Consider the following 72,089-nt stretch of genomic DNA (forward strand, 5'->3'; position numbering starts at 1 on the left):
TTGTTTGTGGATCTTCTAAGAGAGAGTGGCTTAGACTTTTAAAAAACCTTTTTACAATTCTGATTTTCAAACTATTTCGTTTATGTTTTTACGTTATTTGGAATCAGTTAAATAAAAGCATTTTCATGACTTTACCATGAGAGTCATAATAGCTTTTATTTTCATCTATGATCCTTGTTTAGAGCTACAATGGCAGGCAGAAAGGTGGCATTCTTTCTTTACCCTATTAAACTGATCTTTCACTCAAATTTTTAAGACACAGTTATCTCTATTCCCTCATGACACTACCTAAAAACATGCACTTTTCTTTATATTCAGAAAATAACATGGGAGAGACAAGCCATTCCAAATCCATGGTTTATCTCATGTACCTACCTTGAACACTATGAGACTAGTGAACCAGGATATTCTAATTACTAGAATTGATTTTAAGGAAATTGAGTTGATTTTAAAGCAATTTATTGTAACTTTGAGTTCCCAAAATCCTGTTTCTGAAACTCAAGTAAAAGCAGACTTTTATCTTTAATAGCCAACCCAAGATTATGTACTGAGTCTTTAATATTCAAAATAATCATTCAATTAGTGCATTTTACTTCTTTTATCTACTTGTGATGACTATATCTTTAATTAACTAGAAAGAGGAACAGAACTAAACCCAGGTCAATTATCATGATTTATGTACCTTGATTAGTGCATGAACAGAAACATGACTAAAAGCACTCACAGTGATCTAATTTCAAATAATAAGAGACAAATGAGATAATCTAAACAACAGTCTCAACAGGAAACTAGACCTATTAAGAATAAGACTCAAAATTATAAACCCAAGGGGTAGTTTAAGTGATCACCATTTTTAGAAGACTGTATTTAATTCTATTTTCTGTTTATCTCTAATTAAAATAAACTTTTTTCCCCTAAAAAGCAAAGAATGAGGAAAAGAGCATCATGTACATGTCATTTAGGGATGTGAGAAAAGAGAAAATGTATTATTTGCTGAATGATTATATACTGAATCATTCTAAATAATATTCTGAACATTGTGGTGAAGCACTACCTACTCATTCTGTCCAGTTCTTTTCTGTTTCAGTTGCTGAATTCCTTCTGTGTTTAATATTTATCTCCTCCTGGAATTGTTATTGCTCCAACCTGCAGCCTTAATTGCCTCCATGTTGTTTGAGGTTTCTATCTTATTATCAATTTCCTTCTAGTTGATGACTGTTTTATCTACTGGTCAATCCCAATGAAACACCAGCCTATAAGATCCCCCTCTCTTTGTCAGCTGACAAATTAATCTGCAAATCTGATTTCAAAAGCAACAGTTTACAAAACTGATGGACCTTTGCTATAGACACAAAGATAAATACTTCAAAATCATACATTAATTGGTCGTACTGGTTCTTTAAGTTTGGTAAAAATATGTATTTCAGCTTTGCTTGTGACAAGTTTAACTGGGATCGCTACAAACGTATGTGTGTATCCAATATGGTAGCCACATGTGGCTACTGAGGACTTGATATGTGGCTAGTCCAAATTCCTATGTGCTACAGTTATAATACACATGCTAGATTTCAAAGACTTAGTATAAGAAAATGACTAACATATCTCCTTAAAGTTAATAATTTCTTATATTTGTTATAATCTGCTATAATTTATAGAGGAGTAAAAATAATCCAGAGTCTCTAAAACTTAATATCACATTGTATAATATACAAACTATAATTATTAGATACATAAAGAAAATGGAAAGTAAGACCCATACTTAAGAGGAAAGGCATTTAAAGAAGATTGATCCTGTAATATACCATATGTTGGATTTAGCATACAATGTTCTAAGCTATTGTAATTATACAATTATATACAATATATCAAATATTTAAAGGGAAATATTAATTTAATTATAAATAGGAAATCCTAGAGTAGAAATATAACTTAAAATATTATAAATTTCAAGACTGAAAAATATAAAATCTGAAAATTTAAAAATCCATTGGATGTTTTTAATAGTGATTAGAGATTGACAGATAGTGAACTTGAAGACAGATAAATAGAAATGATCTAAAGAGGAAAGATTAAAAATTGTTCTTTTAATTTAATGAGCATAAAGTCAGGAAACTATGCAACAATGTAAAAAGTTCTAGCATATGTGTAACTGGGTTCTGATGAGAAGAGAGAAAAGGTAGAGTGAGAACAAAAAATATATGAAGAAATAATAGCTGAATATCTTCCCAATTTGGTAAAAGACATAAATTCCAGAAATTCAGCCAATCCAAAGCAAAACAAATGAAAAGAAAATCAGAACGAAATATATTATAATAAAGATAGTGGAAATCAAACACAAAGAGTAAATTTCCAAAGAGCTACAGAATATGATACACTGCATACACAGGAACAAAAATACAAATAATCATGGGCTTCTACTCAGAAACTTATAGGGGCCAGGTGACATGACATATTTAGTGTATTAAAACAGAAAACAAACAAAAACTATCTTCTAAAGTTTAACAGCCAGCAAAGATATCCTTCAAGAATAAGCCAAAACACTTCATTTTCCAGTTGTTTTATATTAGTATATGGAAATACTTTTATTGATTTTTTTACACTATGGATTTGCTAAATTCATTTATAGCTTCTACTAGTTTATTGTAGATGGCTTAGGATTTTTGTATTTAAAATATTATGGGGTTTTCAAATAAAGACAGCTTAAATATGTTTATTTGCAAACATTTTTCCCTCTCACTTCTTTTACTTGCCTTTTACCATTACCAGGATCTCCAAGACTAATAATAGAAGATTATGCCTTGCATCTGGACTTAGGCAGAAAGAATTTCATACCTCATCATTAAGTATACATAATGTTAGATGCAGTTTTTTTTGGTAGCTGTCCTTTATCTGATGAGCCAGGTTTTATACTCCTTGTTTGCTAAGAGGTCTTATCACGAATTCATGTTGAGATCTGTTCAATGACATTTTTGCATCTATTAACATGATTATATCATTTTCTCTTTTGTAAATGTGGTGAATACCTTGATTGATTTTTAAATGTTAAAACAACATTGCATTCTTTCAAATGCATCCCTCTTGGTCATGATATATTATCTCCCTCTTTTTTTAATACATTGCTAGATTAAATTTGGTAATTTCCATCATGGATTTTCATCTATTTTCATAAGACATATTGGTCTTTAATTTTTTTGTACATGTTTATTTGGGTTTGGTATCAAGGTTATGGTGATTTCTTATGAGGATTTGAGACATTTTTCCTTCTCTTCTATATTCTGAAAAAGTTTGTGTAAATTGGTTTTAATTCTTCATCATATGTTTAATAGGGTTCTACAATGAAACCATATGTCACTGCAGTTTTCTTTGAGGGAGGTTTTTGATAATGCATATTCAAATTTCCTACTTTTTTGTCAGTTTTGGTAAGTTATCTTTTTTCAATGTATTTATTCATTTCACCGAATTGTATTTATCAGCAGACACTTGGACAGATATTCACTTATCACTCTTTTAATATCGCAGATTCAGTAGTGATGTCACTCTATAATTTTTTATATAGATAATTTTTTCTAAATCAGTTTTTCTGGGGTTTCAATTTTATTAATAATTTTAAAGGATAACTTTTGACTGTTGATTTTCTCTATTGTTTGCCCACTGTCTTTCTTTGGGTTTAATTTTAACTTTTTCTAGATTCTTTAAGTGGAAACTGAGATTACTGATTTTGGACAACTATTCTTTAATAATGTACGTTTTTAAGCTATAACTTTTCCTTTAAACACTCCTTTAGGTACATCATACAAAATATGATATCGCCCTGTGTATCATGTTTTGTTTTAATCCTTTAATGAGTAATTAAATAATTGATGGATGAAGTATTGCTACTGGAGAATCAGCAATCTAAAATAAGAGAGCTCTTAACAGTCATGCTTTGTTTTGTTTTGTTTTTTCAGTAAAAGTTGTGGTCATGCAAAACTAATTCTAAGATTTTCCATTTATTATTAATGAATGGAAAAGCTTTAAGAGTTTCACTGAGAGAAAACCATGAAAACAAGTACATATGCTCTTCCTGAGACATCATAAAATAGATCTGATAATTAAATTCTTTTTTTTCTTTCATCTGGACTTTTATTCATAATTTTATAAATATGCATATAATTTCTATACTATAGTTTTAGAAATTATATATTAAAAAGAGCTGTCATTTGGAAGATTCTATGTACATATGTTTCCACATAACAGAATTTATTTTTTCTGTTCAGAATGTTCCCTAAAGAAAAAAATTCTATATATTCTACCAGTACATTTGCTTTCTTTATGGAAAAGATACTTCAAGTAATATTTTTTGTTTTGTTTTTTTACTTTCAGACATTGATGGTCTTGTGCATAATCATATATTCTGAATCTGAAAAATGTAAATGAAAATCCTGCCTGTAACTATATAGTAATTGTTTTTTTATGGTTTCTCCCATTCAGTGTTTATGTTGTGACCTCTATTTCAGTTGGCATCAAAATTCCATGAATAGCTTATTATTTATATTATTCCTTACACATTGCTACAGTATATATAGCACAGCTAAGTTTTCTTTATTATCCTCACCTTGAGTCTATCTATAAAAGATAGGAATAATAAGGAAAGCGAAAGAGTACTGACATGTAATAAGCTCCTGTTCTCCTCTCGGTGTACATGTAGTACTTTTTATACAGTGACTCAAAATCCCTTTAAAAATCATTATTTTTACTGTTTTATTAATGCTGAGACTGAGGCTTAGAGTTGTTAGAGGACTTGCTTAAGGTTATATAGTTAATAAATGTCAGGGCTGGAAATGTTAGATCGGTGTTTAATAATTTTTACCAATACAGAGAGTTAGTTTTCCCAATCTTTACATAGAAACTCTTGCTTCTTAAAATGCTTTCTCTGTTTTGTGTATCCCTACCAACTAAGACAAATTACTGATTTTCATTTTTAGGTTCTATAACAAAGACTGTTAGTTCATTAAATGTTATTTTTTTAATGTAAATAATCTAAACCTTTTGTCCTAGACATTAATATTTATGCTCTTTCCCCTCTAATTACCCATTCTTTACAATGTACCTTAAGAATTTATGTTATTGAGATTCCAAAACTTAAATTCAGTCCATCTTTGTCAACTTCTCCTATTTCTCTTTTGGTCTGCTGTACAAAACGAATGCCCTTTCCCCATTCAAGGATGAAAAGATGAGTGGTAATCAGTAAGGAACCCACAATAGTAACTGCCAGGCAAGCCAAATGCTCTGTATCCCTCCCCTGCCTGTCCACCATTTGCCACAGGCAGTGAGAAAGAGAGGTGCTTCCCATCTGGCAGGAGAATGGATGTGAGGATGTGGGCCTAGGGAAGGGACTCAAATTTTAGTTAATTAATTACTTAATTTTTAGTGGAGGAAGAGCAAATGAACACAACTTATCATGCATATAAGACAACCACTAGAGATACCGAGAAACAGTAATAGTATTTAATATACATTGAGTTCCTACTGGGTTCTAAAGGCTTTTATATATGTACTTAACTCTCACAACAAACATATAATAGGTACTATTACCTTTTTCACAAAAAGTAAAGAAAATTAAGAAGACAGAACTTTTCAGTCATTTAAAGTGGCCTATCAATTTCATACAAATAGTAAATGGTGGAGACAGGCCCATTCAGCTCAAGATGTTTATACCATCTTGATATATATGGTGATATATCACTTAACTTCCTTCCAAATAAACTTGAAAACTTTAATGAAATGGATGGTTATCTAGCAAAATATAATTACAAATATAATATTTAATAATATAATAAAACTACAGTTGACCCCATCAAAAATATATAATATAAACAAATAATAAAGGGAAAAACCTACCACTCCCTAGTAAAAAATACAAATAAATTAAAAGGCAAAAATTCCAACAGATAATTTCATGAACTCTGTGACTTGTATTTAACATATCTACACTTTTCAGTCACTGAAAGCAAAGAAAATATTCGATGATGATAGAGGTGAGAAAAAATTTAAATAAGTCTTAAATTACACTGCACTTATATAAATGTGATAAATATTAGACTAAATAATGATAATAAAAATTAAATATGATAGGTAAGTTCTGACTCACTTATTTCTTCATTAATAATACAACTTTTTTTTTAATTAACTGGATTATTCAGGGTAATGCCCTCTAGAGAACATCACAATTTTATGTGCATTGGCTGGCTACTCCTCCCCTGCCATATGGTTTCTCACATATCCAGTCTTCTTTCCTGTGCTGCCCACCTTAAAGGACATGGGCAATAGAGACAGGAGAAAGGAAGAGCCTGCATGGGATCACACAAATGATCTCAGGACCAAGGCCTAGAAAAAGTATCCATCACCCCCTGCTACACTCCACTGTCCAGAACTAGCCACGTGGCCTCAATATACCTGCAAGGGACACTGGAATATGCACTCTTCCCACATGTCTAGAAACAGGAAATGTGATTGGGGAACATCTTGCCAGTTTCTGCCACAGTCTGCATTTGTCATATCCAAATACCCACTTGACTCTTCCTCACAAACATGAAAACACTCATGTTCTCTCCAAGGGTATCAACATAATGGCCATTCATTCCATGGATTCAGCTCCCATCCAGGTGATGCACAGTCTTTTCCTCTTATAAAACAGCCAATATTTCCCTGAGCTCATACTTTCCTTGTAATACTTAGCCAACATACATTACTAAGATTCTTTTTGCCAATCCCTTCCCCTAGAGCTCATTAGAAACATGGTCTGCCTTTCAAGTGTTCCCCAGCACCAATTATTTTACCTAACAACTTTTTGATACTATGCCATCCCCTGACTGAGTAATGTTAAAAGAAATAAAAAGAAAAGAAAATCATGATGCTCTCAGTATTCATGGATAAGGAAGCTGTTGATGATATGAATCACTACATAACACAATGGTCTCTTCATGATGAATTTCCTTCCAGTGGCAGTATTAAGAATTGTGTTTTTCTTATCATCTGATTCTTTTTGTCATAAAGACAGTATGAATCATTTCTATCCTTGCCTTTGCTACTATAAAATCAGGTAAGTTTGTGGTAAACTTTCTAAAATTCAGTTTTAAAACCTGGACTTAGGAACACAGAGCTTGAGAGAATGAATTTAGCAATTAATCTCCTTGGTTTCATCCTTTTTCTTCTTCTATCTATACTGTTCCATTGTTCCTCATTTTAAAAATATGTTTAGTTATATATTTAGTTATAAATTAGTTTAGTTATATATTTGATCAGTTTCTTATCCTCTTAGGATCAAGGCTGGAATATAAAAATAAGCAAGCAAATATAGGAAAGAATTAAGGTCATGATGACTTGTAGAATCTCGTGGTTTTGAGCCTCTTTCTCTCTGAAATGTTTAAGTTACGAAATACTAGAAACTATGGAGGGAAAAGGCTCAGAAATCTTGACTGGTTTTAAAAGTAACGCACATCTATTATCTAGATTAATATTCTCCTTTAAAAAGTGACCTGCAATGTAGAAGATGCCACTTAAGTTGTTTTTAATTTGCTGATGATTGACAAGGGAGGTCGAAAAGTCTCTCACTTTCTCTCTGGAAGGGACATTAGAACAAATGCTCACACACAGATTAATGGTCCATATATTCCAGTCTCTTGTTGCAGACCAGCTGATAAGGGACATAATTGTCCTTAACAATGGGCATAATTTATTCTTGCCTTAGGTGGCTGTTACCTTATACAATTAAAGCATGGTGACTGCTGGGTCCTGTTATGTTATCCAAGCAATTTAGCTGAATGTGCGATTCCTACTCATGTCTATATATCATGTCTATACATTGCTAGAAAATTGTATACTAAATGGTTTCAGCTCAGGAAATGTTTTTCTATTCTCATAGAATTCTAGCAAACATCATAAAATAGATGTTCTACCCCATTTTGATGAAGTACCCTTTCACTATGGAGTTAAAGCACATTTACATATCACTTTGGGGGGAAATATATATTTTTGACATTAGGTAGTCACCAATGCATATACACTTCATATGCAAATTCATCAGCACAAGAAAGTGATATCAGGGGAAGCACTAATGTGCAGAGGCATGGACTGTACCATCTGGAATACTCAACCCTGGAAGCATGCCAATGAACCATGAATTTCTAGGGTGTATCCCGGATTGTCCTTCTCATGTGAGAGATGTTAAACCACATGCTTCCTCCATTGTCTTCTAACCCACAAAGCACATGTCCCATAGCTCTGTGTTTTCCCGATAACTCATGATGGAGTCTTCCATCATGAGATCCTTCCTCCCCACCTTGTGAATGACTTTTAAAGCTTCCCAAAGATATAAACTGTCCCTTAGGTCTCAGAAAATCACAAAGACTATATTTTTGTTATGTAGGCCAACTCTTAGCAATTGTTCTCAACATATCACAGGAATTAATTCCGTAAGTAAAATACAACTGAAAGAAAAAGAATCTTAGTTTTTTTTTTTTTTTTTTTTTTTGCATTACGTGGGCTTCTCACTGCTGTGGCCTCTCCCGTTGCGGAGCACAGGCTCTGGACGCGCAGGCCCAGTAGCCATGGCTCACGGGCCTAGCCGCTCCGCGGCATGTGGGATCCTCCCAGACCGGGGCACGAACCCGCGTCCCCTGCATCGGCAGGCGGACTCTCAACCACTGCGCCACCAGGGAAGCCCAAGAATCTTAGTTTTGAGTGCAATATCTTTCAAATTTTCTATTCTTCTTACCATTAGCAATGGACAATAAAAGAAAAATGAGCATGATCCACACCATTTCAATAAACAGACTTTTCTTAATCATAGTAATTACTTAACTCTTACCCTGAAGGGAACCCCAGGAGGTAGCTAATTGATCACTCTACCAACAGTGATCCTTCATTAAGTCATATGGCAAAGATGGTAAGCAGTCTCTACTATATCACAAGATCTCCTGATTTCATAAACTTAAAAAGACCGTACTCTAGTTTATAATTATTCTTAAGATTTCCCATTATTTAACAAGCAGTACTCCTACAGAAATGTTAAGAGTAATAGCATATTAACACTAGACTATTAATCTTATTTACATATATAATTATGTACATACATAATCATATATATATATATACATATGATTAGTAGTCTGATGTAAATACATGGAGAGAGAGAAAGAATCAGTTTTCCTGGTTCTTCTTAATGCTCTAAATAACTCAAGTTTATTTTTACTTTTCTTTGTTTAGTTTTTTAAACATCTTTTTGAAGTATAATTTACATGCCATTATATGTCACCCATTTTAAGTGTACAATTCAGTTATTCTTTTAAATTTATACAGTTGTGCAGCCATCACCCCAGCCCACTTTAAGAATATTTCTATCACCCCAAAAAGATTCCTCAGGCCCATCTGCATTCGATCTCTGTTTCCACTCTAGCCCTAGGCAGCCACGAATCTTTGTCTATATAAATTTGCCTTTTCTAGACATTTCACATAAATGGAATCACACAAAAAATAGTCCTTTGGGTATTTTTTTCTTAATCAGTTATCATAATACTTTGAGTTTCATTCATGTTTTAGTAGGCAGTGGTTATTCATTTCTATGATTGAGTAGTATCACACTATATGGGTATACCACATTCTGCTTATCCAGTTTTGAGTGTTCCCACTTTCTGTCTATTATGAATAATGCTGCTATGAACGTTCACAGGTCTTTAGTCAACATACATTTTCATTTCTCTCGGGTAGATACCCAGAATGGAGTTGATGTGTTGTATGATATATTCATATTTAACCTCTTAAAAAACTGTCATACTATTTCAAAGTAGCTGTATCATTTTACATTTCACCTGTAGTGTTTGAGGGTTCCCTTTTCTCCACATGCTTGCCAATACTAGTATTATCTTTTTTGTTACAACCAATCTAGTGAGTGTGAACTGTTGCTCCATTGTGGTTTTAATTTGCAATTTCCTAATGACTAATGATGCTGAACATCCTTTCATGTGTTTATAAGCCATATATATATCTTCTTTGGTGAAATGTCTATTTGTATATTTTGCCCATTATTAACAGTTTTGTGAAATGTTATTTACATAAGATATCGTTCATCCATTAAAAGTACACAACTTAATCATTTTTAGTATATTTACAGAGTTATGCAACCATCAGCATAACCTAATTTTAGAACATTTCATCATCTCCAAAAGAAAGCTTGTACCCATTAACAATCACTCCCCATTTTTCTTCTCCCCCAACTTTTAAACTGGGTTATTTATTTGTTTTTTTATTGTTGAGTTGTAAGTGCTCTTTAGATACTCCTGATACAAATCATTCGTCAGATATATCATTTGCAAATATTTTAGCACAGTCTGCTGCTTATCTTTTTATTTCTTAAATAAGCCTTTTGGAGCACAAAACTCTTAATTTTGAAGTCAGAGTTTGCTATATATTCCTTTACGAATTGTGCTTTGGCTGTCATATCTGAGAACTCTTTGCCTAAAACAAGATCATAAAGATTATGAAAATACTTGGCCTTATGAAAAAAAACTATTATGCTATTCTTGTGGAGAAAATTGAATCTCATAGAGTTAACTAACTTCCTCAGGGTTTACAAATTAATAGCTAAGTTGTTATGTTTTGCTCTCCAATTTTTAGAAAGACATTAATAGGCTGTCTTACCTTACATTTGCTTTAATAAATACTTATTAAATATTGAATATTTAAAATGAAGCCTTAGAATCTAAACTTGTTATCTACATAGCTGCATCAGACGGAAGGCAAGTAGTGCATACAATTATTGCATTTTCAACAAGAAGGGATATTTTTCTATAAACCTTTGCAGAGCTATGTGACTGACTAATTAGTAGTATGCCTAATAATGAGGGGAGAAAAGCATTTGATTTTGTTTAAAGAAATAAAAGAGATCAACTAGGAAGTTTATAGATTATATAATGTTAGTGCATTAGTTTCTTTTGAATTAACATTTTTTTGCATTTTGTGATAATTTTGAAATTGCTTATTAGAAAAACTTTTAATAATGAAATAAACAACAGAAGTCATATAAAATTGGTATGCTCCATGTGGAAAAAGAAGAAGAAAAAAATCTGTTATTCATTTTCCTTTCTAGCTTCTGAAGTAGGTGGTAATAGCAGTTTCTTCTTTTTTGTAATTATAGAGAAAGTAAAGTAAAAACAGAAAACACAGCAACAGAAAAGCACAGTCAAATGTTTCTAATGGGCTCTTTTGCATTCTTAAAGAAACCTGCTATTATAATAGTGATTTTTCACTGTGTCATAGTGGTTTTGCATTAGTAATATTTTTCTATATGTATTCTACAACACTGAAATCTATTGAGATTTTATGGTGATAAATCAGCACTAAGAACCTTTGATAATAATATGATAGGAAAAAATTTAAAAAGGATGTCATACATTCATACATTTATCATAAGCTTCTGTCATTTTGAGAACATCCAGAACATGTACAATCAGAGTATGATTCTTCATAGCCCCTGGCACCTTGATTTTATAATTTTCAGCAACCATGTGTGCCTTTACCTATACTCACACATTGTTTCTATCACTCTTCACAGTTCAGCATCTTCACCTGTCAAACCCAAGAACTATGATGTGAATGAGTGAGGTCCACAAAGCAATCTATATTGTGCTACCAAACTATCTTGGGAGAATTCTAGATCCAGGTAACACTATCCTATAGAAGGCTATGATAGTTAGCATCAGGAAACAAGAATGTAAGCCCCATCAACACTAATTATTCTGAGTTGGACCTTGGAAAAATCACTCCTAGGTCTAGTTTACTCAACTGGAAAATAAAAATGAAAACAGTAGGTCATCCTTACCAGAAATGTTATGTGCCTAAATAAAACCATATGTAGTAGACCTCCCAGCTTGAAGTTGAATTGAAATCACTCCTGTGATGCAGGCATATCTGTGCAAGGGGAATATAGATTTCAGAGCCTATGGTAGACAGAATGGAAGGGACAGTGGAACACGGGTCAAGAGTACATGGCTTTTGAATGGACAGAGAAGAGAGCAGAAAGCATCAGAGAGGTGGACCAGAGGGAAGCAGAACAGAAACTGAACTGGTCCTGCAGAGACAGTCTCAGGGCTCACAGGGTCATGGGTACATGACACCATCTATATGCCTCTGAGTTTTTGCATAGTCCCTTTCAAACAACCTTCTTCATGAGTTTCAGTAGATTTTTTTTGATAGCTATCACTTCGTTATTTTACGTATCTGTCACCATGAAAAATTCACTTCTTAATCTGATCTACATCAGTTGCTTATAAAGCATCCTTTTAATTTAACTAAATGCTCATTTAACTAAATGCTCCAGCTTAGTTACTGAGCTCTGATGATGTGTGATCAAACCTTTCTTGAATTCCAGTTGGCCCTCTACCTTTGTGGTCCAATCTAGTTGCATTTCGGTCTATAATACACAGTAAAAATAGCTGGTTGTAGGAACTATGCATGTTCAATCTTACTTTAAACATGGTAAATGAAAACAGTACATTAGTACAGATAAGACCAAGGGCTTTACAATCAAATCTTGGTTTACATTCTGTTTACATGACCCTTGGCAATATTCATAGTTACTAACCCACAGGTCTGTGGTGAAAATGAAATAAAATGATGCTTGTAGAGTACCTGACAGAGTGCCTAGCACACAGGATCATTAAAAAATTGCTAGCTATCATTTTAAATTTTCTAAGTTAACACTACAGAAGGTCTAGTTCAACTGATTCCTCTGATCAAGTTCCTCAAAACATAATGTACTTCACTAAAAATAAATGAATACATAAGCATATGTTTCATAGTTTACAAAAACTACACCTATGTGAACTAAGGAGTAACGTATACTTGTTAAACCACTGGATGCTCTACATTTTTGCGCTATATTGATTTGCCTTGAACCCACTATACTCTAGGTGGACACCTTGGGGGTTCCTACTGTACTTCCTATGGAGAGTATGTTGTTTTGCTGACTAATTCTAACCTTTTCATTTCTTCTCCCAATCTTATCCTTTCCAACTTTTCATCAAACTTGCTTCATCAGGGCTTCCCTGGTGGTGCAGTGGTTGAGAATCTGCTAATGCAGGGGACACGGGTTCAAGCCCTGGTCTGGGAAGATCCCACATGCCATGGAGCATCTAGGCCCGTGAGCCACAACTACTGAGCCTGCGCGTCTGGAGCCTGTGCTCCGCAACAAGAGAGGCCGCGATAGTGAGAGCCCCACGCACCGCGATGAAGAGTGGCCCCCGCTTGCCACAACTAGAGAAAGCCCTCGCCCAGAAACGAAGACCAACACAGCCAAAAATAAATAAATAAACAAATGTGGGGTTAAAAAAGAAAAAAAAAACTTGCTTCATCAATCATGCTTTCTCGTATGCATATCCAAATGTTTTCTTTTTATGGATTGTATTCCTTCAACGTATAAAAATTCTAGAGCATTCCTCAAATGAAAAACAACATAACATCTTCCTTCCCCCAAACCCCTCACCCTGATTTCCCAGCTCTCAATGCATCTAATTCCTCTCCTTTAAAATCCAGTTTCCTGAAATGAGTTCCCATAAGTGCTGGACCACCACATACATACTGAGCAGTGAGCACGGGGCATCAGCAAAGCAAAGGCACAAAATACCAAGGAGTCCATTACAGCGTATTCATGCAGAGCTGTGCAGTTATATGATATACAAGAAAGCTATTCCAACTCTAGAATTCATGTGAATTTTGGGTCATTTTGAAAAATGCAATTGTATTGAAAATAATCTTTAAGAGAGTGGGCTCTATTGCCCTTATGCTTATAGGCACTAAAGGTCTTAACCTGATTTGGGCTGAGTTTTCCACTTATTTCCTCTCCTTTCATTTACCTGTCACATCCCTTAATACAGCTTCTAACCCAAAACAAATCTACTGAAACTGCTTTTGTCAGTATCACCATTGCCTGCCTTATAACTAACACAGTGGCCATGATCCCTTAATTTAACAATAAGTCTTCAGAATGTGGCAATGTTGACCCCCTCTTCTTGAAATCTTCTATTGCCTTGACCTAACACTCTGTATATCAGCTATACTGAAGCTCTCTCCGGTCCCTGAAAGAGTTAGATACTCAGTCTTACTTCCTGCCCTTGGACTTTCACCATTGTGTTTCCAATGCACATCACAGTACCTGTCACATAGTAATGGCAGGTACCCAGGGAAGATGGATGAACTCATTGTTGAGGGCCTGAATCTCATTATCCATAACACTGTAGCTTATATTACCCTGTTTGACTCCCATGTCTCCACTGATTTTCTGTCATAACTCATCTCCTCCCACCTCCCCAACCTGGTCTTTGCAATTTTCTGGTTTTCTTCTCTAGATTCTATGCCTCAAAACATTTTTAAAGTGAAAATGTATACAGACATGCAAAAGCCAGTTGTGTTTCTATATACTAACAATTACCAATCTGAAAAGGAAGTTAAGAAAACAATCACAATTACAGTACCTGTACCATTGAAGAGAATAAAATGCTTAAGAATAAATTTAACCAAGGAGGAGAAAGAGTTACTACACTGAAAACTACAAAACATTGCTGAAAGGCATTAAAGAAGACACATATAAATGGAAAGACATCCCGTGTTCATGGATTAGAAGACAACATTGTTAAAATGTTCATACTGCCAAAGCAATCTACAGATTCAATGCAATGCCTCTTAAAAATCCTAATGGCATTTTTTTTACAGAAATAGAAAAAAACATATAAAATTTATATGGAACCACAAAGGACCTTAAATAGCCAAAACAATCTTGAGAAAAAAGAACAAAACTGAAGGCCTCATACTTTCTAATTTCAAAACATATTACAAAGCTGCAATCAAAACAGTATAGTCCTGGTACAAAGGCATATAGACCAATGGAATAGAATAGAGATCCCAGAAATAAACCCACACCTATACAGTCAACTGATCCTTGATAAGGGTGCCAGGAACACGCAGTTGGGATAGGAAATTCTCTTCAATAAATTATACTGGGTAAATTGGATATCCATATGCAAAAGAATGAAATTGGGCGCTCATCTTATACCATATACAAAAATCAACTCAAAATGGATTAAAGAATTAAACATAAGACCTGAAATTAGACAAGCTAGACCACACCAAAACCAAAAGCTTCTGCACGGCCAAAGAAACAATCAATGGAGTGAATAGGTAACTTACAGAATGGGATAAAATATTTGCAAACCATGTATCTGATAAGGGTTCATTTCTAAAATACATAAGAAACTCCTACTACTTAATAGCAAAACAAAACAAAACAAAACAAATAAATAACCCACTTTTAAAAGAGGCAAAGGGCTTGAAAAGACATTTCTCCAAAGAAGACATACAAATGGCCAAAAGGAATATGAAAAAATGTTTAATGTCAGTAATCACCAAGAAAATACAAATCAAAATCACAATGATAACAGGAGATTAGAGCTGTGTTAAGGGCAGAAAAAAAGAAGAAAACACCCATTTCGTAGTGGCCTGAATATTGGTCTGATTGGATACTGGATATTAGTTTTTTTCACTACTGCTTTTGACCTGCAATGAATGACTCGAGCCATACTTTTAGAAGCCACTACGGAGACTTAAAAAATAAACTTATGGCTACCAAAGGGAAGCAGAGGGGATAAATTAGGAGTTTGCGATTAATATACACACACTACTATATATAAAATAGATAATAAGAACCTACTGTATAACACAGGGAACTCTATTCAGTACTCTGTAATAATCTATACGGGAGAAGAATCTGAAAAAGAATATGATATATGTATGTGTATAACTGAATCACTTTGCTGTACACCTGAAATTAACAAAACATTGTAAATCAACTATACTTCAATATAAAATAAAAATTTTTTTAAAAAGAAGCAACTACAGAGGAAAACTGTCCCTAAAATAAGTAAAGCCTCATCTTATATTTCAGTGGTGTTATACCAAAACTGTATTAGAAATATTTCTGGAATATTAAGATACTGCTAACTTTGGAGGAAGGAAAATAATGTTGGCTTTATATTAATAACTCATTATCCTATATCAGTCAACTCCTTGGCATAATATTAAAAATACCAATAAAAACGAACATTTAGTGGGAAAATTGTTAAAATGGCAAATTTTATATTATATATATTTTACCACAATAAATAATTAAAGCAAAAATTATTTTTAAAAAAATGAGGTATCACCTCATATCTGTTAGAATGGCCTTATCAGAAAAACAGGAAATAACAAGTGTTGGGGAAGATATGGAGAAAGTGAAACCCTTGTGCGTTGTTGATCAGAATGTAAAATGGTGCAGCTACTATGAAAACAGTATGGCGCTTTCCTCAAAAAATCAAAAATAGAGGGGCTTCCCTGGTGGCGCAGTGGCTGAGAGTTCGCCTGCCGATGCAGGGGACATGGGGTTGTGCCCCGGTCCGGGAAGATCCCACATGCCGCGGAGCGGCTGAGCCTGTGAGCCATGGCCACTGAGCCTGCGCGTCCAAAGCCTGTGCTCTGCAACAGGAGAGGCCACAACAGTGAGAGGCCTGCGTACCGCAAAAAACAATGAAAAATAGAGCTACCACGTGATTCAACAATCCCAATTCTGGGTATCTATCTGTTAGGAAAGGTGGTCTCATGCATACAATCGTTTGACACCCACTCAGCCATATGAATGGGTTTGGGCCTGGCACACTTCCTTACCACGAGATAGAGTCCCCACAGCCCGTGCTGAACTTGTCACCTTATGTGGGAATACGTTTTCCTATTTCAGACTCGATATGTGCTCCTTACATAATTCTGCTTAAGCATGTGCATCATATGGCACCTTGACAACTCCATGACTATATCTGTCCTCTGTAAGAGGTGAGGACAGGGTCCTTCTGCTGGAGCACAGAGGGATGCGTGCAGAACAATTAATCTCCGTCAGCTGAAGGGAGGGACCTGCTGGCCACGGGGGACTGACATCCACCATTGAAGCTGATCTTGCTCTGTCTCTTCTCCACGTGAGTAAAGCATTTTTCCATCCAATGCTTGACTGCATTATTTTTCGTGGTGACTCCAATGCCATGATGCAGTGGTCAGAAGAGCTCAGACTTCTACTCCTGACAATAGGCAACAGATGCCGCTTGTTTGACATTATCCAAAAGAATTAAAATCAGGATCTCTGAGAGATATGTGCATGTGCACTCCCATGTTCATTATAGCATTGATTTACCATAGTCAGATTTCATTTGCTAATGGGCAGCCCAATTCTCTGATGTATTTAAATCCACCTGGTGCTTTCCATGTTTCTCTGATGGGAAGACTATAAGCAAAATGCATGTGTTTGTATATTTCTAATATCTGCCTGATGGAGCAATCACTTAGGGCAGCCAGCAGGAGGTAAAATAAGCCAGAAAAAATCCAGGGCCCACCAATATCAACTATGCCAAATTTTTTAAAGCAAGCATTATTTTGAACTCCTTTAAGATAAGAAAAAGGAAAAGAGAGCACCCCAGAATAACATGTTTGAGTTTCATTTTGAATATGAGAAATATGAAATGACTCATTTTTACAATGAAAAATTAAGTTTTTAAAATCATTGTTATAAAATGAGAGTATATAAAAGAGAATGAAGAACAATTAGATGTAGCATAACCCATTCCTGCTTCATCAAATCTGTGATTCAGGCAACAATTAGTAGTCTTTAGAAAATGATTAAAGCATTGATACGGAAGTACATCTGAGCAAATACTAAGCTCCCCATCCCCTATTAGTTCCAGCATTAAAAAATCTAAAAAAAAAAATGTGCTTTCTCAAAATTTATCAAGTGGTCATTAATCTGCCACAAAAGCACCAAGGATTTTGTTGGCTCTGTTACAAGAGTAAATTGAAGTGTCTGGAACCACCATGCCTTAGGACTAGAGTGGCCCCCTTGTATCCACGGGTTTTACATCTGCGGATACTGACGGCTGGCTATATTACATCATTTTACACAAGGAACTTAAGCATTAGTGGATTTTGCTATCAGGGAGTTTCTGGAACCAATCCCACACAGATACCCAGGGATGACAGTATTGCTTTCCCATATGAGTGAAAGAGCTGGAAACCAAAGCCTTGTAAAATCAGCTCCAACCTTCTTTTTCTTTTGAATAACTCCTTTCCACACAAACCCTCTTCTTTGCTCCTATTAATCTGTTGCCCATTCTATTCCTAACTCTGCCATGGCTCTTGCTGATCTCATTTCCTGTAATTTCTTCCACTTAATTTCTGACTCATCCAAATTTTCTTTATTCTTCAACTCTCAGAACAGTTTCCTATCTTCTATGAACCTTTTCCATTAGTCCATGGAGAAGTCCTTTCCAATGGTCCACCTTGTCCTTTTAAATAAATACTATTTACCTCTTATTTTCTGTTCTTGTTCTTTGATGTGTACTAAAACACTAGAGTGTCTACATTCCTCCAACATTCTTTAAAGCTACTTTGCACCACCCATCTTATTTTAATTCTTTCTTGCACCCAGTAAATTATACGTATACAAGAAGCACTCAGTATTCATTGAAAAATACAAACAATGAACATGCAAATGAGTGAAAGCAAGTTGAGGCTATTATGTTGACTTTTCTTTGGAGATGGCAAATTAATGTTTACTTCTATTTAGCTACCCATGAAAAGGAGAATTTTTGAAGAATGTAAGTAAAGCAATTACAGCAGAAAAGAGGAAAAATAAATATGGACAACAATTTTGCATACATTTTAGGAAATGATTATGAAGTAAAATGCCACCCAAAGACTAAGTAGAAATAACTTAATATATAAATAAAAATAAAAAGGAAATTCAAGAAAACCACATTTCCAATTATATATCTTTCTTTCCTTTGATTTGAAATGCAAGTAATCTTTAAAATACATACATTTAAATATTTTTTCACACCAGCCAGGGAAGTAAATTTAACAAAGTATAGTAAGTGGTCAGTACATAATTCTAAAAACCACTCAACTTCAATGGCTTCACAGTTCCACCGTCGTCAAGGAATAAAGCAGAAAGAACTCAGCCTCCATTCAAAATATACCTTAATATTACCAATAAGTTGAATATAATTAGAATTACAATTAAATCTTATATCATTTTTAAAAGAAAATTATTTCTTCATCAAGTTTTATAATGGCCTTTGGCATAGTACAGTGAAATTGGACCTAAAAATAAAATCTTAAATGAAAAGCTCAGATTAACTAACAATTTTCATACTTCAGAATTTCCCTATGTATTTTTCTCCAGTGACCTTTCTGATGACAAAGTCTGAAATGACAGTCAATTAAATTTATATCCCAAGGCACACTATAAACTTGTCAGAAACAAAACAAGAGCACTGTGAATTTCATGAAATCAGCTCTGGGTACCAGGGAGCAGAGGTAGAGAAGAAATGGTGGGTCAGTCCTTGGTGATCACGTTGACATTGACATAATGATGCTTGAATCTGCATGAGGATGAAGGACCAAGAGAGGCCTTCAAAGCTTCCTAATATCAAGCATTTAATTACCCCAATTTATTTCAATATCAGTCCCCACAAGCAGAATGTGGCCCCATTCCTAGTCATGAAGCTCACAAATTCACATGTATGTATCTTCTCCTTGATAATTTAGGTGAAGCACAGACACTGACAAAACGCTCATTACCTTTTCGATGCAGATGAGTATAATACAGGATAGAGGATCTCAGTGTGCATTTTCTCTCAGATTATGACACCATATCTTACTCTTGGCCACTTCAAACTTTCATTTCAAGTGGACTGTTCTTCTTTTGTATTTTTTCTCCCTAAACAAGAAAAATTATATAAAATAAACAAAAAATTTCCAGTTTATTTCGATCCTTGTATGAGTGATGTCTAATGATGCCCTCTGTTATGTAAACCAGGTGAAGGTTGCGTTTCCTCATTATTTTTCAGTTACATGAGAACCATGGAATCATACTCTTCGAAGAATAGATGGGTGCCCATTCTTTTGAGGAACTGTTGTCAGGGGAAAATTTGTCTTGACATCCTATGAGTCCTTACATTCTAATGTATTTAAGTAACCCTATAATGGATGACGCACATCCCCTGTGTTCACCAACACTCTCTGTGCACTAGGGCAATCCCACCTGTGAATTCTTAAGGCAACAGATCAGCTCCGGACACAAACGGAACTGAAAATTGTTCTCCTCTAGACCTGAAAAGATATTTCTCAAAAGCAGGTGCTTATTCTCTTCTTACTTCCTGGGCTAAACACACATTCATTAGTAATTTTATATCACAAAGGTTTTAAAAAGCAGATTCATTGGCAGTAGGAAAGCATTTTGAGAAGTAAAATACCTTTAGAAACTTAAATTTCTTCTTTCTCTATTTTTTAAAGATTTCTCCCACATTTATGTTCAAAATATATGCTTCTTTTCCATTAACATTAAATATTTATCATGATATGAAAACATGACAGTGTATTAGAATGACTAAGTTAAATTTTAAACCATTAGAAAAAGCAAAAAGTTGTGGTTGCTGTTTTTATGTAAAAGGGGGTAGAAGGAAGCTCTTTAGAAATTACTAAACTGCTTCAAACATAACCTTTTCAAATACAGCGAAAGAGAGATTTGGTTTCAGCATGAAGCCATGTTTTGATTCTGTTTCCTGAAGAAAATAGTTGAGAGTTGTGTGAACTTTTCTTTTCATAATATCTTGACCCATTTAGAGAAACTCATCTGTTAGAATAGCATGGATCTCTCTGCAAGTCACCATCTCAATCAAGTGGAAATATGACAAAGCAATCAGGATGACCAAATAAACATGAAAGGGATTTCTGGGATTTAATCAGAAGTGAATATAAAAATACTTGTTCGAGTGGGAACTAATTCAAGTCTGACTCATTTGCCCTCCAACAAGGTAATTATTTGATATTCCATTATGGAGCATCCACTGTTGCAAAGGACTACTAAGAAAACAAAGACTTAGCTTCAGTCTTTCTTCTCAGAGTTTCACTTGGGGAGAAAGACTTTGATAGTGTCACCACAGTGTCAACTGTCATACTGTTATAACAAAGGTAGTACTTAATATAGAAATAGTGAAGAGAGACTGGTAGAACAGAAGGATGGAAAAGGACCATAAAGAAACATGTGCTACCTTGGGTGTATTTAATTAACGTTGATAGATGGCTATGGAAAAAGATGGGCAAGAAAAAAGACTTTCCAAACAGAGAGAACTATGTTAGAAAAAGTAAGTCAGAATGAGGGGCAGGAGATTTTGATTCTTGGCATGTGTTTAAAGAGGTTGAGCAAGAGAGTGGGACCAACAGGTATCTCTTTTGAAAAGGTAATGTTGGCAGCAATTTAGAGTTATGATCTCCTAAGTGAAATGTGCACACTCTGGATAGAGATGGGTAGGGTTCAAGAAAATCAACTAGCATTGATTTATTTTTACTTCATATCTGTAATTTCAAATGTGTTGCATTTTATAATGTTCATACTATTTCAGTACAATAGAACATGTCCATAAATTATAAATGTGTATGTATCTGTTTGGTACATACACCTTCCTTTGACTCTTCAATTTCTGCCGAATACCTCAATTCTGATACTAAAAATAATATTAACATTACCAGTACCAACAACAGCCCTATTTTGTCTTAGTTGAGATCAGAGATAACTGATGTAGAAGATGGCTTGGAAAGGAATAGATGGGATCAGGCTGAGTTAGAGAAATGCTACTATTAATCTTAAGCTTTCATTGCTTTGGAGAAGTAGAACTATAAGATACGGTCAGTAACTACATATAATTAAATAGGTGGAGAAGTGGAGTCCTTGAGATGATTTCAAGGCTTAAACATGAATCAAATTGGTATGATATGAATCAATAAACAAAATTCAAAAAAGTAAGAAAATCGAGGGAGAAAATATGAATCACTAAATTAAGACTCTCAAAAAACAAATAATCCATATATTCTCTAGTCTCTTCATCATGGTGATTTGCAGGACACAGCAAATTTAATTAGCTCAGCGAACAGCATTATGTTTCCATCCAAGGCCAAGCATCTTCTGCTCAAGTAACACAGCTGGATGAAGATAGATAATTCTCAGTGCAATAGGTACTGCCAATGGCTTTAACTTTTTCTCATTCCAATTAGTAGATATAGCTGGCAAACAATCATTTTCTATTTGGAAATGGGGATGGAATCAGAACCCACCCCAAGTTTACTGTGAGAATTAAATGAGTTACTAATGTAAAACATTTAGGTGAGTCCACAATACAGTATATTACTAAGGCTCAATACATGTGAGCAATTGTTATCTATAATTATTCACATCCAAACTATGTATGTTGAAATCCTGGTTTCTCTATTTATAAATTTTTTTACTTGGATAAGTGGAATCGTTTCTAAAACTCAATTCTCTCACTGCATAATGAACATAAAAGTATTATTCTTTAAAACTTGGAAAGAAGGCAAAAGGATGACTTTGTGTCATTTTACTGTCATACTGGAGCACTTTTGAATGGGTCTCCACAAGACAATGACTATTAATTCTAGAGGGGAATCTGTCTTTTTTTTTAAACTATGTATTTATTATTAATTTGAGGCCAGATTCTAGGAAGTTTCATATTAACTTGTAGAGTTGTTTTGTCTGTTAAAGCTGCCAATGATTTTGGTCTAGTAGAAAAGATAGCCCCCAAACTTAAGGTTGTATTGCCTTGTAGGACACTAAACCAATTTTGTACTATTATTTGGTGATCTTATGCCAGCATTTTTTGTTTTTGTTTAAATGTACAGTATATCTTGAATTCTTTTAAACCAGCTGTAACATTTTGGGTGTTTTTCCCTCATTAATGGACTAAACGAACCTTTACACGTGCTTACTATATATTTGTGTGAGTTATTATATAAAACATTTTGTTATATAAACTTTATTATGTAAAACATTTTATAGGGACTTCCCTGGCAGTCCAGTGGTTAAGACTTCGCCTTCCAGTGCAGGGGGTGCGGGTTCAATCCCTGGTCAGGGAGCTAAGATCCCACATGCCTCGGGGCCAAAAAACCAAAACATAAAACAGAAGCAATATTGTAACAAATTCAATAAAGACTTTAAAAATGGTCCACATCAAAAAAAATCTTTAAAAATAAATTAAACATTTTATAGAGTATTCTTTTTAATGGCTAGTATTTATTGAGTACTAATTAAATATTATGTATGATTATTAATTCATTGGTTTCTAAAAACAGCAATATGGGATGGGAAAGAGCATCATCCATATATTACAGACAAACTCTGCTTTGTGATCACCACTCATTGACTAAGTAAATGTCAAAGCTATGGGAAGTGTACCCTGCCCTGTGAATTACCATTCTTCAATTACCTCTATCTCTTGACTAAAGGAACTTAGTACATAATACCACAGAGATAAATTATCCTTTTATCCACCAAAACTTCATGGTTAGCATTTACCACTTTTATTCTTTGAGAGTCTTACTTTATGTTTCTTTATTTTCTCACTTGATTTCTCTTTATTCTGTATTCTGGGCCTTAATTCAGGTTATACTAACAGTCATTAAGATCTAATATTTTGACACTGTCTCAGGATCCACATTCCCAAATTTATAATTTTAAAAATCACAGACAACGATTCACAAAATTCTACAGCTTTTACCTCTACAAAGTGGAAGAAGGTATAAAATAGTAGGATATCTAACTTCTGACTCTTCTGCTGTTGCAGTTTCTGACTAAACCTGACTCCCATTTCTCCCCAGTCTGAGGTGTACCCTGAGCCAGACATCTCTAACCTCACTGGGACTGGGTATCACTACTGTTTTGTTGTTGCTGTTGTTGTTGGGTTTGAGGCATTTGGAAGAAAGTTGAAGTAAAAAAAAGTACATGCACCCTAAATGTATGTATATTAAATATAATACTATTCACGTTTTGCTTATACTTAACTTTTTGCATCTTACAGATCAAACATAATTTGAAATTTAAATGACTGTAACAATGAATAAAAATTAAAATTCAAAAATCTCTTCCTTTACTGCCAGTTGATTGTCTAGCATCCCCTATGTCCCTCCAAGATGAGAACATATCACATAACTCTATGTTTCTGCCAACATTATATTCTCACTCTCCTGCTCAACATCTTCACAAACACATGATGTCAAGAGACATAATCTGAATCTTTTGCTTCCTTGCATTGGGTAGTACAGTTTGCTCTGTTGGTAATGCCTCCGATATACCCACCTCTCTTGATATGCCCCTAAGAAAGCCTAAACACTCAAGCAATGCGAAATGTTCCAGAGTACCATCCCCTGTTCCAAATCACCTCCTTCCTTTAGATTTTTTTCTATCAGTGCTCCAACACTTTAGATAGCTTACCTTGTGTCATAGGCAGAATATGCCTCCCCCACCAAAGAAAGAGACACCCACTGTGAATATATCACCTTGCATGGCAAAAGGAACTTTCCAGATATCATTAAGCTAAGGATCTTGAGATGGGAGATCATCCTGGATTATCTGGGGGAGTGGGGGAGTGTGGTCCTGATGTAGTCATAAGGGTCATTATAAGATGGAGGCAGAAGGGTCAGAATCAGAGAATGAGATGTGATGACACAAGCAGAGACAGAGAGGTTTGAAGATGTTATGTTGCTGACTTTGAAGATGGAGAAAGGGGCCATGAGCCAGAGAGTGCAGAAGAACTGTAGAATCTAGAAATAGCAAGGAAACAGATTTTTCCCCTAGAGCCTCAGAAAGGAACAGAGCCCCACCAACCCATTTTATACTTCTGAATTCCAGAACTTTAAGATAATAAGTTTGTGTTGCTTTAAACCATTAAGTTTGTGGCAATTTGTTACAGCAGAAACAGGAAACTAATACATCTTGTATTGCCATGATTAAGTCTTCCCCTCCAAATGGGAAGTTCCCAGATGACAGACTATGGCTCAGTCAATTTTGTTCCCCAAGGACTTCTTTAAAAATAATTAGATCCTCAATTAATATTTATAGAATGGATTACTGTTTCAGAGCAAACAATTTAATAAGTCTCCGCTTGAACAGGATATTTATCCCCAATTTGGTTAGTCTAAAGGGACACCATTTATGATCCTGAATAGTTTCTTATACCTTTTGTTAGGCCAAAAGGATAATTGCTGGGCCCCCCCGGTGGCGCAGTGGTTAAGAATCCACCTGCCAATGCAGGGGACATGGGTTTGAGCCCTGGTCCGGGAAGATCCCACATGCCGCGGAGCAACTAAGGCCATACACCACAGCTACTGAGTCTGTGCTCTAGAGCCCATGAGCCACAACTACTGGAGCCCACGTGCCCCAACTACTGAAGCCCGCATGCTTAAAGTCTGTGTTCTGCAACAAGAGAAGGCACCACAATGAGAAGCCCGTGCACCACAACAAAGAGTAGCCCCTGCTCGCCGCGACTAGAGAAAGCGTGCACACAGCAACAAAGACCCAACACAGCCAAAAATAAATAAATAAAATTAATTTATTTAAAAAAAATAATTGCCAAATTTATCCCAGTTCTGGATAGTATGTAGGTTTATTTATGGGCCATGGTATTTAGGTACCAAATGGAAAAACAAAACTCCACATGCCTCTCTGTAATTTTTTTTTGGCAGGAAATAAAATTGAGACATATTTCCACAGTAAATCTAAATGTCTTCTATATTACCAGGTTTTAAAAGGTTATGCACATTAGATATTACATCACTGCTTGAAGTACGTTAGTGCTTTTGAAAACAGCTGCCTACAATCTCCATTCTCATAAAAAGAGCAACCACAGTTTGTGCTTTTTCTAATGGCTTTGAAATGTATGTTAACTTAGAAATTCCAATCCACATTAATGTTTGTGTATCATAATATAGAGTATTAATGGAAAACATAAAGGGGGAAAAGTCTTTACAAAATAGGGCAGAAGGAGAAGCTTAGGTTTCTCAAAGTGTTTTTGGTTTCAAAATGCTTTCCCTTTGGCAATGAATATGCTTTTATAAAAGTTTCATGAGGCAAAATTATTAATAAATGTGTGTATTTAGCATACAATGAGCGAAGAGAAAAGAGCCATTGATTTGGAGAAACCTTTCTATATGAGAAAAGTTTTGACCTTTGTATATTGAGCTGACTTCTATGACTTCTCACTGTGGTCTGTCCTACTGATCACAGAAAGTTGGCAGGCACCAGTGGCATGGGCTAAATGTCAGTGTGTTATCTAAACAGGCCAAATATAAGGGCGCCTATGGCTTCAAAACTAGCTGTACTCCAGCAACAGTTTCCTGATACACTGGGTGCACATTTTTTTTCTCAGAAAAATGTGATCTCCATCATCCTGGTTCTAACTGGGAACCCCTGTCTGGTTTACAGAGCAGTGAAAATGGAAAACTCATTCTTATAGCAAAGTGCAGCTTTATCACTCAAGATACAAGAATGGAAATGTACAGAGAAATGATGATGATGATGATGACGACGACGACTGGTTACTCATCCTTTACTCATTTGGGCAAGGCAAATATGAAGAGAAATTTGATTCCTTGAAATGAAAGGATGAACTGCCCAGCAGCAGGCAGCAAAGAGCAAATTCAGCGGAAGTGTCATTAACACTGCCCTGCATTTTGCCTACATAAAGAGGCAATACGCATTTCTTAAATGGCTGTTCCTTACTTGAACCAGCAGGGAGAGAACATATACATGACACTGTGGGCACTTAGTGTCTAGAAATGGGGTTAAGTGCTGCATTTGACTTTCTCAAGGCTGAAGGAAATGAAGATTTTATAAAAAATAAGACATGATGTTGGAGATTGGTGGCTATCTTGATCTTCTGCCCTGCTGCAGAGGTGGGCAGCATAACCTCGGGGTCTGTATGAGTAACAAGGCCCCCTCTCAGCCCACCTGCTGGTCACAAGGAGTATGGTGCATTTGTTCTGTGTTTGACAAGTTCACATTTTACCTTGGGATATATATTTAATGGACAGCATTCAAGATCTTTGTACATGGAAAGGGTGTCTAGGTAAAATACTAGAAGGAAATTCTGAGCCATGAAAATTGCCTGTTGATCTGAGCTAAATGGTTTCATAGAACAAACCACAGCCTGGAAGCACCTGCTTTCTGTAAAATATATTATTTTTTGTTGTTGTTTCTTTAGTTAACTACATCATTCATTTAAAAATATCAAAATATTTTATTTTTTAATTAAAATAAAATACTTTTAGAAAGTTGAAAATGACCAGGATTGTAGAGTGGGGCGGGGTGGGGGGAGCAGAAGAGGAATAAAAGAAAATGGTAAGAATCCAGTAGGAAGAATGGGAAGGCAACCTAGTAAGTGAGACGATGCAGTTGGACTTGTGCTAATGAAATACATTTGCAAAGCAGGTTTTCACTGGTCTGGCTAGAGAGTGTTTTAAAATGGTAAAACTGTTGTTTTAATGGCCTAACATTAGTACTGAATAAGGGAAGTACAATACAACATCTAAATGTTGTACATCACACTGATGAATACACAGGAACTCAATGTGTGTTTTTTAATAAATAAACGGATGAATGAAAGAATATGCAATTTACATTTCAGTTCATTTGAACAATTTATTATGTAACTTATAGACATTATTTTTTAAGTTACTAGTTTCCAAAGAATTTGAGTTTTTTAGAATATCTGCTGTTTTATGGGGATAGTAGGATAGAATATTTAAGCACAGTATTGTTTCAGGTGAGCGTGCCATCTGATAAACAGACCCAGCTGAAAGTCTTGTTTTCCAAAGTAGAACTGGAAATTATTTTACAGATGCATCATTGCAAATGTATCAGGTAAGTCTTCTATAAATTTTAACTTCTCTTTCTGTTCCTAATTTTTTCAGTAATAGTTGAATTAAAGTATTATTTACTTTTCTAAATAAACAGTCTAAAAAATATTTTAAAAATTAAGGTCCTGATGAGTCTCCTCATTATTTTAGAGGGAAATTTTGAAATATAAATATATCTTATTACCACATAACTATTATATTTTTGAATTATATCTATCAACCTATCTATCTGCAGTTCCTGGATACAAAACTTTATTCATTTGTGTTCTCTCCTCATAAAGCTATATCAGAGATTCCCTAATACTTTATTAACTATTCAAAAATTAATTTTACAATTTCCCCAAAATTATCATTAAGAGGTTAAACCTTGCTTGGAATTATCAATATTTTAATTTTTTTTTTTTGCGGTACGCGGGCCTCTCATTGCTGTGGCCTCTCCCATTGCAGAGCACAGGCTCCGGACGTGCAGGCTCAGCAGCCATGGCTCACGGGCCCAGCCACTCCGCAGCATGTGGGATCTTCCCGGACCGGGGCGCGAACCCACGTCCCCTGCATCGGCAGGCGGACTCTCAACCACTGCGCCACCAGGGAAGCCCTATCAATATTTTTAAATGAACTTTCTTTTTTTACTTTGCTTTACCTAATCTTTTAGCAGAAATCTAATAAACAAAAACCTCTTTAATTGTATTTAACATTTTAAAATTCCAGAAAGTTTTCATATTGATGGTGTATAGTTAAAAATCTGCTTCTTTTTTTTTATTTTATTTTTTTTACCATACTGACATTCTCTAATTTCAAAACTCTTTGGGAGCATTACAGAAAAGGAAAGAGGGGAGACCTTCAAGACGGCAGAGGAGTAAGACGTGGAAATCACCTTCCTCTCCACAAATACACCAGAAATACATCTACATGTGGAACAACTCCTACAGAACACCTACTGAACGCTGGCAGAAGACCTCAGACCTCCCAAAAGGCAAGAAACTCCCTACGTACCTGCGTAGGGCAAAAGAAACAAGAATAAACAGAGACAAAAGAAGAGGGACGGGACCTGCACCAGTGGGAGGGAGCCGTGAAGGAGGAAAGGTTTCCACACACTAGGAAGCCCCTTCGCGGGCGGAGACTGCGGGTGGCAGAGTGGGAAGCTTCGGGGCTACGGAGGAGAGCGCAGCCACAGGGGTGCGGAGGGCAAAGCGGAGATATTCCCGCACAGAGGATCAGTGCCAACCAGCACTCACCAGCCCAAGAGGCTTGTCTGCTCACCTGCCGGGGCGGGCGGGAGCTGGGGCCTGAGGCTTGGGCTACGGAGTTCGGATCCCAGGGAGAGGAGTGGGGTTCGCTGCCTGAACACAGCCTGAAGGGGGCTAATGCGCCATGGCTAGCCAGTAGGAGTCCGGGAAAAAGTCTGGACCTGCCAAAGAGACAAGAGACCATTGTTTCAGGGAGTGTGAGGAGAGGGGATTCAGAGCGCCGCTTAAAAGAGCTCCATAGACGGGCGCGAGCTGCAGCTATCAGCGCGGACCCCAGAGATGAGCATGAGATGCTAAGGTTACTGCTGCAGCCACCAAGAACCCTGTGTGCAAGCACAGGTCACTGTCCACACCTCCCATCCAGGAGCCTGTGCAGCCCGCCACTGCCAGTGTCCCGTGATCCAGGGACAACTTCCCCGGGAGAACACACAGCATGCATCATGCTGTTGCAACCTCACACCGGCCTCTGCTGCCGCAGGTTCGCCCCGCACTCCGTGCCCCTCCCTCCCCCCAGCCTGAGTGAGCAGAGCCCCCTAATCAGATGCTACTTTAAAGCAGAGGCGGGGCCAAACACAAAGCTGAACCGCAGGAGCTGTGCGAACAAAGAAGAGCAAGGGTAATCTCTCCCAGCAGCCTCAGAAGTGGCAGATTAAATCTCCACAATCAACTTGATGAACGCTGCATCGGTGGAATACCTGAATAGACAACAAATCATCCCAAAATTGAGACAGTGGACTTTGGGAGCAACGATATATATTTTTTTCTTTTTCTCTTTTTGTGAAGGTGTATGTGTGTGCTTCTTTGTGTGATTTTGTCTGCATAGCTTCGCTTTTACCAACTGTCTTAGGGTTCTGTCTGCCTGTTCTTTGTTGTTGTTTTTTTTTGTATACTTTTTAATGCTTCTTATAATTAGTGGATTTATTTTCTGGTTTGGTTGCTCTCTTCTTTCTTTCTTTCTTTTTATTTATTTTTCTTTTCTATTACCTTTTAAATATTTAATTTTTAATAATTATTTTTTATTTTAATAATCTTATTTTATTTTACTTTAGCTATCTTTCTATCTTTCTTTCTTTCTATCTGTCTGCCTTTCTTTCTTTCTTTTTTTCTGCCTTTTCTTCTGAACTGTGTGGCTGCCAGGGTCTTGGTGCTCCAACCGGGTGTCAGGCCTGTGCCTCTGAGGTGGGAGAGCCAAGTTCAGGACGTTGGTTCACCAGAGACCTCCCGGCTCCATGTAATATCAAACAGGGAAAGCTCTCCCAGAGATCTCCATCTCAACACTAAGACCCAGCTCCACTGAATGACCAGCAAGCTACAGTGCTGGACAACCTATGCCAAACAACTAGCAAGATAGGAACACAACCCCACCCATTAGCAAAAAGGCTGCCTAAAATCATGATAAGGTCACAGAAACCCCAAAACACACCACCGGATGCGGTTCTGCCCACAAAAAAGACAAGATCCAGTCTAATGCACCAGAACACAGGCCCTAGATCCCTCCACCAGGAAGCCTACACAACCCACTGAACCAACCTTAGCCACTGGGGACAGAAACCAAAAACAACTGGAAATATGAACCTGCAGCCTGCGAAAAGAAGACCCCGAACACAGTAAGTTAAGCAAAATGAGAAGACAGAGAAACAAACAGCAGATGAAGGAGCAAGGTAAAAACCCACCAGACCAAACAAATGAAGAGAAAATACACAGTCTACCTGAAAAAGAATTCAGAGTAATGATAATAAAGATGATCCAAAAAATACAAGAAACAAGGACCTAGAAAAACTAAAAAGCAAACAAACAAGGATGAACAACACAATAAATAAAATGAAAAATTCTCTAGAAGGAATCAATAGAAGAATAACTCAGGCAGAAGAATGGACAAATGACCTGGAAGATAAAATAGTGGAAATAACTACTGCAGAGCAGAATAACGAAGAATTAAAAGAACTGAGGACAGTCTCCGAGACCTCTGGGTCAACACTAAACGCACCAACATTTGAATTATAGGGGTCCCAGAAGAAGAAGAGAAAAAGAAAGGGACTGAGAAAGTATTAGAAGAGATTATAGTTGAAAACTTATGCAATATGGGAAAGGAAACAGTCAATCAAGTCCAGGAAGTGCAGAGAGTCCCATTCAGGATAAATCCGAGGAGAAACACACCAAGACACATATTAACCAAACTATCAAAAATTAAATACAAAGAAAAAATATTAAAACCAGTAAGGGAAAAACAACAAATAACATACAAGGGCATCCCCATAGGGTTAGCAGCTGATCGTTCAGCAGAAACTCTGCAAGCCAGAAGGGAGTGGCAGGACATATTTAAAGTGATGAAAGGGAAAAACCTACAAACAAGATTACTCTACCCAGCAAGGATCTCATTCAGATTCGACAGAGAAAATAAAACTTTTACAGACAAGCAAAAGCTAAGAGAATTCAGCACCACCAAATCAGCTTTACAACACATACTAAAGGAACTTCTCTAGGCAGGAAACACATGAGAAGGAAAAAACCGACAATAACAAACCCAAAACAATCAAGGAAATGGTAATAGGAACATACATATCGATAATTACCTTAAATGTAAATGGATTAAATGCTCCAACCAAGAAACAGAGACTGGCTGAATGGATACAAACACAAGACCCATATATATGCTGTCTACAAGAGGCCCACATCAGACCTAGGGACACATACAGACCGAAAGTGAGGGGATGGAAAAAGATATTCCATGGAAATGGGAATCAAAAGAAAGCTGGAGTAGCAATTCCCATATCAGACAAAATAGATTTTAAAATAAAGACTATTACAAGAGATAAAGGACACTACATAATGATCAAGCAATCAATCCAAGAAGAAGATATAACAATTGTAAATATTTATGCACTCAACACAGCTTCACCTCAATATATAAGGTAAATGCTAAGAGCCATAAAAGGGGAAATTGATAGTAACATAATCAGAGTGGGGACTGTAACACCCCACTTTCACCAATGGACAGATCACCCAAAATGAAAAGAAATAAGGAAACACAGCTTTAAATGACACATTAAACTAGATGGACTTATTTGATATTTATAGGACATTCCATCCAAAAACAACAGAATACACTTTCTTCTCAAGTGCTCATGGAACATTCTCCAAATCAAACCTTGGTATATTTAAGAAAACTGAAATTGTATAAAGTATCTTTTCTGACCACACATTATGAGACTAGATATCAGTTACAGGAAAAAAATCTGTAAATGATACATTCACATGGAGGCTACATAAAACACTACTTAATAACCAAGAGATCACTGAAGAAATCAAAGAGGAAATCAAAAAATACCTAGAAACAAATGACAATGAAAACACAATGACCCAAAACCTATGGGATGCAGCAAAAGCAGTTCTAAGAGTGAAGTTTATAGTAATACAATCCTACCTCAAGAAACAAGAAACATCTCAAAAAAGCAACCTAATCTTACACGTAAGGCAATTAGAGAAAGAAGAACAAAAATACCCAAAAGTTAGCAGAAGGAAAGAAATCATAAAGTTCAGATCACAAATAAATGAAAAAGAAATGAAGGAAACAATAGCAAAGATCAATACAACTAAAAGCTGGTTCTTTGAGAAGATAAACGAAATTGATAAACCGTTAGCCACACTCATCAAGAAAAAAATGGAGAAGACTCAAATCAATAGAATTAGAAATAAAAAAGGAGAAATAACAACTGATACTGCAGAAACATAAAGGATCCTGAGAGATTATTAGAAGCAACTCTATGCCAATAAAATGGACAACCTGGAAGAAATGGACAAATTCTTAGAAAAGCACAACCTTCCGAGACTGAACCAGGAAGAAAGAGAAAATATAAACATACCAATCACAAGCACTGAAATTGAGACTGTGGTATAAAATCCACCAACAAGGCTTCCCTGGTGGCGCACTGGTTGAGAGTCCGCCTGCCGATGTGGGTGACACGGGTTCGTGCCTCGGTCCAGGAGGATCCCACATGCTGGGCCCGTGAGCCGTGGCCACTGAGCCTGTGCTTCCAGAGCCTGTGCCCCGCAATGGGAGAGGCCACAATGGTGAGAGGCCCGTGTAACGCAAAAAAAAAAAAAAAACTGCCAACAAACTAAAGCCCAGGACCAGATGGCTTCACACGTGAATTCTATCAAACATTTAGAGAAGGGCTAACACCTGTCCTTCTCAAACTCTTCCAAAACACAGCAGAAGGAGGAACACTCCCAAACTCCCTCTACGAGGCCACCATCACCCTGATACCAAAACCAGACAAAGATGTCACGAAGAAAGAAAACTACAGGCTAATATCACTGATGAACACAGATGCAAAAACCCTCAACAAAATACTAGCAAACAGAATCTAACAGTACATTAAAAGGATCATACACCATGATCAAGTGGGGTTTATTCCAGGAATGCAAGGATTCTTCAATATATGCAAATCAATCAATGTGATAAACCATATTAACAAATTGAAGGAGAAAAACCATACGATTATCTCAATAGATGCAGAAAAATCTTCTGACAAAATTTAACACCCATTTATGACAAATACCCTGCAGAAAGTAGGCAGAGAGGGAACTTACCTCAACATAATAAAGGCCATATATGACAAACCCACAGCCAATATCATTCTCAATGGTGAAAAACTGAAAGTATTTCCACTAAGATCAGGAACAAGACAAGGTTGCCCACTCTCACCACTATTATTCAACGTAGTTTTGGAAGTTTTAGTCACAGCAATCAGAGAAGAAAAAGAAATAAAAGGAAACCAAATCAAAAAAGAAGAAGCAAAGCCATCACTGTTTGTAGATGACATGATACTATACATAGAGAACTCTAAAGATGCTACCAGAAAACTACTAGAGCTGATCAATGAATTTGGTAAAAGTAGCAGGATACAAAATTAATGCACAGAAATCTCTTGCATTCCTATACACTAATGATGAAAAGTCTGAAAGAGAAATTAAGGAAACACTCCCATTTACCACTGCAACAAAAAGAATAAAATACCTAGGATAAACCTACCTAAGGAGACAAAAGACCTGTATGCAGAAAACTATAAGACACTAATGAAAGAAATTAAAGATGATACAAACAGATGGAGAGATATACCATGTCCTTGCATTGGCAGAATCAACACTGTGAAAATGACATACTACTGAAAGCAATCTATAGATTCAATGCAATCCCTATCAAACTACCAATGGCATGTTTCACAGAACTAGAACAAAAAATTTCACAGTTTGTATGGAAACACAAAACACCCTGAATAGCCAAAGCAATCTTGAGAAAGAAAAACGGAGCTGGAGGAATCATGCTCCCGGATTTCAGAGTATATCACAAAGCTACAGTAATCCAGACAGTGTGGTACTGGCACAAAACCAGAAATATAGATCAATGGAACAGGATAGAAAGCATAGAGATAAACCCATGCACATATGGTCACCTCATTTTTGATAAAGGAGGCAAGAATATACATGGACAAAAGACAGCCTCTTCAATAAGTGGTGCTGGGAAAACTGGACAGTTGCATGTAAGAGAATGAAATTAGAACACTCCCTAACACCATACACAAAAATAAACTCAAAATGGATTATAGACCTAAATGTAAGGCCAGACACTATCAAACTCTTAGAGGAAAACAAAGGCAGAACACTCTATGACATAAATCACAGCAAGATCCTTTTGGACCCACCTCCTAGAGAAGTGGAAATAAAAACAAAAATAAACAAATGGGACCTAATGAAACTTAAAAGCTTTTGCACAGCAAATGAAACCATAAACAAGACGAAAAGACAAACCTCAGAATGGGAGAAAATATTTACAAATGAAGCAACTGACAAAGGATTAATCTCCAAAATTACAACAGCTTATGCAACTCAATATCAAAAAAACAAACAACCCAATCCAAAATGGGCAGAAGACCTATACAGACATTTCTCTAAAGAAGATTTACAGATTGCCAACAAACACATGAAAGAAAACAACATCACTAATCATTAGAGAAATGCAAATCAAAACTACAATCAGGGGCTTCCCTGGTGGCACAGTGGTTGAGAGTCCTCCTGCCGATGCAGGGGACACGGGTTCGTGCCCTGGTCCGGGATGATCCCACATGCTGCGGAAGGGCTGGGCCCGTGAGCCATGGCCGCTGAGCCTGCACATCCGGAGCCTGTGTTCCGCAACGGTAGAGGCCACAACAGTGAGAGTCCCACGTACCGCAAAAAAAAAAACAACAAACAAAAAAAAAACTACAATCAGGTATCACCTTACACCAGTCAGAATGGGCATCATCAAAAAATCTACAAACAATAAATGCTGGAGAGGGTGTGGAGAGAAGGGAACCCTCTTGCACTGTTGGTGGGAATGTAAATTGATACAACCACTATGGAGAACTGCATGGAGGTTCCTTAAAAAACTAAAAGTAGAACTACCATGTGACCCAGCCATCCCACTACTGGGCACATACCCTGAGAAAACCATAATTCAAAAAGAGTCACGTACCACAATGTTCATTGCAGCACTATTTACAATAGCCAGGACATGGAAGCAACCTAAGTGTCCATCGACAGATGAATGGATAAAGAAGATGTGGCACATATATACAATGGAATAGTACTCAGCCATAAAAAGAAATGAAATTGAGTTGTTTGTAGTGAGGTGGATGGACCTAGAGTCTGTCATACAGAGTGAAGTATGTCAGAAAGAGAAAAACAAATACCATATGCTAAGATATATATATGGACTCTAAAAAAAATGGTTACGAAGAACCTAGGGGCAGGACAGGAATAAAGATGCAGACGTAGAGAATGGACTTGAGGACATGGCGAGGCGGAAGGGTAAGCTGGGACGAAGTGAGAGTGTGGCATGTACTTATATATACTACCAAATGTAAAATAGATAGCTAGTGGGAAGCAGCTGCATAGCACAGGGAGATCAGCTGGGTGCTCTGTGACCCCCTAGAGCAGTGGGATAGGGAGGGTGGGAGGGAGACGCAAGAGGGAGGAGATATGGGGATACATGTTTATGTATAGCTGATTCACTTTGTTATAAAGCAGAAAGTAACACACCATTGTAAAGCAATTATACTCCAATAAAGATGTTTAAAAAAAAAAGGAAAGAAAATGAAAGAAAGTTATCTCTATCAGTTGTCTATTGCTAGGTAACAAAGTTTCACAAAATTAGTAGTTAAACATACACATACACAGGCTCACACTTATAATCTCACAGTGTCTGTGGGTAAGCTTAGCTGGGACCTCTGCCATTTAGGGTTTCACAAGGCAAAAATCAAGGTATAGCCTGGGATGCACCCTCATCTGGAAGCTAAGATGAAAAAGAATCTATTTGCATTCTCACTCAGATTATAGGCAGAATCAATTTCCTTGTGTGTGTAGAACTGAAGACATGGACTTCTTACAATCTGTGGGCTGGAGGTTCCCTTCTCCTAGAAGCTGCCTACAGTTCCTAGAGGCACCCCCAGTCCTCAGAGACTGCCCACAGATTTTTGCCTTGTGAGCTTCATCATATGGTGGCTTCCTTCAGCAAACAGCAAGGGTAGTCTCTAGAGCAAGTGTGCTAGCAAGACGGTCTCACAGAATATAACGTAAGCATGAAAGGGGCATCCTATGTGGGCTCTCATCTTTGTCATATTCTCTTGCTTAGAGGTGAGACACAGGTCCTACTCACACTCAAGGGGAGGGAAGCACTGAGACATGAACACTGGGAGGAGGGGTTACGAAGACCCACCTTACAGTATGTTTGCCAAGTTCTAAAAACAAATTTTAGTGGAGTCTGATTTTCCTCAGTTAATTCTTAATTTTAAACTTGAAGTGTAACTGAATTTTTAAAAGGAGGTTAGATATATCCACTTTTTAAACGTTTGAAGATAACTTTGAAAGAAAGTTACTACATTACCCTATAGGAGAGCAAATGTATATATATAAATATTTTAATATATATAAATATATATAAATATGATATATATAATAAAATATATATGTAAAAGATCTATATAAATATATATATATAAAATATATAAATATATTTTTAAAAGGAGACATTGAGAAAATTTTACTTGCTTACAAATGTATATAGACATTGTGATATGTAGGCATATTTAAAGTAAAAATGTAAAAAGTAGTTATGTATTTGTTGATTTTTTTTAGATTCAAAATGCATTGTTTATCACATCTGCCAATATTTCATTTTTACAGAGGCAAAGTCACCATCCAAATTAATAGCAGTAATTAGCAGTTTGGGTTTCTCACCACAGGCAAATGTCTGACTTTTAGAGTTACAAATGAGCATTTAGGAACTGAAGCAGGAGGCAATACAGTCTCTGGGAACAGAATGATTATTTAACATAATTTATAAAAAAAAGGATATCCATATTAATTCCTACTTAAATATAGACAACATAAATAAATTCTTCATATTCTATTTTATTAAAATTTTATTTATATTAACAAATGTGATAAGTACTTCTGAAAGTTTTTATTTGATAATTTTGCTTGATTTCTATTCTGTTGATATAGAGTTTATGAATCTTACTCCAATGAATTTAGGTGGGAAAGTCTCTTAATTAATTATATTTACTGATTCAGAAACTCACTCTGCTTAACCTGAAAGAGAGCTTTAATATGTAATTGATTGGGGGCCGGGAAGATGGCGGAAGAGTAAGATGCGGAAATTACCTTCCTCCCAACAGTTACATCAGAAATACATCTACACGTGGAACAACTCCTACAGAACACCTACTGAACGCTGGCAGAAGACCTCAGACCTCCCAAAAGGCAAGAAACTCCCTACGTACCTGCGTAGGGCAAAAGAAACAAGAATAAACAGAGACAAAAGAAGAGGGACGGGACCTGCACCAGTGGGAGGGAGCCGTGAAGGAGGAAAGGTTTCCACACACTAGGAAGCCCCTTCGTGGGCGGAGACTGCGGGTGGCAGAGTGGGAAGCTTCAGGGCTGCGTAGGAGAGCGCAGCCACAGGGGTGCGGAGGGCAAAGCGGAGATATTCCCACACAGAGGATCGGTGCCGACCACTCACCAGCCCGAGAGGCTTGTCTGCTCACCCGCTGGGGCGGGCGGGGGCTGGGAGCTGAGGCACGGGCTTCGGTTGCATCCCAGGAAGAGGACTGGGGTTGGCGGCGTGAACACAGCCTGAAGGGGCTAGTGCACCACGGCTAGCCGGGAGGGAGTCCGGGAAAAAGTCTGGAGCTGCCGAAGAGGCAAGAGACTTTTTCTTCCCTCTTTGTTTCCTAGTACGCGAGGAGAGGGGATTAAGAGCGCTGCTTAAAGGAGCTCCAGAGACGGGCGCGAGCCGCAGCTAACAGCACGGACCCCAGAGACGGGCATGAGACGCTAAGGCTGCTGCTGCCGCCACCAAGAAACCTCTGTGCGAGCACAAGTCACTCTCCACACCTCCCCTCCCCGGAGCCTGTGCAGCCCACCACTGCCCGGGTCCCGTGATCCAGGGACAACTTCCCCAGGAGAACGCACGGCGCGCCTCACGCTGGTGCAACGTCACGCCGGCCTCTGCCACCGCAGGCTCGCCCCGCATTCCATACGCCTCCCTCCCCATGGCCTGAGTGAGCCAGAGCCCCCTAATCAGCTTCCACTTTAACCCGGTCCTGTCAGAGCGAAGAACAGATGCCCTCAGGCGACCTACACACAGAGGCGGGTCCAAATCCAAAGCTGAACCCCGGGAGCTGTGCAAACAAAGAAGAGAAAGGGAAATTTCTCCCAGCAGCCTCAGGAGCAGTGGATTAAATCTCCACAATCAACTTGATGTACCCTGCATCTGTGGAATACCTGAATAGACAACGAATCATCCCAAATTGAGGAGGTGGGCTTTGAGAGCAAGACATTACTTTTTCCCCTTTTCCTCTTTTTGTGAGTGAGTATGTATATGCTTCTGTGTGAGAGTCTGTCCGTATACCTTTGCTTTCACCATTTGTCCTAGGGGTCTGTCCGTCGGTTTTTGGTTTTGTTTTTTAACTTCTAAAAAAACTTTTTTTCTTAATAATTATTTTTTATTTTAATAGCTTTATTTTATTTTATCTTAATTTTATTTTATCCTTTCTTTCTTCCTTTCTTTTTTTCTTCCTTCCTCTCTCTCTCTCTCTCTCTCTCTTTCTTTCTTTCTACTTTTTCTCCCTTTTATTCTGAGCTGTGCAGATGAAAGGCTCTTGGTGCTCCAGTCAGGAGTCAGTGCTGTGCCTCTGAGGTGGGAGAGCCAAGTTCAGGACACTGGTCCACAAGAGACCTCCCAGCTCCACATAATATCAAACGGCAAAAATCTCCGAGAGATCTCCATCTCAACACCAACACCCAGCTTTACTCAAAGACCAGCAAGCTACAGTGCTGGACACCCTATGCCAAACAACTAGCAAGACAGGAACACAAACCCACCCATTAGCCGAGAGGCTGCCTAAAATCATAATAAGTCCACAGACACCCCAAAACACACCACCAGACGTGGACCTGCCCACCAGAAAGACAAGATCCAGCCTCATCCAGCAGAACACAGGCACTAATCCCCTCCACCAGGAAGCCTATACAACCCACTGAACCAACTTTAGCCACTGGGGACAGACACCAAAAACAACAGGACCTACAAACCTGCAGCTGATCCAAAATGTTGGAAATAGAATAGAGAAAACGCAAGAAACATTTAACAAGGACCTAGAAGGACTAAAGAGGAAACAAGCAACAATGAACAACACAATAAATGAAATTAAAAATACTCTAGAAGGGATACATAGCAGAATAACTGAGGCAGAAGAATGGAGAAGTGACCTGGAAAATAAAATAGTGGAAATAACTACTGCAGAGCAGAATAAAGAAAAAAGAATGAAAAGAACTGAGGACAGTCTCAGAGACCTCTGGGACAACATTAAATGCACCATCATTCAAATTATAGGGGTCCCAGAAGAAGAAGAGAAAAAGAAAGGGACTGAGAAAATATTTGAAAAGATTATAGTTGAAAACTTCCTTAATATGGGAAAGGAAATACTTAATCAAGTCCAGGAAGCACAGAGAGTCCCATAAAGGATAAATACAAGAAGAAACACGCCAAGACACATATTAATCAAACTATCAAAAATTAAATACAAAGAAAACATATTAAAAGCAGCAAGAGAAAAACAACAAATAACACACAAGGGAATCCCCATTAGATAAACAGCTGATCTTTCAGCAGAAACTCTGGAAGCCAGAGGGAGTGGCAGGACATATTTAAAGTGATGAAGGAGAAAAACCTACAACCAAGATTACTCTACCAGCAAGGATCTCATTTGGATTTGATGGAGAAATTAAACCTTTACAGACAAGCAAAAGCTGAGAGAGTTCAGCACCACCAAACCAGCTTTACAACAAATGCTAAAGGAGCTTCTCTAGGCAAGAAACACAACAGAAGGAAAAGACTTACAATAACAAACCCAAAACAATTAAGAAAATGGGAATAGGAACATACATATCAATAATTACCTTAAATGTAAATGGATTAAATGCTCCCACCAAAAGACACAGACTGGGTGAATGGATACAAAAACAAGACCCATATATATGCTGTCTACAAGAGACCCACTTCAGACCTAGGGACACATACAGACTGAAAGTGAGGGGATGGAAAAAGATATTCCATGCAAATGGAAATCAAAAGAAAGCTGGAGTAGCAATTCTCATATCAGACAAAATAGACTTTAAAATAAAGACTATTACAAGAGACAAAGAAGAACACTACATAGTGATCAAGGGATCCATCCAAGAAGAAGATATAACAATTGTAAATATTTATGCACCCAACATAGGAGCACCTCAATACATAAGGCAAATACTAACAGCAATAAACGGGGAAACCGACAGTAACACATTCATAGTAGGGGACTTTAACACCCCACTTTCACCAATGGACAGATCATCCAAAATGAAAATAAATAAGGAAACAAAAGCTTTAAATGCTACATTAAACCAGATGGACTTAATTGATATTTATAGGACATTCCATCCAAAAACCAGAATACACTTTCTTCTCAAGTGCTCATGGAACATTCTCCAGGATAAACCATATCTTGGGTCAAAAATCAAGCCCTGGTAAATTTAAGAAAATTGAAATCATATCAGGTATCTTTTCCAACCACAATGCTATGAGACTAGATATCAATTACAGGAAAAGATCTGTAAAAAATACAAACACATGGAGGCTGAACAATACACTACTTAATAATGAAGTGATCCCTGTAGAAATAAAAGAGGAAATCAAAAAATACCTAGAAACAAATGACAATGGAGACACGATGACCCAAAACCTTTGGGATGCAGCAAAAGCAGTTCTAAAAGGGAAGTTTATAGCAATACAATCCTATCTTAAGAAACAGGAAACGCCTCGAATAAACAACCTAAATTTGCACATAAAGCAATTAGAGAAAGAAAAACAAAAAAACCCCAAAGTTAGCAAAAGGAAAGAAATCATAAAGATCAGATCAGAAATAAATGAAAAAGAAATGAAGGAAACAATAGCAAAGATAAATAAAGGTAAAAGCTGGTTCTTTGAGAAGATAAAGGAAATTGATAAACCATTAGCCAGACTCATCAAGAAAAAACGGGAGAAGACTCAAATCAATAGAATTAGAAATGAAAAAGGAGAAGTAACAACTGACACTGCAGAAATACAAAAGATCATCAGAGATTACTACAAGCAACTATATGCCAGTAAAATGGACAACCTAGAAGAAATGGACAAATTCTTAGAAATGCACAATCTGCCAAGGCTGAACCAGGAAGAAATAGAAAATATGAACAGACCAATCACAAGCACTGAAATTGAGGCTGTGATTAAAAATCTTCCAGCAAACAAAAGCCCAGAACCAGATGGCTTCACAGGCGAATTCTATCAAAAATTTAGAGAAAAGCTAACAACTATCCTTCTCAAACTCTTCCAAAATATAGCACAGGGAGGAACACTCCCAAACCCATTCTACGAGGCCACCATCACCCTGATACCAAAACCAGACAAAGATGTCACAAAGAAAGAAAACTACAGGCCAATATCACTGATGAACATAGATGCAAAAATCCTTCAACAAAATACTAGCAAACAGAATCCAACGGCACATTAAAAGGATCACACACCATGATCAAGTGGGGTTTATTCCAGGAATGCAGGGATTCTGCAATATGCACAAATCAATCAACATGATACACCATATTAACAAATTGAAGGAGAAAAACCGTATGATCATCTCAATAGATGCAGAGAAAGCTTTTGACAAAATTCAACACCCATTTATGATAAAAACTCTGCAGAAAGTAGGCACAGAGGGAAATTTCCTCAACATAATAAAGGGCATATATGACAAACCCACAGCCAACATCGTCCTCAATGGTGAAAAACTGAAACCATTTCCACTAAGATCAGGAACAAGACAAGACTGCCCACTCTCACCACTCTTATTCAACATAGTTTTGGAAGTTTTAGCCACAGCAATCAGAGAAGAAAAGGAAATAAAAGGAATCCAAATTGGAAAAGAAGAAGTAAAGCTGTCACTGTTTGCAGATGACATGATACTATACATAGAGAATCCTAAAGATGCTACCAGAAAACTACTAGAGCTCATCAATGAATTTGGTACAGTAGCAGGATACAAAATTAATGCACAGAAACCTCTGGCATTCCTATACACTAATGATGAAAAATCTCAAAGTGAAATTAAGAAAACACTCCCATTTACCATTACAACCAAAAGAATAAAATATCTAGGAATAAACCTACCTAAGGAGACAAAAGACCTGTATGCAGAAAATTAGAAGACACTGATGAAAGAAATTAAAGATGATACAAATAGATAGAGAGATATACCATGTTCTTGGATTGGAAGAATCAACATTGTGAAAATGACTCTACTACCCAAAGCAATCTACAGATGCAATGCAATCCCTATCAAACTACCACTGGCATTTTTCACAGGCCTAGAACAAAAAATTTCACAATTTGTATGGAAACACAAAAGATCCCGAATACCCAAAGCAATCTTGAGAACGAAAAATGGAGCTGGAGGAATCAGGCTCCCTGACTTCAGACTATACTACAAAGCTACAGTAATCAAGACAGTATGTTACTGGCACAAAAACAGAAATATAGATCAATGGAACAGGATAGAAAGCCCAGAGATAAACCCACGCACATATGGTCACCTTATCTTTGATAAAGGAGGCAAGAATATACAGTGGAGAAAAGACAGGCTCTTCAATAAGTGGTGCTGGGAAAACTGGACAGCTACATGTAAAAGTATGAGATTAGAACACTCTCTAACACCATACACAAAAATAAGCTCAAAATGGATTATAGACCTAAATGTAAGGCCAGAAACTATCAAACTCTTAGAGGAAAACATAGGCAGAACACTCTATGACATAAATCACAGCAAGATCCTTTTGGACCCACCTCCTAGAGAAATGGAAATAAAAACAAAAATAAACAAATGGGACCTAATGAAACTTCAAAGCTTTTGCACAGCAAAGGAAACCATAAACAAGACCAAAAGACAACCCTCAGAATGGGAGAAAATATTTGCAAATGAAGCAACTGCCAAAGGATTAGTCTCCAAAATTTACAAGCAGCTCATGCAGCTCTATAACAAAAAAACAAACAACCCAATCCATAAATGGGCAGAAGATCTAAATAGACATTTCTCCAAAGAAGATATACAGATTTCCAACAAACACATGAAAGAATGCTCAACATCATTAATCATTAGAGAAATGCAAATCAAAACTACAATGAGATATCATCTCACACCGGTCAGAATAGCCATCATCAAAAAATCTAGAAACAATAAATGCTGGAGAGGGTGTGGAGAAAAGGGAACACTCTTGCACTGCTGGTGGGAATGTGAATTGGTACAGCCACTATGGAGAACATTATGGAGGTTCCTTAAAAAACTAAAAATAGAACTACCATACGACCTAGCAATCTCACTACTGGGCATATACCCTGAGAAAACCATAATTCGAAATGTTCATTGTAGCTCTATTTACAATAGCCAGGAGATTGAAGCAACCTAAGTGTCCATCAAGAGATGAATGGATAAAGAAGATGTGGCACATATATACAATGGAATATTACTCAGCCATAAAAAGAAATGAAATTGAGTTATCTGTACTGAGGTGGATGGACCTAGAGTCTGTCATACAGAGTGAAGTATGTCAGAAAGAGAAAAACAAATACCGTATGCTAACACATATATATGGAATGTAAGAAAAAAAAAAGGTCATGAAGAACCTAGGGGTACGACGAGAATAAAGACACAAACCTACTAGAGCATGGACTTGAGGATATGGGGAGGGGGAAGGGTAAGCTGGGATGAAGTGAGAGAGTGGCATGGACATATATACACTACCAAATGTAAAACAGATAGCTAGTGGGAAGCAGCTGCATAGCACAGGGAGATCAGCTCGGTGCTTTGTGACCACCTAGAGGGGTGGGATAGGGAGGGTGCGAGGGAGGGAGATGCAAGAGGGAAGAGATATGGGAACATATGTATAACTGATTCACTTTGTTATGAAGCGGAAGCTAACACACCATTGTAAAGCAATTATACTCCAATAAAGAGGTTAAAAAAAAAGAAAGATCCCAGGAACCTAAAAAAAAATTAATAAATAAAAATGTAATTGATTAATTGACATGGTTCCTAATATAAAAAGATTTTAATAACTATCTGTGGATTATATTGATGGATGGAAGAATGAGTGAAGAAATCAATTTGTGTAACTATCTTTGATATTTGATTTATTGCATTGATGAGATTACTTTTGACAATTTACTATAGTGATCCTATTACTAAATTGCAATACCTTGGAGAAATTAATTAGCCTTATTGACCCCCAGTATAACATATACAGGAATTATTACCTAACAGGGTTGATTTGTAAGGAACTATGATTTGTAATAACTATTCTTATTATAGGGAAGCCTCAAAAACGTTGCCTACTTCATATCTGCCGTCACCCTCTATCACATATATAAATTAGTTCACCGGAATTAGAAATGAGCACAGATCATTACAACTTTTTATTTTGAAATAATTCCAAATACCAGAGAATCTGTAACCATATCACACAGATTGTTTATCATATCAGCTATATGTTTCATATTTACAAAGTGAAACTGCCTTCTAAATTAATAGTAGTAGGTAGAGCTATCGGAATTCACCAATAAAAAAAAAACACTCAAACATGAGTCTCAGATAAAAAACAAAGAATTTATTTGGAATAATTGAATAGAACCTCTATCTGGTTCTATTAATGTTTTTTGTTACTTACATACCCTCATACCTTACTGAATTTTTTTCATAATTGATTCTTTTGTTTTTATAAATTTTTTATTTATTTATTTATTTTTGGCTGCATTGGGTCTTCGTTGCTGCACACGAGCTTTCTCTAGTTGCAGCGAGCAGGGCTCTTCGTTGCGGTGCATGGCCTTTTCATTGCAGTGGCTTCTCTTGTGGCAGAGCATGGGCTCTAGGTGTGCGGGCTTCAGTAGTTGTAGCAGGTGGGCTCAGTGGTTGTGGCTCACAGTGTCTCAAGCGCAGGCTCAGTAGTTGTGGCACATGGGCTTTGCTGCTTGGCAGCATGTGGGATCTCCCTGGACCAGGGCTCGAACACATGTCTCCTGCACTGGCAGGCAGATTCTTAACCACTGTGCCACCAGGGAAGCCCCATTAACTGATTCTTTAGATTTCTTAGAGTTTTCCAGATATACATTCAGGTCAGCAGCCAAAAAAAAAAAAAAAAAAAAAGATAGTTTTACTGCTTCTTTATCTGTTTTATCTATTCTTATGCCTCTAAGTCATTTCTCATGATCAATTACTTTGACTAATATGTGCATTAAAGTGCTGATTAGTGCAGAGATTGTAGGCACAATTGCCTTGTTCTTTTTGGTAATATCACTACTGTTCCTTATTAAATAAGATGATACTGACTTTAGAAGATATGCATGTGTATGTGCATGTGTATATACACACATAATGCACACTGTGAATATACACATATAACACATGTGTGTATATACACATAATACATAATGTGTCTACACAGATATATATGACATTAGTGTACATGTGTATGTGTGTGAGTCAAAATGTGGAAAGTTTTCTTAGAGTTTTAAATACTATTTCCGTTCCACTGTTTTATTCTTCAGCAATTGAAATAACATGAATGTTACTCCTTCCTTTCCTGTCTTCCTTTTCCTCTACTTTCCATTTTACCCTTTTTAATCCTTTTTTTTAAATCTCATTTTTATTCTTTTGGGTTTTGTTTGTTGTTGTTCATTTCTATTATTAATTTATGAATAAAGGTGGTTTTTCATATTGTTAAATGCTTTTATGAATATATTTAATTCCATGTTAACTATTATTATACAGTTTACTTCTAATTTATGATTATTGTTTCAGGGAGAATTTCCGTCAATTGGTATATGTTGACTTCCTATTTTTCTTGCTATCTTCACTGTACTGAAGTGTTTTTACAAAATTTCTAGTTTAATGGTGCTCTGTCATTGTTGCAAAATCCAGTTACTTAGTGGATGTTCATCTTTGTTTTGGTGGTGTTAATGACAACAAATTAACAACTTTACATTAAAAAGTTATTTTTCAAATACATATTAATAATGCTTAGTTTTACTTCATTTCAATTCACCCTAAAGATGAAATAATTTTTCTGAATTACCAATGCTATTAAATTAAAATTTTAATAATTGTAAATTAATACAAACTAAGTAATGAACAGTAAAAGCATTTTTCCTCTTGTTTGTATTTTTTAAAATTGATGTAATGGGAAATAAACCTTTGTTCATTTAATGTTTAAATTAATATCCATTTAAAATTTTACAGGTAAGTGCATAAAGCCTGGGAAGAAACTCAAACTGGAATATGGGCTAAAATATAATTTTCTTAAGATAATGTCAAGATTCTGTAACAAAAAAGAGGTGTTTTCCCATTTATTTTGATATATCTTAACAGTAAACTGATGCTAAACTCAGTAGGGTAATTGGGGTGCTCTTTACAAAGGTGTGGGAAAATGTTAAGGACAACCAACAGGGCATGGTACTCTGAGGCCAGCCACATAAGAAAGCTATGGTACTCTGAGGCCAGCCACATGAAAAACCTATGCCACCTCTTCTGTAGGGGCAAAGGGCTGGGTGATTGTCTGAAACCTGAGGAAATTGCTAAATAGAAAGTGACAGTTGGCAGGAGGAAATTGCTAAATAGAAAGTGACAGTTGGCAGGAGCTGTGGCCATCAATAGAAGGGAACAACCAAACCAGGTGAGTTGGCAAGGATGGAGCCAGGGTAATAAGTACACTCCTCCCCTCTGTCTCACAATGCACTCAATCTGAAGAAAGATTCTGAGTGTTCATTGCAGCCTGGTATTTAATTGATATATTTTTTATTACTGGATAATTTATCTTTTAGTAATTATCAGTATTTCAATTTCCCTTAAAATATCCATCCATATCATTTTCCTATTTTATTTTTTTTTACTGTTTTTTGTCAAGATTTGTATGATATATGCATACTTTAAATATCTCTATATTAACTATTATTCTGTAATAAATGTTGTAAAGGTTTTTCTTAGTTTGTCATTTGATCTTTAATTCTTTGCAGTGCCTTTGATGTACAGAAGATATGTTTTGTAGGGCTAAGTATACTAGGGCTTATTGTATTATTTCTCCTGGGAATTTTTTAAAAATTATAAATGCCTTTCTTATCTATTTATTAGCCTAATATACTTGTAGATTTTTTTGTGATATCTACGATTTAAGTATAAGTGTAAGTATAGATGTTTAAAAGAGCTCAGAATATTTTTTCTTGCGATGTTAGATAAGAATTCTAAGGAGTGTATGTGTGCATGTGTGTTTGTGTGTGCTTATTTATATAGATAATTAGCCCAATGATTTTTTTAAAATAATCTATTCCTTTTCATTTTATTATATGCATCACATCAGAGTCTTTTTAAAGATAATGTAAATTGTTTAATTGATCTATTTATGCCAGCATCACACTGTTTTAATTATTATAGATGAATCATTTTGGGCTTCTGATAAGGCAAGTCACTTTGAAGCCTGTTTCTGCCCAGTGATGCTCATCTTTTACACTGAATCCTTCATTCAGTTCCATCAATCGTTTCCCACACAGAGAATGTAAATCCAATAGAGTTCCTGTGTTGAGAAACCTGGGGCGTACAGTAAGAAAATGGAACAATTTGCAGAACACTTTATGCAAACTCAAAAATGTACCTCATCCAATTTGGCAATATAAATCTCTCCACAAATTGCATTTATGTAAATTGGCTAGGGTGATCCAATCACCTGTAAGCCTCTTTAAGTTGTCATTCATAAAGGCAAAGTATAAAGTGGCTTTCTATCTATCATAAAATGTGTGTGAATAATTGTTCAGTTTGATTTCCGTATGTTTCTAATCAATGTAATATAGTTTTGAATTGAGAGTTAAAGGCAACTCAAATGAGGAAGAAAATTATTAACCAGCTTCAGATCTGATTCACATTAAAGCAAAAGTTATTTCCACACTTTTTAAAATAAGTGCTGAAATGTCCAGAAGCTATGCCTGCTTCCATGATGAACATGTTTTCTTGTTGCACCTTGGGGAACTGGGCTCGTGAATGCACAATGTTCATCAGCTCTCTCATTCTCTGGGCCACCTGCTAATTTGCTGTAAGCAACAGAAGTGATGATGATATTTTTGTGCCTTCACCCACTAAATTACTTTCATGCCCCAAATGTCCTAATTGGTATTCTGTTCCTCAAAGCGTCCATAGTTGACTTTCATAAGGAAATGAAAATGTCGGTGGGGTTGTCTGCCTGAGCTCCCCACAGGTAGATGAGTCTTATGACACACCGGCCACCACCTCTGCTCGGAAGTGATGCCGTGCTCAGTATCACTTGATGGGGCTCCTACATTAAGACATACAAAACCCTCTGTCCATCTCCGGGCCTGTGAGAGCGCCTCTCCTCAGCGGCCTCCGTCCTGCCGCCATGTACCGGTGCCTGGGTGAAGCGCTGCTGCTGTCCCATGTTGGGCCCACAGCCCTAGGTTCAGCGGCGGCCAACTCGGCCACACTGAGGGGCCAGGCCCGCGGGCAGCCCGCCGCAGCCACCGCTGCCCTGCAGCCAAGGCTCACGTCACCTGGCCGGCGACACTACAGTGAGGCAGCGGCCGACGGCGAGGACGACCCCAACTTCTTCGAGATGGTGGAGGGCCTTCTTCGACTGTGGTGCCAGCATCTTGGAATACAAGCTGGTGGAGCAAAGCAAAGATCTATGAAGAGAGCATCTTGGAGGAGGACTGTGACATACTGATCCCTGCTGCCAGCGAGAAGCAGCTGACCAAGTCCAACACACCCAGAGTCAAAGTTAAGAAGCCAAGATTATTGCTGAAGGTGCCAACGGACTGACAACTCCAGAAGCTGGTAAGATTTTCCTAGAGAGGAACATCGTGGTTATTCCAGATCTCTACTTGAATGCTGGAGAAGTGACAGTATCTTACTTTGAGTGGCTAAAGAATCTAAATCATGTCAGCTATGGCCATTAGACCTTCAAATATGAAAGGGATTCTAACTACCACTTGCTCATGTCTGTTCAAGAGAGTTTGGAAAGGAAATTTGGAAAGCACGGGGGAACTATTCCCATTGTACCCACAGCACAGTTCCAAGACAGGATATTGCATGCCTCTGAGAAAGACATCGTGCAGCCTGGCTTAGCTTACACCATGGAGCGCTCTGCCAGGCAAATCATGTGCACGGCCATGAAGTATAACCTGGGATTGGACCTGAGAACAGCTGCTTAAGTCAGCACCATCGAGAAAGTCTTCAAGGTGTACAATGAAGCTGGTGTGACCTTCCATAGACCGGACCAGACTGTGGCTGACTTCTTCACTACCCTCTTCACCTCTTCATCTGCAGACCTATCACAAGTTTACATGTAACCACAGAAATCTCTCTCTCATGACTTAATAGATAGTGGACACCATTCTCAACAAGTCAATCCAAATCAGCCCCTTAAGAAAAAAAGTTAGGGGATCATATATAAGCTTAAGTGATAGTAGAAATTAGCTAGGTCAGAGAGCCATTTGGGCATTTTGCCTTTAAATAAAGTCTTTTCCCTCTGCCTGTGCTGCCTTGCTCAATGGCTGTTTCCCAGCACAGTCAGCTGTAGCCCTGGGAAAGCACCTTTTGTCCAAGAGCAGCCGGTCACTTGCCACTTCAGCTCTGGACACATCTATCAGGTGCTTGGACACATTTAAGAATCAGGTATATGGCATTTTCAGGAGGTAGCATGGTCCTCAAGTGAGTTATTGGTATTTTAAATCAGCAAAATAACTCAATTTTACAGGTTACAAACAAAAAAACTTTCTCTTCATGCATTTTATTCTTTTAGAATAAAATAAGTACATGCTGCTGTAATAAAATTGCCTTTAATCACTTTATAAGCCTAACCTTGACTCAAGCAGTGTATGCCTGTAAACATAATAAATGAAAAAAGCTAGTATTTTTATAACATAAAACAGTATCATTTATAACTTGTCAATTGCATATTGTCATCCAGCAAAAATAAAAAGCCCGGTAGAGAATTAAGTTATCTTCATACCTGCAAATGATGGAGGCTATTTTTGTTAAGACTGCCAGAATTTACTAACCACAATTATGACATATAGTCCAAAGAGTGCAGTAACCTCCTTAACATGATAATTAATTGTCCTCTTTTGAAGATCTATTGTGTTGACTAATTGAACAATAATTCAAGTAGAGTGCCCCAGAAAAAAACCACTTGGGCTCCCTCTTTAGAGTCTGGCTGGCGATTCTAAGCATTGCCAATGGCCCCAACTCACCCTGAATTTATGTCCTCATTTAGAGGCCTCCTCTTCCATACATGGCTTCATTCCCAGTAGGCTGGAAACAACCTGGGGTTGTGTTTTGTTTGGAAGTTGTTTGGCCAGGGCCTTTTGAAAAGTAGGGTCCCAAAGAAGTACTGGATATTATTTATGTAAGAATGGGCTTTTCTTCTGTTAACAATAATATCCTTTCAGAAATTTCTAACTACTTGGTAACTGCATGACTTAACCGGGTGACAAAAGCAGTTATTAAAAAGACTACCAGGAGACCTTCAAGATGGTGGAAGAGTAAGACGTGGAGATCACCTACCTCCCCACAAATACATCAGAAATACATCTACATGTGGAACAACTCCTACAGAACACCTACTGAACGCTGACAGAAGACCTCAGACTTTCCAAAAGGCAAAAAAACTCCCCACGTACCTGAGTAGGGCAAAAGAAACAAGAAAAAACAGAGACAAAAGAATAGGGACGGGACCTGCACCAGTGGGAGGGAGCTGTGAAGGAGGAAAGGTTTCCACACACTAGGAAGCCCCTTCACGGGCGGAGACTGCGGGTGGCGGGGGTGGATCTTCGGAGTAGTGGAGGAGAGCGCAGCAACAGGGGTGCAGAGGGCAAAGAGGAGAGATGCCCGCACAGAGGATCGGTGCCAAACTGCACTCACCAGCCCGAGAGGCTTGTCTGCTCACCCGCCGGGATGGGCAGGGGCTGGGAGCTGAGGCTCGGGCTTCGGAGGTCAGATCCCAGGGAGAGGAGTGAGGTTCGCTGCATGAACACAGCCTGAAGGGGGCTAGTGCGCCACAGCTAGCCAGTAGGGAGTCCGGGAAAAAGTCTGGACCTGCCTAAAAGGCAAGAGACCATTGTTTCGGGGTGCGTGAGGAGAGGGGATTCAGAGCACCACCTAAACGAGCTCCAGAGACGGGCGCGAGCCGTGGCTATCAGCACGGACACCAGAGACGGGCATGAGACGCTAAGGCTGCTGCTGCAGCCACTAAGAAGCCTGTGTGCAAGCACAGGTCACTATACACACCTCCCCAACCAGGAGCCTGTGCAGCCCGCCACCGCCAGGGTCCCATGATCCAGGGACAACTTCCCCGGGAGAACACAAGGCATGCCTCAGGCTGGTGCAACGTCACGCTGGCCTCTGCCGCCACAGGCTCACCCCACATTCCATACTCCTCCCTCCCCCCAGCCTAAGTGGGCAAGAGCCCACTAATTAGCTGTCCTTTAACCCCATCCTGTCTGAGTGAAGAACAGATGCCCTCAAAGACCTACACAGAGGCAGGGCCGAATCCAAAGCTGAACCCCAGAAGTTGTGTGAACAAAGAAGAGAAAGAGAAATCTCTCCCAGCAGCCTCAGGAGCAGCAGGTTAAATCTCCACAATCAACTTGATGTTTGTACCCTGCATCTGTGGAATACCTTAAATAGACAATGAATCATCCCAAACTTGAGGCAGTGGACTTTGGGAGCAATGATATATATTTTTTCTTCCTTTTTGTCTTTTTGTGACTGTGTATGTCCATGGTTCTTTGTGTGATTTTGTCTGTATAGCTTTGCTTTTACCATTTGTCCTAGGGTTCTTCCTGCCAGATTTTTTTTTGTTTCTTTTTTTTAGTATAGTTTTTAGTGCTTGTTATCATTGGTGGATTTGTTTTTTTGTTTTTATTTTTTTTTTTGGTTTGCTTGCTCTCTTCTTTCTTTCTTTTCTTATTGCTTTTTAATTTTTTTATTTTTAATAATTATTTTTTATGTTAATAACTTTATTTTATTTTATTTTTTCTTTCTTTCTTTCTTTCTTTGTTTCTCCATTTTCTTCTGAGCCGTGTGGCTGCCAGGGTCTTGGTGCTCCGACTGGGTGTCAGGCCTGTGCCTCAGAGGTGGGAGAGCCAAGTTCAGGACATTGGTCCCAGAGATATCCCAGCTCCATGGAATATCAAACAGGGGAAAGTCTCCTAGAGATCTCCATCTCAACACTAAGACCCAGATCCACTCAACGACCAGCAAGCTATAGTGCTGGACACACTATGACAAACAAATAGCAAGACAGGAACACAACCCCACCCACTAGCAGAGAGGCTGCCTAAAATCAAAATAATGTCACAGACACCCCAAAACACACTACTTGACATGGTCCTGCCCACCAGAAGACACAATCCAGCCTCATCCACCAGAACACAGGCGCTAGACACCTCCACCAGCAAGCCTACACAACCCACTGAACAAACCTTAGCAACTGGGGGCAGACACCAAAAACAACTGGAAATATGAACCTGCAGCTTGTGAAAAGGAGACCCCAAACACACTAAGTTAAGCAAAATGAGAAGACAGAGAAACACACAGCAGATGAAGGAGCAAGATAAAAACCCACCAGACCTAACAAATGAAGAGGAAATAGGCAGTCTACCTGAACAAGAATTCAGAGTTATGATAGTAAAGATGATCCAAAATCTTGGAAATAGAAAGGAGAAAATACAAGAAACGTTTAACAAGGACCTACAAGAACTAAAGAGCAAACAAACGATGATGAACAACACAAAAAATGAAATTAAAAATTCTCTAGAAGGAATCAATACCAGAATAACTGAGGCAGAAGAACGGAAAAATGACCTCAAAGATAAAATAGTGGAAATAAGTACTGCAGAGCAGAACGAAGAAAAAAGATTGAAAAGAACTGAGGACAGTCTCAAAGACTTCTGGGACAACATTAAAAGCACCAACATTTGAATTAAAAGGGTCCCAGAAGAAAAAGAGAAAAAGAAAAGGACTGAGAAAATATTTGAGGAGATTATAGTTGAAAATTTCCCTAATATGAGAAAGAAAATAGTTAATCAAATCCAGGAAGTGTAGAGACTCCCATACAGGATAAATCCAAGGAGAAACACTCCAAGAAACATATTAATCAAACTATCAAAAATTAAATACAAACAAAAAATATTAAAACCAGTAAGGGAAAAACACAAATAACATACAAGGGCATCCCCATAGGGTTAGCAGCTGATCTTTCAGCAGAAACTCTGCAAGCCAGAAGGGAGTGGCATGACATATTTAAAGTGATGAAAGGGAAAAACCTACAACCAAGATTACTCGACCCAGCAAGGATCTAATTCAGATTCGATGGAGAAATTAAAACCTTTACAGACAAGCAAAAGCTAAGAAAATTCAGCACCACCAAACCAGCTTTACAACACATGCTAAAGAATTTCTCTATGCAGTAAACACAAGAGAAGGAAAAGACCTACAAAAACAAACCCAAAACAATTAAGAAAATGGTAATAGGAACATACATATCGATAATTACCTTAAATATAAGTGGATTAAATGCTCCAACCAAAAGACAGACACTGGCTGAATGGATACAAAAACAAGACCTCTATATATACTGTCTACAAGAGACCCACGTCACACCTAGGGACACATACAGACTGAAAGTGAGGGGAAGGAAAAAGATATTCCATGCAAATGGAAGTCAAAAGAAAGCTGGAGTAGCAATTCTCATATCAGATAAAACAGACTTTAAAATAAAGACTATTAAAAGAGACAAAGAAGGACACTACATAATGATCAAGCAATCAATCCAAGAAGAAGACATAACAATTGTAAATATTAATGCACCCAACATAGGAGCACCTCAATACATAAGGCAAATGCTAACAGCCATAAAAGGGGTAATCGACAGCAACACAATCATAGTAGGGGACTTTAACACCCCACTTTCACCAATGGACAGATCATCCAAAATGAAAATAAATAAGGAAACACAAGCTTTAAATGACACATTAAAAAAGATGGACTTAATTGATACTTATGGGACATTCCATCCAAAAACAACAGAATACACTTTCTTCTCAAGTGCTCATGGAAAATTCTCCTGGATAGACCATATCTTGGGTCAGAAGTCAAGCCTTGGTAAATTTAAGAAAACTGAAATCGTATCAGATACCTTTTCTGACCACAACGCTATCAGGCTAGATATCATTAAAGGAAAAAATCTGTAAAAAATACAAACACATGGAGGCTAAACAATACAGTACAAAATAACCAAGAGATCACTGAAGAAATCAAAGAGGAAATAAAAAAATACCTAGAAACAAATGACAATGAAAACACAACGACCCAAAACCTATGGGATGCAGCAAAAGCAGTTCTAAGAGCGAAGTTTATAGCAATACAATCCTACCTCAAAAAACAAGAAACATCTCAACTAAACAACTAATCTTACACCTAAGGCAACTAGAGAAAGAAGAACAAAAAAAACCCCAAAGTTAGCAGAAGGAAAGAAATCTAAAGATCAGATCAGAAATAAATGAAAAAGAAATGAAGGAAACAATAGCAAAGATCAATAAAACTCAAAGCTGGTTCTTTGAGAAGATAAAGAAAATTGATAAACCATTAGCTAGACTCATCAAGAAAAAAAAGGGAGAAGACTCAAACCAATAGAATTCGAAATGAAAAAGGAGAAGTAACAACTGACACTGCAGAAATACAAAGGATCCTGAGAGATTACTACAAGCAACTATATGCCAATAAAATGGACAACCTTGAAGAAATGGACAAATTCTTAGAAAAGCACAACCTTCTGAGACTGAACCAGGCAGAAACAAAAAATATAAACAGACCAATCACAAGCACTGAAATTGAGACTGTGATTAAAAATCCTCCAACAAACAAAAGCCCAGGACCCGATGGCTTCACAGGCAAATTCTATCAAACATTTAGAGAAGAGCTAACACCTATCCTTCTCAAACTCTTCCAAAACATAGCAGAGGGAGGAACACTCCCAAACTCCTTCTAAGAGGCCACGATCACCCTGATACCAAAACCAGACAAAGATGTCACAAAGAAAGAACACTACAGGCCAATATCACTGATGAACATCGTCGCAAAAATCCTCAACAAAATACTAGCAAACAGAATCCAACGGCGCATTAAAAGGATCACACACCATGATCAAGTGGGGTTTATTCCAGGAATGCAAGGATTCTGCAATATGCACAAATCAATCAATGTGATACACCATATTAACAAACTGAAGGATAAACACCATATGATCATCTCAACAGATGCAGAAAAAGCTTTCGACAAAATTATACACCCATTTATGAGAAAAACCCTGAAGAAAGTAGGCATAGAGGGAATATACCTCAACATAATAAAGGCCATATATGACAAACCCACAGCCAACATTGTTCTCAATGGTGAAAAACTGAAACCACTTCCACTAAGATTAGGAGCAATACAAGGTTGCCCACTCTCACCACTATTATTCAACATAGTTTTGGAAGTTTTAGCCACAGGAATCAGAGAAGAAAAAGAAATAAAAGGAATCCATATCGGAAAAGAAGTACAACAGGCACTGTTTGCAGATGACGTGATACTACACATAAAGAATCCTAAAGGTGCTACCTGAAAACTACTAGAGCTAATCATTGAATGTGGTAAAGTAGCAGGATACAAAATTAATGCACAGAAATTCTTGGATTCCTATACACTAATGATGAAAAATCTGAAAGAGCAATTAAGGAAACACTCCCATTTACCATGGCAACAAAAAGAATAAAATACCTTGGAATAAACCTACCTAAAGAGACAAAAGACCGGTATGCAGAAAACTATAAGACACTGATGAAAGAAATTAAAGATGATACAAACAGATAGAGAGATATACCATGTTCTTGGACTGGCAGAATCAACACTGTGAAAATGACATACTACTGAATGCAATCTACAGATTCAATGCAATCCCTATCAAACTACCAATGACATTTTTCACAGAACTAGAACAAAAAATTTCACAATTTGTATGGAAACACAAAAGACCCCGAATAGCCAAAGCAATCTTGAGAAAGAAAAACGGAGGTGGAGGAATAAGGCTCCCTGACTTCAGACTATACTACAAAGCTATAGTAATCAAGACAGTATGGTACTGACATAAAAATACAAATATAGATCAATGGAACAGGATAGAAAGCCCAGAGATAAACCCATGCACATATGGTCACCTTATTTTTGATAAAGGAGGCAAGAATATACAATGGAGAAAAGACAGCCTCTTCAGTAAGTGGTGCTGGGAAAACTGGACAGCTACAAGTAAAAGAATGAAATTAGAACACTCCCTAATACCATGCACAAAAATAAACTCAAAATGGATTATAGACCTAAATGTAAGGCCAGACACTATAAAACTCTTCGAGGAAAACATAGGCAGGACACTCTATGACATAAATCACAGCAAGATCCTTTTGACCCACCTCCTAGAGAAATGGAAATAAACACAAAATAAACAAATGGGACCTAATGAAACTTAAAAGCTTTTGCACAGGAAAGGGAACCATAAACAAGACAAAAAGAGAACCCTCAGAATGGGAGGAAATATTTGCCAATGAAGCAACTGTCAAAGGATTAATCTCCAAAATATACAAGCAGCTCATGCAGCTCAATATCAAAAAAATGAACAACCCAATCCAAAAATGGGCAGAAGACATTTCTAAATAGACATTTAAATAGACATTTCTCCAAGGAAGATATACAGATTGCCAACAAACACATGAAAGAATGCTGAACATCACTAATCATTAGAGAAATGCAAATCAAAACTACAGTGAGGTATCACCTCACACCAGTCAGAATGGCCATCATCAAAAAATCTACAAGCGGTAAATGCTGGAGAGGGTGTGGAGAAAAGGGATCCCTCTTGCACTGTTGGTGGGAATATAAATTGATACAGCCACTATGGAGAACAGTATGGTGTTTCCTTAGAAAACTAAAAATAGAACTACCATATGACCCAGCCATCCCACTACTGGGCATATACCCTGAGAAAACCATAATTCAAAAAAGTCATGTATCACAATGTTCATTGCAGGTCTATTTACAATAGCCAGGACATGGAGGCAACTTAAGTGTCCATTGACAGATGAATGTATAAAGAAGGTGTAGCACATATATACAATGGAATATTACTGAGCCATAAAGAGAAACGAAATTGAGTTATTTGTAGTGAGGTGGATGGACACAGAGTCTGTCATACAGAGTGAAGTAAGAAAGAGAAAAACAAATACTGTATGCTAACCCATATACATGGAATCCCAAAAAAAAAAGGTTCTGATGAACCTAGGGGCAGGACAGGAATAATGACGCAGACGTAGAGAATGGACTTGAGGACACGGGAACAGGGAAGGGTAAGCTGGGATGCAGTGAGAGAGTGGCATTGACATATATACTCTACCAAATGTAAAATAGATAGCTAGTGGGAAGCAGCCACATAGCACAGGGAGATCAGCTCAGTGCTTTGTGACCACCTAGAGGGGTGGGATAGGGAGGGTGGGAGAGAGACTCAAAAGGGAGGAGATATGGGGATATATGTATACATATAGCTGATTCATTTTGTTATAATGCAGAAACTAACACACCATTGTAAAGCAAGTATATGCCAATAAAGATGTTTAAAAAATAAAATAAAATACATGTGTTTTAGGTAAAAAAAAAAAAACTACCTTTTCCAAAAAAAAGACTTATCATACCCAATTTAATTTGATTAGCTATCTTTCTGACAACTTGTTAGCCGTCTCTTTCCTTACCTCCCCCCCACATGAAAGACCTTTTACAAAGTATCTTATAAATAAATAAATTTGACAATCTATAGCATATGACTTGTCATTCTTATGATACTGACAAAAGCAACTGGATTTGAAGATGAAGTTTTTGCATGAGGAATGGGAAGAAGGAATGAAAAAGAATGTTTAAGAATGCAGACAAACACATGCAGACAGCACAGATCAGCTTGGTTGTGCCCGCCACATGGCCACTGGTTCATAGGCTGATTTAGCCAGTGAGGAAAATCTCCTTTAAACCGAGTGGGAAATTATAGTTACCAAATTAATAATTTCTTCTTCAGCATATATATGCTTCATTGCTCTGTTTCCATCATTGCACGGGTCACTTCTGACGTGAGAGCTCTTCACAATTCTTGATTTCATTAGTGTAAAAAATATGCCCCCTAAGCACTGACTGGCAGAAAGATCAACTGCATGAACCAAGCAGAGTATCTTCAGGAGACCCTGACCTGCTATGCTATGAACTAGCTCTGCAGACGGCTAATGCTTTGTTGGGAGTTCTTTCAACATGAAAACCATCTGATGCATCAGCTTAGAAGAAGTGGGGCATATGCACAATCTAGAAGGGTGAAATGCTAAGGTCTTTCCCTCTGAAGAGGCCAGTGGCCACACCAGGTTCACATTACGTAAGGACATAGCTTCTTCACAAGCTCTGATGGCCTCCACAGTGCATGCCGATCCTCCAAGTTTAAAGCCGGGACATTCTGTGCTATGTATAACAAACTGAGGACTCTGCCTTACCTGCATTCCCTGCTTCTTCTATACTACTTATTAAAGTATTTTGTGATCCATGATGAGTCTGTGTTCAATGACTGATTACTCAAATGTTTATGAGCATCTATTACAGAGAACAACTGATGACAGGTGGCAGAATTTAAAGGAGAAACAACATAGTCATTGCCTGGCCTCTGAGCTAAATATCCTGCAAGGGAGACAGTACATTAAATAAGAAATTATGGTAACAGTTCATAAGAACTGTGATAAGAATTTGAAGGGACTGTAACATGTACCAAGATCACCTCATCTAGTCAAGGAGGACCAGATAATATATTTGATAAATACTAGTTGGGCATCATTAAATAAGACGACATTTAGGCTGGTGCCTGAAAGATGATTTGGAATTGGTTCAGTGGAAAGGTGACAATGTAGGCATAGGAATGGAGATCAAGACAGGCAGAAGGATGAGTAAGGGAGAGAGCAAGGTGTCTGAGGAACTGAAAGAAGGCCAGGACAGCTGTCATGGGGGATGTGCCTGGGGGAGTGATCAAAGCTGGTGCTGGAGAGGGAGGCCACAAGAGGTCTTCCAAGCCAAGTTAAAAAAACTGAAATGTGTCTTTATGGATCTTGATGATCACATTACTCATAAGGTGCCTACGAAATAAGAGTAGACTTGCTTTTGTATTACTAAAAAGAGCAAATTTATAAATTTCTGAGCACTAAATGAAGGTGTCATGTGAAAATGCATGGCACACAGAAAGTACTCAATAAATGTTTAATGACTATGCAACTGAATGACTTTGCCAAATAGAAATTATAACTTCATCCATTTGTAATGGTTTTGTAATGCACATATGTGCAAATTTCCTTATTTATCATCTTAGCAAATAATATTTTATCTTTAAAAATAATTCTTTAACGTTTGGCAGAAGTTTAATTTCAAAAAACTTAAAGGCACTGAAATAGATGATTGCATACCTCCATTGCAGTGAGATATAATTATAAGCACCTTGAATGGGAGCACTATAAATAAAAATAACTCATCAGATTGATTTTACAACCTGAGCAACGCAGAGTAATTAAACCAAGAAATTAAATTCTGTAAAATTAAAAATGCAATTCTATACATCAGATTTAGCAATGATTTTCAAGGAACTGAGATCTCACAGTTCTGAAACAGCTGGTTTGGTTAAATTGTAGTCGATGACTAGTGTGTTTGCTATTTCAAATACTGTCTTCCATAAGCAAATTCACAATTTAAATTTTCAAGTCAACTTGATTTGAATAATCCATATAGTTTAAAAATGTGTGTGTGTGTGTGTGTGTGTGTGTGTGTGTTTCTGGCAAAGGCTTTACAAGAGTGGTTTTCATTAAAGCCATCTCATAGTATGATTTGTATTGTGAGATAGTCTTCATAGTTACAGAAATACAGGCTATTGCTGATGACAAATTATTCATGCTATTCTACTTAAAAATGTTATGGTTAAACCATTATAGACTATGAAACATATAGAGTATTTTTCTATGTGTACATGTAGAACATGAACAGAAATACAGAGGGAGTTATGAATTGACTATAATTATCTATGAGAAAATCATAACATTCTTCATAGTATTCCAGGTATTCTGTGAAATATTTTCTTACAGATTTCTTATCATACATCAATAATCAATCCATATTATTTTCTATATATGAATGAACGCTTCAGTGATTTTAGTCTCTTCTCCATGTCTCAGTGTATCTTGAAGAACACACGTTATTTTTTTCAGTATTTTTAAAAAGAGCTAAAAACTGCTAAAATGTTAGTTTTTGAAAATGCATATACATATGCACACACAGTTTATTTCTAAGAATAAAATGAGAAGGATTATCTTCCCTCCTCCACTTCTCTTCCAATTAAAAGAGACAGACCTCTGTCACATGGAAGGCTGGGAGCTAAGAAAGAAGAGGCTCTTTGTCTACAGCTATACTCTGTTGGAACTTGCTCCTTCCCCTGGTACCTTCCAAAGAGTAAAGACTAAAGGAGCTAGAAAGTAAAATCTTCTTATTGCTTCTCACCCTTGTATCTTATGCTATCCTTCTGGGTGCCATTAACTCCCATCCGCACTTCTATAAATGGTCCCTTAACTAATTCTCCTCAATCACCCCATTTGTGTTCCCTCTGCTCCTTGTGAGAACCTTGGCAGATACAGCAACTGATACAAGAAGTGTCCCAGGAAATAAACTTTCAAATGAGATTCTGAAATGTGTTGCTCATATTTTTGAGGGATACTCAAAAAGCCACTTTGCTGTGGGACATTGGTACAATGTTAGGCCACAGGATGAGATGGCATCATGATTATTCAGATTTTTCCTGGTGATGACATGGAATGACATGCAAGTGGAAGGCAAGATGTGAGAGATCATGTAGCTGCTCTCATGGAATTAGTAACAATCATGAAAATGGGGTTACCTGGCTGCTTCTGAGAGCTGATATATATGGATTAAAAATATAAAATGAAAACCTATTTAGAAAATAAGTAGAAAATCAGAAAGTCTTGATGGCAGCTTTGAAGGAACACCTCATCTCCTATTGTCTTGGGTTGGACATGACTGAACACCAAGCACAGCTGAGGATATGATTTTAAGTGTTGAAGAGTGACATCCATCTCCCATCATCCCTGACTTATAGAATCACTTATCCATTACCATTTCATCCCATACAGCATTGCCTCCGACCAGGGGAACAACTTTTACAACAAAGGAAGTTCAACAATCGGCTCACTCCCATGTAAATCACCCGGCTTATCACAGGATCCAGTCTCCGAAGCCAGTTGAGGGAGAATGCTTTGCAAGGTCAAGTGCATCACAACACAATATGCTATTTCCTGACACAGACTGTGCAGGAATCTACGGGTCCAAAACCAAAAGATGGAGGTAGGAGTGTCCCTGTTATGCTAAGAAATGCACTTAATGAATTCTTTGTTTCTTTGTCTGGCAACACTGTGATTGAAGGAGTTTGAAAGTCCTAGTGTCCAAGGGAACAACGTTTCCACCAAAGAATATAGTCAAGGACTGATAGAGAGTTAAATGATGCGGCAAGTCTCTGGCCATTTGGAGGTACCCAGGTGCTGGACAATCAGGGTGAGAAGGGAGCTCAGCAGACTGATTTTATTTCTGAGGGGGAATCGAGTTGATGCTACACAATGGTGGGGAGAGGTATGTACAAATAAAACCATATGTGACACCTAAGGCATTCAGTGGGGTGCCACTTAGTATACCATTGTCCAATAGTCAGTGAAAAACTGAGATAAATCCTGAAAAACAGGAACACCAAATATTAAGGGGTTTTTTAGAAATGAAGGTTTCGCTCACACCTTCAGGAAAAGAATACCATTACTGGTGATGGACAGTAAGTGAAACACAAGATAGTAGGAGAATAAAGGTCTAATTATTGACTTTGGCTTTGTGAAGAGCTACATAAATGGGGACTGTACCAATAAATTCCTTTCTTCTTGTTGCCGTTAATTGTTCCCCCCCTTTTCCCCTGCTACCTTAAATAACAGTGGTATAGCAAGCATTTTAGATTTACAGATAGGAATATGTTCTAACTGGTATTTCCTCAAGATATTACATTATGTAATCAGGCTTGTGAATTTGTGTTGAGTGCACAAATTTTCCACCCATATAAAAATTGAGTGGATGTAAAGACAAAAGCAGTGGGTTATGCTACATATCTTCTGTTAATCTCTCCAATAGTGGGCACTAACTGGATATCAGAGATAGAAGGAAAGGAAGTTGGTGGCTTTATTCTATTGCTTCCTCCCTGCTGGATCATCTTCAGTTGGCTCTCTACCAAAGGCCGAACTCTTTTCTACACAGCTACTATCCCTGGGTCTCTCGAGTGCAGCGGAGGTAAGAAGTCCCTCACTCTTACTAGGTCTGAGGCACTGAATTATTCTTTGTTAACTTCCCTAAACCCTGCCCACCCCTTTGTAAATATTCCTTTCATTAACTTTCCTTGTGAAAAATATCTGCGTACAGAATTCTAGATTTTTATTATCCTTTCTTACTCTTTTCTACCTTTGTCAACAGGAAAAAACTTTAAATGCCTTCCTATATCAAGTCTTTCCAGTGCATTCAATGTGATTTTTATAGAAACAACTCTAATTTTGTATGAAACCATTTTCAATGGGCACAATCTCTAACTAAAATACACAAAATATTATGATGTCCAACTTGCCTAAGCGGGTTTGGGAACAAAAACCATTGACCAAGATAAGCTTGCAACGTTTCTGGTAGGAGAAAAAGTAGCAAATGCAGTCTACCAGGCACAATAGTTCAACATTCCATGACAATCAATGGACATAGTTCACTGAGAATGGCATCCGTGAAGCCAGCACATCGGTTAAGCAGAGAGAATCAGCTAAGAGAAATACTATAAGTGCATCCATAGAAGGGGATGAGAGCACCTGGGAAAAAAGTGTAGAGTATGATCAAAAGTGTCTAGGACAGAATCACAAAGAACACTGGCATATAAGAGATGTGTCAAGAGGAGGAGCTGAGAAAGGAGACTAAGGAGAGAACATCTAAAATAATGGAGACTTACAAGGAATTTCTTGTTAAATAACAGGGCATCTTCTATCCTAATGCAGTTGAATTCACAAATTCTATGGTGTTTTGGAATGAGCACAGAATTGTACATTTTTTTAAAAATTTTTTTGATGTGGACCTTTTTTTTTTTAATGCCAGCTATTTATTATGGTCAATGTTATCAAGGAAATCTTTCTCACGTCTTCCATATGACACTCATATTTCCTACTCAAGGAGAAGGCTTATCTAATTCCATGGGCTCACACTGATATTCAAACACATCTTTCTTTGAAGTCTTAAATATTTTATCTGAATCAAACAAGTTAGTGCTCGTATACACAATAATTTGTATTATCTTTTAATTGTTTCATGTTTGGAAGCCTTGCTCCTTCTAGCAAGGTGAACTATGGTTTAGGAGTCATATTTTATATTTATTGTGGGTTTACCACTGCATTGTACAATATATATAGTCAATATTATTACTATTTCTATGATTATATTTACTACATATATAATATACAGTATACATATTGCTTATATTTACTATTATTTATATATCTATTGCTACTTCAACAAATTATTGCAAACTGGCTTAAAGTAACACAAATATATTATGTAGGTTTGAAGTACAATATGGATCTCACTGGGCTAAATTACAGGTGTTAGCAGGGCTAACTCTTTTTTGAAAACCATAAGGGAGATCAGTTTCTTTGACTTTTCTAGCTTCTAGGGCCACCTGCATTCCCTGGCTCCTGGACCCCTTTTGCCATCTTCAAACTTTTGACTGCAGCAGTGGACCAAACCTTTCTGATGTCGTATCACTCTGAGTTAGTAGAACTCATGTTATTAGATTGGGTTCAGCCAATTAATCCAAAATAATCTCCTGATGTGGACCATTTTTAAAGTCTTTATTGACTTTGCTACAATATTGCTTCTGTTTTATGTTTTGGTTTTATGGCCACGAGGCATGTGGGATCTTAGCTCCCCCACTAGGGATCCAACCTGCACCCCCTGCATTGGAAGGTGAGGTCTTAATCACTGGACCACCAGGGAGGTCCCCCAGAATTGCAAATTAAAGAGTCCTGGCAGTGATTTCTGCCTCTGACTCTGATGTGTCACAATGACTCTTTGTCTCTAAGCCCCATTTACTTTAACTGTAAACGTAATAATTATAACTCAGAGAGTGGCCATGGGGATCATGTAAAGTGTCTTGTACAAAACTAACTCTTCACAAGTGCTCAGTAAATGTGCATTTCCTACTTTCCTCTTCGGCACAATATCTCAAGGATACATTCTTAAGTGGCTGAATACTGAGAAGGAATTCCAATTCATTTTTTCACAAAATATGTGTGAATTGCTGCCTCTTGTTTGCCTTATTCTTAATCTGGGCTACTTACTGACAATTTCTCTACAACTGAGGGAAAATGTTCTGCTTTATAGCCCAGAATATATGCCTTGTGATTTCCTGATTAATTTTATTGACTTTTATTTCATACTACTCAAGGTCTTATTTCTCAATTTAGGTGTTCTCACATACCATGCCATTTCAATCGTTTAGCTGAGCCCCTATAGAACTGTGCAATCAAACAGTCCTGGTTGAGACCTCAATTCTCTTCAGCAAGACATCTTCCGGGGGGGTGGAGGCTGTCCTAGAGCCAACCTAGGTGCCCATAAAAGTATCTGCTATAGAAACAGCACTTCCTCCAAAGGTGCGATGGAAGAACCATTCTCTGGTTATAATATTGAATGCCATGAGAATAGGTTAAACTATGGAGTTAATGTATTAATAGATAAAACTAATGTAATCCTTTATGTGATCTAACAGTTAACTTTATGCACAAAATATACAAAAAATGTAGAAGATACAAACTGGCAAATTTCTTCCTTCTTACATATTATTATAAATCTAGGAATTTAAAACATAAATTTCAAGATGGTCTTAAACCTAAATTTCCCAAAGATAAAACCCAAAAGAATTCCACAGACTCATCTACTCATGATTTGCCCACAGTGTTTCATTGGTCCCCTTGAATCTGCAAGATTCAAACCACTGAATCAGACCAACTTTAGAGACAGCAGTGTGGCAAGATGTAGCTGCAGTTAGAATTGGAAATGCACGTTTAATCCATGTAAAAAGTTCAGGATAGAGTTACTACTCTATCCTGAAATGTACCAGTATAGAGTTCCTATATTCAATTATTATTGTTCTTAAAGAAAAATTGGTAGAGAGTCCATGATGGTTGTTATTATCATGACAGGTTCTGAGATTTATCAGACTTCAACCTGTTTTGAGATCTGTATTCGTTAAAATATCTCCAAATGGACACCTCAAATTCAAATACTTACTTCTGAAGTAATGAATGAGATTATTAAACTCCGTGCCCCTCTAACACCCACCTAAGTGGACAAAAGAGGTTATCGTTGAAGGGAAATCAAGTGTGTCACTGGAATAATATTTTAAATGACATTTTGAAATGTTTTTCAAAATATTAATGACATTTCCATCAGTCAGTGAAATATTTTCACTCTTGTCTTTTAAATTATATTTATTTTGAAAATCCCAAAATAAAGTTGCGTGTGTATACGTGTCTATGTGCATGCCAGTGTGTGCAAAATCTTGTTACTACTGGTCTTTTTTAACAAGAGACATCAAGATGATTCAAGAGCAGGTAAAATATGTGTATGAGAAAATTTCCTAATCTAAATTTGAATAATCTCATATATCTCACTGACAATTCCTTTTATGAGCACAGATTTTATGCTCTGCGGTTATTTCATCCCACCATAAGCATGAGACCAGACAGATTTAGGGTTTTTTTTTAGAAATATGGGTATGGAAATTTTATTTTATTTTTTAAATTTTTTAATTTTTTTGGCTGTGTTGGGTCTTCATTGCCGTGCACGGGCTTTCTCTAGTTGTGGTGAGCAGGGGCTACTCTTTGTGTGGTGCGCAGCCTTCTCATTGCAGTGGCTTCTCTTGCTGCAGAGCATCAGCTCTAGGCACGCGGGCTTCAGTAGGTGCAGCTCGTGTGTTCAGTAGTTGCGGCACAAGGGCCCTAGAGCACACGGGCTTCAGTAGTGCGTGGGCTCAGTAGTTGTGGCTTGCAGGCTTAGTTGCTCTGTGGCATGTGGGATCTTCCCGGACCAGGGATCAAACCCACGTCCCCTGCATTGGCAGGTGGATTCCGTGCCACCAGGGAAGTCCCCAGATTCAGTTCTTAACAGCCATCTGGGGTTGGACATCAGTTTGGGGACTAGATACACTGCACACAGAATTTTCCACCATGCAGTTAATTTTGCTTCCACCAAAGAATCTAATCAGAACTCTAAGCAAAGATCATTGTTTTAAAGAATTACTTAACAATGGGCTTCCCTAGTGGCGCAGTGGTTGAGAATCCGCCTGCCAACGTAGGGGGCACGGGTTCGAGCCCTGGTCTGGGAAGATCCCACATGCCGCGGAGCTACTAAGCCCGTGCGCCACAACTACTGATCCTGCGCTCTAGAGCCCGCGAACCACAACTACTGAGCCTGCGCTCTAGAGCTTGCGTGCCACAACTACTGAAGCCCGCGCGCCTAGAGCCTGTGCTCCGCAACAAGAGAAGCCACTGCAATGAGAAGCCCGCACACCGCAACAAAGAGTAGGCACCGCTCGCCACAACCAGAGAAAGCCCGCACACAGCAATGAAGACCCAATGCAGCCAAAAATAAAAATTAAAAAAATAATAAATTTATTTAAAAAAAAAAAGAATTACTTAATGACACTCTAGGTAAACTTCTAAACAAATGCACTAATGAAATGAAAAGTACAAAAATTTACAGGTCTATGATTCTGATGGGAATTTTGTTTAGGAGCTGCAAGAATCCCTTACTCAGTCTAGCTAGGTCAGCATTCTTACTCTGCTGGCATCTTAGCTGACTCCATATGCCATTTACACAAACACTTGCTCTTGTGCTTCAGCTTTCGCTGATTTGGAACTGTCCCTTTTCTGCACCTCCCCTTTCCTACATTTTCTGCATCCTCCCCTGTAGACTTTACTTCTCTTGCTTCTTTGCTCAGCTCCTGAAATCTACTGTGAATCATGTATTTAAAGGACATTGCATGTACCAACTGGTTCTTTGAGGAGGTCTCTCCAACAGAAAATACACTGTTTTTTTTCTGATACTATCCAAAATACAGTCTGTGTACTTCTTGAAAGCCCCATCATCTGCACTTTGTCCCTGACTGATAAGAACATTTCCTTCAACAATCTTAGGGTTTATAGCAGAAAGTCTTGGGTAGGGTCACTTCTCCTACTCTCAAAGGAAAAAAATAACCTTCCAAAAAAATCTTGCTTCTCTTGCACATTCATTTTTCTACACTTATAAACATCCTCTTGTGGCTAGAATGGAATATCAGATTATAGTAGCCTGGCAGAAGTACCCTGTTGGCCCTTTTAAAAGTTCACTCCTGAAACGTGGGTATTTGGATCTCACCAAGTCATTTGACTAAACTTTTCATTAAAACTGACAAAATGGTGAAATATGGACTCAATACTCTTTAATGGCTTTGCATTTTAATTTATCTACATTTGCCAAAGCTGCTGGATTGATTTTCACCGTGAGGGACATTTACATTTTATGACAGGGGACTCTGGACAGTGCTGACCTGTCCAGCATTTGTATTGATGATCTGAAGTAGAATACAGAAAAAAAATATTTACTATATTCAAGAAACATAAGAAAAAATACCTTACAGAGCTGAATCGCTAAAATAAATTTTTGAGATAGGTTTATTTAAAATATTACAAAATAAAATATTACAGCTAGTAGGCAGCTATTAATTACAGCTAGAAATTAGCTATTTCTCCATTTTTGTTGACTTCCCAAGTTCTACATTACATTTAAAGACCAATTCTTGTTGCTAACAATCGTTGAGCAATGAAATATGTTACTGAAGGGTGTGTTTTGAGAATCAACCGTAGCTCTGAAGTCAGACTGCTTGTGTATAGATTCTGGATTCCATTCTCACCAGCTGTGTGACTTTATTTAAGTTCCTTAACCTCTCTCTGCCTTGGGTGATAATACTAGTATCTATCTTATCTGGTTCCTGGGAGGAATAAATAACATAATGAATGCAAATTATTTGAGCAATGCCTGGCAGATGGTATGTGCTCAGTAAGTCCCAGGGATTATTATTATCTTTTCTTATTATCTTTTCTAAATAGCCTTGCAAATGCAATATGTTTTCTTCTATATTCAGGCTTAAATTTTATCTTCAATAAAACTGATACGGCAAGGGAAATCCTCAATTACCTGAAATTCCTTTTTAATTTTTATTTGAATGTTGGTTTATGTATTCACACAGTATTGACAAATTGGGAGGTTTCCTTAAAGGAAATCCCACACTTCAGCACTGTGAAAAGAAATGAGCAATTCAAGAGAAAATTAGATTAAATCCTTAAATTAAATCCCAGGTTTAAAAAAGATCTTAGTAGAAAATGTACCAGTCTGGCTTCCTATTAAGATCTAACATTTTCCCAGTTGTGTAGTAATGGCGGTTGGGGGAACATCCCTTAGGCATTCTCATGAAAAGCTTTGGATAAACAACTAGACAGTGTGATTAAGCCCTCCTCAATAACATCAAAATCACCTCCAACTTAATTCTACTCACTCAAAGAAAGAAATTACTTCATTTCTAAGTTAATACAAGGTTCCCTTTTAATGTAATAATTGGCAGACAATATTATTTGGCTTGCTATGCAATAAGCCTAAATGTACTTTGAGGGTTATTAAATCAGTGGGATCTTCAAGGCCACAGAGAACAAGACACAGTTTTATTTTTTCTCAGGCTTTCCTCTGTGACTTGAATGTTCAGATCTTATTTACCAAGTGATTTTTGTATGGAACAGGTAATAAAAAAAAAATCATGATTTTACCAGAAAAGACTGAGAATTAAAGTTAATACAGTAAAAGAAAAAAGTGAACCAAAGTAAGATGTTTTATTTCCATTTTATCTGCTTCTTGTTCTTCATATACGAGACGGAAAAAAATGGATATTTACATTGAATATCAGAGAGTTTGACATTCTCACCTAAATACGTCTTCAACAGAACATTTTCAGAATTCTTTTCTAAACATCCACGAACATTTTCCTAAGGCTTATTTCTAAATCTAAGAGAGCCTTGTGAGAGGGAGACTTTGCGTCTCTTGGAAGCTGCCTCATCGAGCGCTCGGCGGACATGAAATAACTCCTCTTTAAATCAGGAGCTGGGCTGCGGAACAACTTTACCAAAGGTACACAGAGGACTTTAAATATCTGAAGAACACTGAATACAAACATGTTACATGGGTACAAAGTAATAACACGTATTTTAGAGCTTTAATTTATCTCTGATCCTAAACAGAATGAAATAAAACCCAAAAAAGAATCCTTTAAACTAAAATGGAATCATACATGCTGCCCTATGGGGGAAAATAAAAGGAATATACGTACATACATACACACACACCCCCCACCCTTCCTCAAGCCGTCTCAGTGTTTCACTTCACCATCAAATGCCTTAAATATTATGCACTGTATGTAACTATTTTACCACCATTCATTCCTCTACGTTACTGCAAACTGAATTTTTATCTATCTGTATGTGATTCTGATCATTCCACTGTAACTTCTCTCAGGGAAAACAGTGCCCTCCCCGCAGTCAACGTCTTTCCCTCTTCCTCCTCATTCAATTTGTGCTCTCAGCAGGAAAACATGGTAGATGGCTGTTCCTCCCTTGGGCATCTCCTGCTTCCAGTCTTCCCAACTCTCTTTTACCTCATTTCCCTTCTTGCAACTGCCCTGACACACAGAGAGAATTCTTTATAATTCCTTGTATGTAGGTCGCTTGCTGAAACTACTTGTTAGTCCTTCTCTGATACTAAGTAACCCAGAGGGAGTGTAGCGGACCAGCACCATATAGAGAATTTGAGGTTTGGATCCACTGAGCTTATACCTTGAACGGGTTGAATACTCTCCAGAAAAAGAAATAATTTCAAAAGGAAGTAACTAGAATATTGGTATCAAAAATATTTTGTCTTAGCCAAGGGGGATTCTTAAGAGTAATTTATCCTGTGAGGACAAAGTCTATTTTTATACACACTGGCAACATGCTGAAACAAGGACTTAATGCTCAGAATTCTGTGCTCCTCTTTACCTCACTGTCATCTTCTTCTTCCCCGTCTCCCACTTCCTACTACAGGAGATGGGACTGCCCACCTGTTTTCCTCTTTGCTCATCCTAGCCCCATGCTATTTCTCCCCTGTGACCCTCCCTTGGCTAAGAAGTCTCCCTATGCCTTCTGCTGACTCTCTTACTGAGCCTGTACATCTCAGATTATCTGTGGCTTCTTTTGCAACACTTCCCAGACCAGCCCCAAGTTGGTTCATGCTTCTTCCCAATACTACATTAATACCCCGTATGCATTTCTATGGTTGCACTTGGCCAGACTTCATTAAAGCCCTCGGATTTCCTGGCGGTTTGTCCCAGTACTGTGAGCTCCTAAGAGTAGCTGTGATCTCCTATTTACCTTTGAGTCCACTGGGCTGAACATAATGTCTAACATATAATAAATGCTCGGTATATACCTGTATCAGTATATGGATGAATGAACAAATATTGAATTTAAGGTTCCTGATGATACTATCTTGAAACTCATCATCAACGAAAAAAAGTTTAGTAAACACAAAATACATTTTCTGAACCTCACAAATTATTTACCATAACCTTATTAATGTATACTACTATGTTTTCACTATTATTACTAATTAATCAACTTTATACACTGATATTCTTATGGAGAGGCTTATTGCACACATCATGTCATTTTGTTTACAGAGTCTCAAAGAAAGATACTGTGAACAAGGTCACACGTCCCTTCTCTGAGAGGGTTTGATAAATCAGTGCTCTCAGAGCACAGTTGGTATTATAAAATATTATGGGGGCTAGAATGATGGATCCAAATTAAGGACAACATCAATTTCTACTCACCTAGATAACAAATTTCAACAACATGTACTGTTATGACAATTTAGGTGCCATCAGAAAAAAAAAGAATGATTTTTAAAGTTTAGTTTTATTACTGAAAAATATGAAAAAATTTTTAATTTAGTATGGAAATCTAGGCAAAGTAATCCCATTAATGTCAAAAATTTTAGCAAATGTGCTTGTGTCTCAGGCTACTTTATA

This window comes from Hyperoodon ampullatus (genome assembly GCF_949752795.1).
Source record: "Hyperoodon ampullatus genome assembly, chromosome: 18".
NCBI lineage: Eukaryota > Metazoa > Chordata > Mammalia > Artiodactyla > Ziphiidae > Hyperoodon > Hyperoodon ampullatus.